We start from the raw sequence: 72,089 nt of genomic DNA, 5'->3' as shown, positions 1-72,089 counted from the left end.
ACCAGGACTAGACGCCATGGGTGTATGATCAGCCGTGCAGGTATATAGTGATATATCTTCAGTTGCTACTATAATATACTGGTGATTATATACTCTAGGAATAATACTCATTTATTAACAATTGAAGTTGGTTTATTTTCTTATTGGGAAATTGTTTTCCTGTGTTTTAGGTTTAACTACAAGATTTAAAAATTACAACAATAAAGTACAATGGAGAGAGGTGTCCTGATGTGAATACACTTAAAAGCAGCTAGAAAAATATAAAAATGGCACAAAAGGTGGCACTGAGGTATGCTATTGAAAGGGTTAAATGGGCCACTGATGTCACCTCACCAATATACAGATAGTGATGCCCCACATCAAACTTAGGTCACTCCAGTCTGGCCCAAATGGGTTCTGAGCATCACAACTGACATCAAAGTGGGATGACAGTTGATTTTAACAATTTGAATTAGTAACTGGTGTTTATTAGGGGTTAATGGATTGGGGCCCAGAACCAATTTGGGCCAAGCTGAAGTGATCTGAGTTAGATGAGGGGCATCACTATTTGTGTATTGTTGATATGAGATCAATGGCCCACATGATTTAACCCTTTCAATAACATATTTCGGTGCCCGCTTGATGTCCATTTTTGGGCCAGTTTTACATATTTTTTGTTATTTTTAAGTGTACTCACATCAGCGCTCCTCACTGCATTGTATTTTACTTGCTATGATTCTTAAATGTTGATGTTAAACCTGTAAGAAAAGCAGAAAATAAATAATTGCCAAATAAGAAACTAACGTCAGCACCGTCATCAATTATCCTTGTGTAGCATTGTGGATAATTCTTTCATGTGTCTTTGTTGTAATTCCCAGGTATTAAACATTATGGTTTGGCTTTATTTATTTCTCCATTAATTATTTTAATTAGTGGCTTTATTTTCTGGTCCAATCATAAATTGTTATACACCAGCTTCTTACCTTCCGGACTGCCAGGACCCATTACTGCGCATTTACAGGGCACTATTTTGAGGATCATGTGTTCCGAAACTGTCTGCCAATCACCTGCTGAACTATAGGAATCACCAAGCCACCTCCATTCTTCACTATAGGCATCACTGAACTTCCGCCATGTTTCTTTGTAGACACCACTGAGCCCCCGCCATGCTTCACTTCAGAGATTTCTTTTCAGCGGATGCTTCATTCTTCTTCCATCAGACATACCACTGATCCAAAGATCCAAAAAGTTTAGGTTCATCTCTTATCGCTCCCCAAACTTCTGTGGCTTATTTAAATGGTTTTCAGCATAGTGGAGACAACTTTTGCAGTCATTTGAGGTGTACGTCATTTTTTGGGGGTCGAGAGGTATGGAGACTTTTCCTTTCCATTCAGTATGTGTCTTAGGCCTCATTGAGAGTTCTTTTTTTTTGCACACGAGTTATATCTGTGGTTTTTACAGATAGCACTGGTACCTATTATAGTCTTTGCAGCTGTTCACATGTCCATGCAGTTTTGTGATCCGAGTGGTGTGTCCAAGATCACCACAATCTGTCCGATTTTGATTTGAGTCTGGATCAAACTCCACAATAGAGGTCTGTGTGTCCTTGAATAACAATCGGACAGTATTTGAATGTCAATGAGAAAGCCGCGGAGACACCATCACATGTTTCTCAACGCTGGCAGGAAACTAGCCAGGTCTTTCACCGGGAAGGAACAACCACGGGAAGGGCAGTCTCCAGTCAAGGAGACCACCTATACCAAACATGGTATCCATCCACAGACAGCCGTTTCGGGGTATTTGCCCCTCATCAGTGTGGAGTAGGAATCTGGCTAGTGGGGGCAATGCCTAGTAAAAGACTACTTAAGCAAGCATTGTTGACCTTAGGGAGATCAACATATCCACTGCGGAGACACCATCACGTGTTTCTCAACGCAGTGATTCTAGAGCAAAGCCCCCTGGGAAGTATGCAAATGAGAAAGCCGCGGAGACACCATCACATGTTTCTCAACGCTGGCAGGAAACTAGCCAGGTCTTTCACCGGGAAGGTGTTGATCTCCCTAAGGTCAACAATGCTTGCTTAAGTAGTACTTGAATGTCATCGATGTGTTCTGGTCTGCCATCAGGGCATTACAACCGTGACTGGTGTATGGGGCCCGGTGAAGAGGGGGGCTCAGCCAGGCCCAGGGTAATTACTTAACTTTATTAAGCCCAGGGCTGGCCGGGCCCCCCCTCTTAACCAGTCTACAGCCATAGCAGAGGGGCCCGGCCATGTCACTACTGCCACTACACATTGCCAATTTGCATGACATGCAAATTAACCATGTGTGCTGGAGGCAGAATCAGTGGGACAGAGCAGGGCTCAGCATTTAGCACTGTGAAGAGGTCACTTTGTGAGCTTGTCTCTCTACTGCAGGAAAGCAGTGGTGGCGAGAACTAGGCAGCCGGTGGGGACAGGTAACCACTCTGTGAGCCGAAGAAAGGAGCGGGACGATCGCCAGGGGTGGTGGGGGAGCCTGCTGACCCCAGTCCCTCCCTTGCTTCAGCTTTATATGTGTCAGAAGGCGCATATCCAGCTGAAATGCATCGCCGCTCAGAGACACCCCACAACGTGGAAGCTTGGGAGGGTGAGTAATTTTTTTTTTCTTTTTGCGGCAAATACGCCAGGAGAAGCCCAGAAAGGGAATATATATGCCAGGATATGGACATACCAAGAAAGGTACAGAAACCAGGATGGGTACATATATACCAGAATGTGCCCAGCAGGGGTATATATTTACCAGGAGGAACCCAGGATGGGCTTTATACACCAGGATGGGGACAAATAATCCGGGATGGGGACATATATACCAAGAGTGACCAAGGGAGGCGACATATATACCAGGAGAAGGACATATATGCTAGGAAGGGGACAAAATAAACCAAGATAAGCCCAGGAGGGGAACATACATACCAGGAAGAGTCCAGAAAGGGGATATATATACCAGAAGGAGGACTTACCAGGAGGATATTATACAGAGAGGCAGTGTGTGGGGAGGAGATAGTATACACAGGGGTAGTGTGTGTCTGAAGATATTATAAGGAGGGGCGGGGTGTGTGGGGGGATATTGTACCGAGGGGAAGTGTCGGGGGGATATTATATAAAGAGGCAGTGTGTGTGAGAGAGATATTATACAGAAGGGTAGAGAGTGTGTGGGGATATTATACATAGGTTGCAGTATGGGAGAGATATAATGGAGAGAGGCAGTGTAGAGGGTGTATTATGGAGAGAGACAGTGTAGAGGGTGTATTATGGAGAGAGACAGTGTAGAGAGTGTATTATGGAGAGAGACAGTGTAGAGAGTGTATTATGGAGAGGGGCGGTGTATAGAGTGTATTATGGAAAGCCGCGGTGTGGACGGTGTATTATGGAGAGAAGCGGTTGGGAAGGTGTATTATGGAGAGAAGCGGTGGGGAAGGTGTATTATGGAGAGAAGCGGTGGGAAAGAAGAGGGGTGGTGTGAATAATTTTCTGAGGGAAAAACTTCATTTTCTGGAACAACTTCAAGGGTGCTTACCCTTTTGCCCATGATTGTGTGTGCATATATGTTTTTGCAAGAGTGGCGGTAGACTGTGGAAGGTTTGAGGGGTGGAGGCGGAGTGGGGGTGGACCCTGGAAGGAATTTCTAGGGGGCCCAAAAATTTTGGCAGTATGGGGCCCTGAAATTCCTAGTGGCAGCCCTGCATGTCCTGTGTGTTTTTCCACAAACTAGTTGTAGTTGACAGGAGAATCCTCTTTTTTTTCCCCTCAGAGGAAGGCCGACCCTCTGTCTCCTCAGGAATCTGGTGGGATCCTGTGATGGAGGCTGATGTGGGGACCTTTTCTAGTCTAACCTGAGTGGTTAGTATGTTATTGTGGTAAATCTATATAACATCTAAATATTACTGAATACTATTTTCCTATGGTGTATTACATTACCGTAGAATTTACACTGTGTCCTAATGTTCCACGTTTTATCTAAAAAGCCACCATTATGGGAACCTGTGAGTACGTTTTTCCTATTGGAAGCAGCAGTATAGCTGTATAGGCGCTTGTTCAAGATAAATATGTATATATATATATTTCTGTAGAGATCTGATCACATAGAAGCCATATGTAGATTATGCTGGAGGTGCACTGGTGCCGCTCAATGCACTTGGACGGCTTCTACGTGGGATATTGATTGTGTAAAGTTTATTATAACACATTGAGGTCAAGCGTCTTTTTCATATTGCACAGAGTTACTGGACTACAACTCCCAGCATACTCTCTGTATCCATTGTAAAAGTACATAGAACAGAAATCTGTCACGCTTCCCAGTCCCCGTGCCCCGCTCTCCGGTCCCCGTGGCCCGCTCCCCGCTTCCCGGCAGCGTCCCCGACTCACCACTCCGGTCCCGGCCTCCTCTTCCTCGCCTGCGCCCTCCATGCGTCCAGCTCCCCGCTCCCGGCGCTCCTCAGCGACGTGGGACACCCTGCCGGGCACCCCTGCTTCCTCTGCACCGCTCCCTGGACTGGCTTCTGGCACACGGGCCTCGCGCATGCGCATTAGGGCGAGCGCGCGGTCATTGACCCTTTCTTAAAGGGCCAGCACCTTGAAACAGGAAATTGCATTGGCAGGTACAGGGTATATTAGGATTCTCTTTCCTGGTGGGCGGGGCCTGTTCTACGTGTTTAGTAAGCTAGGAGTTCAGGTCCCCGTATTGCTTTGCCCTGTATTAACCCTGTCTGTCTCGCAGAGCCTGTCCTGCCACGCCAGCCGCTCCGAACCACGTCCATTCCAGCACCCTGACGGTGACTTCGGCGGATGTTCCACCACCTCTGCAGCTCTGCCAGTCTCCAGTCCCTGGCTCCGTTCGGTGACCCGTCCCATCGCTCAGCAGGTTCCGGATCCCGCCTGGCCCTTCAACCCGGCCTTGGACCCTGAGCCTCGTCACCCGGACTACCGTCCAGAACTCCGTGTGTTCAGCAACATCCACCTTTCCAGCTCCCCTATGGACTGTCTGGCTACCAATAGTGCTTCGGCTGCCGTGCATCAAGACCCTCGGGTGGGGTGACCGGCCTGGCTGCCTCCTCAGGAGAAAACGGTGTACGGTCCAGAGTTTCCACCACCCAGACGTAACAAAATCTAAACGCAACACTTTTGTTTTTGCTCCCATTCATCATCAGCTTAACTCAAAGATCTAAGATTTTTTTCTTTGGACAGAAAAGGTATTTTTCTCTCAAATATTGTTCACAAATATGTCTAAGGCTATGTTCACACACTGCGTTTTTTATCTGCGTTTTTGGTGCGTTTTTGTTGCAGAAATTTCTTGAGAAATTCTTGTAACCTTTCTGCAGACATTCCCCAGCAAAACCTATGGCAAAAAACATTAGCTGTGCGCACACTGCGTTTTTTTCTTAAGAAAATTCTTTCAGTAGATTTTCTTAAGAAAAAGAATGTGCATGTCACTTCTTTTCTGCAGCTAACTGCGTTATTTGCCATAGATAATGGTACAATAACGCAGGGAGCAACCAGCGGTAAAAACGCATCGAAAACACCAAATCGCGGTAAAAACGCAGGTGCGCTAATCCTTCACTCTCAAGAAATGTCTTAAGAAATTTTCTTGAGAAAAATCCTTTTTCTAGTGTGCACATAGCCTTAGGCCTCTTTTACACGTCCATGAAAATCACGCACGTTTTTCACAGACGTGTCAAAGGTGTGTATTGCCCTCGGTGAGCTGTGTGTATGGCACACGTGTGTTCTCCGTGTGTTAGTTGTGATAACACAGGGAGAACGGGAACTATCTACTCACCTGTCCCTGGCGTCGCTGTCCGTGGTGCTGATCTTCGGTCTCCTTTCCTGCCGCTGCTGCTTCCGGCCGCAGTGAAGTGAATATTCAATGAGCATAATGAGCAGCGGTTGGAAGCAAGTGACAGCAGCGGCAGAGACAGCAGGGCAGGAGAAGGTGAGGGTTTTTTTCTCATAGACACATGTCTTTTCTCCGGTGCGTGTCACACGGAACACATCCGTGTGGTCCGTTTGCATTACGTGTGACACGTTTGCGTTCCGTGTGACACTCGTGATGCTGGAGAGAAAACGGACATGTTGCCGTGAGAAACACACGGAAGTACGGAACGGACACATGTTCCGTGCGAAAATACTTACGTGTGTCCAAAACCATAGGAATACATAGCTCTACATGTGTACGTGTCTCCGATACGTGAGAAAACTGTCAAACACATACCGGAGGCACGTACGTGTGAAAGAGGCCTTAATGAGCACTTTTCTTTTCCCAAGGTAATCCATCCACCTCACAAGTGTGACATATCAAGATGCTGACTAGATAACAGGATTATTGCCCAGGTGTGCTTTAGGCTGATGAGCATGATTATTGCACAGGTGTGACTTAGGCTGATGAGCATGATTATTGCCCAGGTGTGCCTTAGGCTGATGAGCATGATTATTGCACAGTTGTGCCTTAGGCTGATGAGCATGATTATTGCACAGGTGTGCCTTAGGCTGGCCACAATTAAAGGCCACTCTATAATGTGCAGTTTTACAATATGGAGGGGCTTTAGGGAGGTAAAAAAAAACTGTCAGTATTTGGTGTGACCTCCATTTACCAGTCTGCCATCTGACCTGTATAGTGAAAACCGGGATTCATCTGTGAAGAGAAACCACTTCAATGTTCAAGACACCATAGAATGTGAGCATTTTCCCAGTCAAGTGAGTTATGGTGACAAACTCCCATCAGGTAGAAAGGGGAGAAAACAATAGAGTATAGATATATTACATAAAAATAAAAGCGATAACAAAAAAAAATGACTGGATCGAAAGTTACAGGAATAGCGCAGATTTCTGCGGAGTGAAGCCCTCCAATTAGGAAATGGTGCAGGTTTACAGCACGCTATACTGCACAGAATTGAACAATGGCTCTATATCAGAATCTGCTTACTAGGTAATAGTCACGCCACTTAATGACCTAAGATGGGGACTGGTAAATTGGATGTGGCTTAGGTATCAAAAATAAGATCACCAGTCTTAAGAATATGTGCCCCCCTGGAGATTCTAAGTGGGATATATTAATGCCTTATTTCCGATCATGATTTTAGCTTTCTATAGATATGAAACATGGCACATACGATATCCATGTAGCTGATAATAATTCATTTTTACGAAGACTTGATTACACACAGGTGGATTATATTTATCATCATCAGTCATTTAAATAAAATAAGCAATAAATTTCGTTCAACTTCACAATTGTGTCCCACTTGTTGATTCTTCACAATAACATTAAAATTTTTATCTTTATGGTTGAAATGTGGGAAAAGGTTGAAAAATACAGGGGGCCGAATACTTTCGCAAGGCACTGTATCTAATCCTATCATGTGAGATCCTGTCTGCTGAGCCACGTATCTAATCCTATCCTGTGTGATACCGTCTGCTAAGTTGTGTATCTAATCCCATTATTTGTGATTCCGTCTACTCAGTTGTGTATCTAATCGTAAGGCCACTTTACACACAGAGATAAATCTGCAGCAGATCTGTGGTTGCAGTGAAATTGTGGACAATCAGTGCCAGGTTTGTGGCTGTGTACAAATGGAACAATATGTCCATGATTTCACTGCAACCACAGATCTGCCAAAGATTTATCTGTGTGTGTAAAGTGGCCTTTATCCTGTGTGATACTGTCTGCTGAGCCTCTCTCTCCTCTTTACATCTTAGGCCTCCTTCACACTTGTGTGTCTCCGGTACGTATGATGTCTGTTTCCACACGTACTGGAGACATGATCACAAGTAGACCCATTAAAATCAAAGGGTTCGCACACACATCCGTGTGGAGCATATGCATGTCCTTGTGCTCAACATGGTGACATGTCCATTTTCTGCTGGCAGCACGGATGTCACATGGACCACACACTGATGTGATCCGTGTGACATGTTCCGGAGAAACATGGCACTTAAAAAAGAAAAGAATTTCCATACTTACCTGTCTTTGACACTGCTGTTGCTTCCGGTCCCGCTCATTATGCTCATGAATTTTCACTGTACTGACTGCAACAGAGGACCCAGAAGTAAATGGGAGAGCATCGCCGGAGACAGGTAAGTTCATGCTGACACGGACAGCACAAGTAGAACACACACACGGACACACATATGGCCTTACACACCTTCCCCAAGGACCGTGCAAAACGTTTGTTTTTTGCATGAATGTGTGAAGGGGAATTTACCCAGAGGCCTCCCGTGTACCAAGCAGGGGTCTCTGGAAAATGGAAAATGACTAAAAATCTCCATTGCCATCCATTATACTTGATTCAAGCACCTGAGCATTCTAGTGCTCGCCCATCACTATTAAAAAGTTATAAAAAATAGATTACACCATTTAATTTTATATAATGAAGGAAGGAAAAGGCATAGTGTCCAGCAAATGGCCATGAAGAAGGCTTAATCACGTAGACTTTCAGGGTGACTGCTACACAATACTGCCTGTATATTTGTTTCCTGGATCTTTTAATATAAATAATTTAATATAAAGGATTTAAAGTTACTTTTCGTGAACATTGGAATTCCTTATTCGCCGGACCCTGCCCCTTTTCCTTGCTTCATTATATGAGTGCGGTGAGCTCCCACCATTGTCCGTGCGATTCATCTCAGTCCTGGAACGGGATTCACCAGCAATAATTGAACTGGTAAGCTGGCTTTCTTTTCATGCATTTTTATATTTAATTTTATACTTTTATGAATAAACTTTTTACCATATAGTCCAAAATGTAAAAAATTAATAAATTTTATGTCATTAAATCCTAAAAATCACAAGATATTGTATATGGGTACTTTAAGTGTCAAGGAGTGATAGTGTGCTCCTGAGCACTGCCCGGTATTCACAAGTAGAGCTGGGCGAACTGACAGAAAACCGGGACCGGCCGGTCCCAGCTAAAATTTTTAAAAAACCTGGATCCATTCCGGAATCTGGTACCCATATAGGTCTATGGGAACCAGAAACCAGAGATTAAAAATGTTTGTAGAAGTGGATAGGGGGGTAGGTATACTCACTGATGCTCTCTCATGGCGGCAAGCTGCTTCCAGGTCACACATTCCCTTCCAAATCCGACAATTAACCATCATTGAATATTCACTGCTTTCCCCGCCCATAGGCACGTGTAATTGGTTGCGGTTAGACGCGCCCCCACCTTGAGTGGCAGCATGTCAGCTGACAACAACCAATCACAGGCGCCATGACAGCTGGTGGGCAGAGAAAACAGAGCAAATGTCTGCAGGTGAGTATCATGGTATAAAAATAAATGAATAAATAAAACAATCGGTGCAGGGTCCCCGTATCTGATACCCAGCACAGATAAAGCCCACGGTTGCAGCCCCCAGCTGTCAGGCTTTATCATGGCTGTGTATCAAAATAAGGCTGGAGTCATTCACTTGTGCGAGTCTCGCATCGCATCACCCGGCAGCTGCACACTCTCCTGACAGGAGCGTACAGGTGCATGTAATTCTATGCAGCTGCATGCTCATGTCCGGAGAGTGTGCGGCTGCCAGGTGATGCGATCCGATACTCGTGTGAGTCATACGGCTCGTGTGAGGCTGGAGTCACACTTGTGTGAGTCTTACATCGCATCACCAGACACGGCCCAACGCATAGAACTACATGCAGCCGACCCGCTCTTGTCAGGAGAGCGTGTGCGGCCGTGCTGTGTGATGCAATGTGAGACTCGTGCAAGTCGCTCGCAAGTGTGACTGCGGCCTAAGAGGAACCACATGCAACTTTTTTTAAATTATTATTTAAATAAATAATTTAAAAAAACGACGTGCGGTTCCCCCAAATTTAGATACCCAGCCAAGATAAAGCTAACAGCTGGGGCTGTATTCTCAGGCTGGGGAGATCCAGCCATAAAATTTCAGCCTCCAGCTGCCCGGAATTGTCGCATCCATTAGATGTGACAATCCCGGAGCTTTACCTCGCTCTTCCCGATTGCCTTGCTGCCTTGGCAATTGGGGTAAGGCTGTGTGCGCACTTTGCTTTTTTTCATGCGTTTCCGCAGCGTTTTGAACAGCAGCGTTTTAATGCAAAAATGCATGCGTTTTGATTTTCAAGCAAAGTCTATGGGAAATAGCGCTTTCTTGTGCGCACAATGCTTGTAAAAACGCAGCGTTTTAGGTGCAGAAAATTTGTCAAAATCTCTGCGTTTAAAGAAGCAACATGTCAATTGTTTTTGCCATTTTCGCAGCATTTTGCTAACATTGGAGTCAATGAGATCTTTCAAAACACACACACAATCAAAATCATAGCGTTTTACATGCTTTTTTGGTGCAGAATGCAAGCTTTTTTGACCAAATAAATGCATGCGTTTTTGTCATTAAATTGAGGTAATGATGTGTCCCTTTACACACACATATAGTCCGACAATTAAATTAATGAAAAACAATATTTTGATGTTATTTTCGCCATAAATATTATATCACAGTTATCATTTTAATAAAATTAGCTATTTTGGTTAAGATTTTAATCATGATATTTTTTTCCATTATTTTACATTTTTTTCAAAGTGTTTGAATGTAAAAACTTTATTTAGTCGTGTATTTGTAATGAAAACGCATCTGACTTTAAGCAATGAAAAAGCATGTAAAACGCGGTAAAAACGCTGTCAAAACGCGTGTGTATTTTTAGTGTTTCTGTAGTCCAAACCAAATTTGACAATTTCTGCCAGAGGATGCGTTTACAACTGCAAGTAACTCGACGCAAAGTGCGCACACAGCCTAATAAGGAGTTAATAGCCGCCCACAGCAGCCACTAAGTCCTGGATTAGTAATGGCAGTTTCTATGAGACACCCCATTACTAATCAGTAAGTGACAGTAAATAAACACAGACATTGAAAAAATCCTTCATTTGGAATAAAATACAAAAACCATCCTCTTTCACCATTTTATTAACCCAAACACACCCTGCAGGTCTGATATAATCCACACGAGGTCCCACGACGATTCCAGCTCTGCTAAATCTCTGTCACAGCAAGCGGCCATAAAGCACAACTGCTCACTGTGTGCTCCAGAGAATGAATGAGCCGCGATGACTGATTGGATCAGACGCGGTCACACAGGCTAGGGCAGTCATGGCGAACCTTTTACAGGCCGAGTGCCCAAACTGTAACCCTAAACCCAATTTTTTTCCGAAATGCCAACCAATCCTATTATGTAAATAATTGATTTTAATCTTACCTTTGCAGTCTTCTCTTCTCTTCAGCAGGGGGCATCACGCTCATGCTTACCACACTTTGAAGCTGAGCCCTTTCCAGCCCTTTCCAGACAGAGCAGTTGGATTGATCTTTCTGGAAAAAATTACAGAATATTAGACAGAGATTTTAGCCTGGAATGCAATCAGAACTCACCCTGTAATCCACATCTACATTTCAACGTCTGAACATCTCGAAATCCCATAAAGACGTACGAGTTGCTCCCCTCCCCTTTCATTGTGTAGTTATGTCCCCCTTCCTGGGCCACTTCTTGGTAAACATGTCCCCATCCTGATATATATTTTTTACATTCTGGTATATTTGTCCCCATCATGGCCCCATCCTGGTAAATGTCCTCCATCCTGGTAAATGTCCCCCATTCTGGCATCTTCCCCCATGCTGGTAAATTTACCCTATCCTGACATATTGCCCATCCTTGTAAATGTTCCCCCATCCCGGCATGTACCCCATTCCTGGTAAATGTCCTCCATCCTGGTAAATATTCCCAATCCTGGTTAATGTACCCCCATCCAGGTAAGTGTACTCCCATCCAGGTAAATGTACCCCCATCCAGGTAAATGTACCCCCATCCAGGTAAATGTACCCCTTCCTAGCATGTACTCCCATCCTGGTAAATGTCCACCTTCCTGGCATGTTCCCCTTCCTGGTAAATGTTCCCCATCCTGGTAAATGTACCCTATCGTGGCATGTTTCCTCCATCTTGGCATGCATGTTTCCTCCATCCTGGCATGTATGTTTTCCCCATCCTGGCATGCATGTTTCCTCCATCCTGGCATGTATGTTTCCTCCATCCTGCTATGTATGTTTTCCCCATCCTGGCATGCATGTTTTCCCCATCCTGGCATGTATATTTCCTCCATCCTAGTATGTATGTTTTCCCCATCCTGGCATGCATGTTTCCTCCATCCTGCCATGCATGTTTCCCCATCCTGACATGTTTGTTTACCCATGCTGGCATGTATGCTTCCTCCATCCTGGCATGTATGTTTTCCCAATCCTGGCATGCATGTTTCCCCCCATCCTGGCATGCATGTTTCTGTGACGCCCTGGACCCCAGGGGTCACAGGTCACAACACTCACCACATACACCCGCACACTAGAAAGGTACCACCAGTCAACCACAAAGACCTGATTTCCTTCCTCAGTGTTAGACAGGCACACCAGGTGGGCGGAGTCAGGTGGAAAGACACGCCCCCCGACGAGTCTGCTGGCCTGAGGCAGGAAGACAGTTCAGTTAGACAGTTGAGACAGTACAGAGGAGTGGAGTGCAACAGTCAGGCAGGCAGACGGCAGTGGCCGCCTGCAGGAGACCGGGAATACGACCAGCGGAACCGTAGGGGACCGGGACAGGGTAGTGGCCCGCCGGAACCAAACCGGGGAGCTGACTGGATACCGGAGCACCAGGCAGGGTACTCAGACCCCGACTAGGCTATATGCCACCACCATAGTCGAATTAACTGATTGCGGTCTGGACCTCAGGGGTTCATTCCCACCAAAGTTCCGATTGAAGGCAACAGCCCAACCCGTCCGGATAGTAGCCACTGCCAGAGGCCAGAGATCCAAGGGTCAGCGTCTGCGGGCAACAGGGGCTCCTACGACACATACACACCGGGGAGCGGACTACCAGTGCCCAGGTACAGTGATCACACTACAAACACAGGTGCAGGAGAAAAGCGGACATTGCCAACCCGACTAGGAAGCTGCAGCCGGCTGCGGGCCCCGTCCATTCCTCCGTTTGGTTTACCAGTGACTCTGTGTGGTTTAATCATGAGTACAACAGTGCCATCAGGCACCGCACCGCGCTGCACCGCAACACTGCGCCCTGCACCCCTGCCCACAGCCCAACCGGGCCCCGGGACCAACATCCCCTACCCACGGAGGGGTCAACACCTAGCTGCGCCACTACACCGCTCCAGGGAGTCCCCGTACCTTCACCGCAGCGGTGGTGTCCACCATCACCACAACCCGTGGGTGGCGTCACGAACAATCATCCCAAAACCAAATACCCGCATCCCCCGTGTGCAACGCCAACACCACTTGCAGAGCGACGTGACCCCCGGGTCCGTGAGAGGCTTGAGCCACCACCCGTAGAACGCGAGCACGGATCCCAGCGGCTCGGCGGCTGCAGCCGAGGCCGCGGGGCGGAACACATCCCCCCATCCTGGCATGCATGTTTCCCCCCATCCTGGCATGCATGTTTCCCCCCATCCTGGCATGCATGTTTCCCTCTATCCTGACATGCATGTTTTCCCCCCATCCTGGCATGCATGTTTCCCCCCATCCTGGCATGTATGTTTTCCCCATCCTGGCATGCATGTTATCCCAATCCTGGCATGCATGTTTCCCCCCATCCTGGCATGCATGTTTCCCCCCATCCTGGCATGCATGTTTCCCCCCATCCTGGCATGCATGTTTCCCTCTATCCTGGCATGCATGTTTCCCTCTATCCTGGCATGCATGTTTCCCTCTATCCTGGCATGCATGTTTCCCTCTATCCTGGCATGCATGTTCCCCCCATCCTGGCATGTATGTTCCCCCCATCCTGGCATGTATGTTTTCCCCATCCTGGCATGCATGTTTCCTCCATCCTGGCATCTATGTTTTCCCAATCCTGGCATGCATGTTTCCCCCCCCCCATGCTGGCATGTATGTTCCCCCCCCCATGCTGGCATGTATGTTTCCTCCATCCTGGCATGCATGTCTCCTCCATCCTGGCATCTATGTTTTCCCAATCCTGGCATGCGTGTTTCCCCCTATCCTGGCATGCATGTTTCCCCCCATCCTGGCATGCATGTTTCCCCCCATCTTGGCATGCATGTGTTCCCCATCCTGGCATGCATGTTTCCTCCATCCTGGCATGCATGTTTCCTCCATCCTGGCATGCATGTTTTCCCCATGCTGGCATGTATGTTTCCCCCCCATGCTGGCATGTATGTCTCTCCCCCATGCTGGCATGCATGTCCCCCCCCCCATGCTGTCATGTATGTTCCCCCCATCATGCTGGCATGTATGTTTCCTCCATCCTGGTATGTATGTTTTTCCCATCCTGGCATGCATGTTTCCTCCATCTTGGCATGTATGTTTTCCCCATCCTGACATGCATGTTTCCCCATCCTGTCATGCATGTTTTCCCCATTCTGGCATGCATGTTTTCCCCATCCTGGCATGCATGTTTTCCCCATCCTGGCATGCATGTTTCCTCCATCCTGGCATGCATGTTTCCTCCATCCTGGCATGCATGTTTCCTCCATCCTGGCATATATGTTTCCTCCATCCTGGCATGTATGTTTCCTCCATCCTGGCATGCATGTTTCCTCCATCCTGGCATGTATGTTCCCCCCCATGCTGCATGTATGCCCCCCCCATGCTGGTATCTATGTTCTCCCCCCCATGCTGGCATGTGTGTTCCCCCCTCCCCCATGCTGGCATGTATGTTCTCCCCCCATGCTGGCATGTATGTTCTCCCCCCCCATGCTGGCATGTATGTTCTCCCCCCCATGCTGGTATCTATGTTCTCCCCCCCATGCTGGCATGTGTGTTCTCCCCCCCCATGCTGGCATGTGTGTTCTTCCCCCCCCCATGCTGGCATGTGTGTTCTCCCCCCCATGCTGGCATGTGTGCTCTCCCCCCATGCTGGTATGTGTGTTCTCCCCCCCCTTGCTGGCATGTGTGTTCTCCCCCCCATGCTGGCATGTATGTTCTCCCCATGCTGGCATGTGTGTTCTTCCCCCCATGCTGGCATGTGTGTTCTCCCCCCATGCTGGCATGTATGTTCTCCCCCCCATGCTGGCATGTATGTTCTCCCCCCCATGCTGGCATGTGTGTTCTCCCCCCATGCTGGCATGTATGTTCTCCCCTCCATGCTGGCATGTGTGTTCTCCCCCCCATGCTGGTATGTGTGTTCTCCCCGCCATACTGGCATGTGTGTTTTCCGCCCCATGCTGGCATGTATGTTCTCCCCATGCTGGCATGTGTGTTCTCCCCCCCATGCTGGCATGTGTGTTCTCCCCCCCATGCTGGCACTGGCCCCCCCATCCCCACCTTGGCACAGCCGCACACAAGTTATAAAAAAAAAAAACAACACACAACTCACCTTCCAGCCTCCGCTCCTCCGCTGCGTGCCGCTGGGTCCTCAGTTCCTACGCGGCCAGAAGACGTCATTACGCCGGCGCCGCTTACTGACGCTCCTCCATCTCCTAGATAACGGACCTGCAGCCTGGGAGAGGAGTGTCAGAGCGAGGAGAAATGTCTCCTCTGCTCCAACACAGCTTTGAACTGCCGGTGCCACCGCACCAGCAGATCAAAGCGGCAGGATGAGGACACAGCGCGCGTGCTAGCAGAATGGGCTCTGCGTGCCCCTGGTGGCACGCGTGCCATAGGTTTGCCATCACTGGGCTAGGGGCACGTCTGACTGCAAGCAATCATAGAGGCCAGGCAGTGCTGAGTGCATATGGACGAGCAATGAGGAGCGGAGGTTGCAGGAGCAGTGTACAGCCGCGCTGGAGCAGTTTACAGCTGCGACAGAGCCTAGGTAAGTATGATGCTCTCACTTTATTCTTATTTTCTTTAATTTTTTTTTAACTTCTCGAGTGCCGGATCCACATCAAGCAGCCAGAATCCCTGGCCCAGCCCCGGGAAACTTTGAATCCGCGTGGATCCGGACTTTTACAGTCCTGGTCCGTCCAGCTTTATTCACAAGTATAAACCGCCCATTGTTCCTGAGTATCAGTTTCGTTTCTCTCTTCCTCTATCAGCCATGGCGTCTGCTGATCTGAGAGACGAGCTGCTCTGCTCCATCTGTCTGAGCACTTATACAGACCCTGTAATGCTGAGCTGTGGACACAACTTCTGCCGGGTCTGTATTGATCGTGTGCTGGATACACAGGACGAGTCTGGAGTTTATTCCTGTCCTGACTGTAGAGAAGAGTTTTAGGAGCGGCCGGCGCTGATGAGGAACATAGCTCTACGTAACATAATGGAGAATTTCCTGATTATTCCACCAACACAGAGGGAAACCGGGATCTGCTGCACTTACTGTGTGGACTCTCCTGTACCTGCGGTGAGATCCTGTCTACACTGTGAGGCTTCTCTGTGTGAGAAACACCTGAGGGCTCACAGCAAATCACCAGAACACGTCTTATCTGATCCCAGAACTTCTCTGGAGAAAAGGAAATGTTCTGTCCATAAGAAGATCCTGGAATATTACTGCACCGAGGACGCGGCTTGTATCTGTGTCTATTGTTCAGCTGGAGAACATCGGGAACATCAGGTGGAGATGCTGGATGAGGCCTCTGAGAAGAAGAAGACGAAACTAAGAAATGTTCTGTCCATAAGAAGATCCTGGAATATTACTGCACCGAGGACGCGGCTTGTATCTGTGTCTATTGTTCAGCAGGAGAACATCGGGAACATCAGGTGGAGATGCTGGATGAGGCCTCTGAGAAGAAAAAAAAGAAACTGAGAAATGTTCTCCAGAAACTGACAACAAATAAAGAGGAGGCTGAGAAAAGAGTCTGGAGGAGCAGAGGAGAAAAGCTCAAGAAAAAGCAGCTAGAGAAGCCGAGAGAGTCACTGCCCTGTGTACAGACATCAGGAGACGGGTGGACGACCTGGAGAAGAAGGTCCTGAGTGAGATCTCCAGGCAGGAAAAGGAAGAGTCACTGTCACTGTCTGCTCTGATCCATCAGCTGGAGATAAAGAAGGACAAGCTGTCCATGACCCTGGAATTGTAGATTCCGGCCAATAATAATTAGGCACACACACCCCTTTTCCAATTCCCCCTTATCTGCTAATAACCACTCAGACACCAATTTATCTTTGGATAATTTTGGCCATAGCAGCCATTTATTAAACAAATACATAACATGTAAAATTTTGCATTGTGGTAAGGTCCTTGAAGCTAAAACCCTGGTGATTCCCATAACCAAGCCATATAACCAAATTGCTCCCAGCCGTTACCCACACTGGCTCAGGAGCACCAAAGTGTAAGGGTTATTCCTTCATTAACCACCAAAAACACCCACGGGGGCCCCGACATACCCCGTCGGGATCCCCCAAAAATCACCAGGTGACCAACCATTCTGCCAATGAGGGGATCCATACCCGGATGGGTTCCCCGAACCAATTTAGAACCAACTTCAAGGACCCACCAAAAACCTGCCACCAGGCCACTACGACCCGATAAACTTCCATATCGCCTCCCACAAAACTTGCAGCCCATTGCGAACTCAAAGTCTTTAGGGAGGGCGGGTGGGACTCTCACTGGTGTCCCAGAGCGGGAAAAGTGCCGCTCCTCCCCCAGCTTCACCTTTTTACTATACCCTGACTTACTCCCCCTCCCCTACCCGTGACATCATGACCTCCACTCCAATCAGTGTCATGCTGGCCTCCACACATGCCCGGGGGGAGGGGGGGGTCAGTGCTCCGGCCATTCTTGACCCTGGAATTGTAGATTCCGGCCAATAATAATTAGGCACACACACCCCTTTTCCAATTCCCCCTTATCTGCTAATAACCACTCAGACACCAATTTATCTTTGGATAATTTTGGCCATAGCAGCCATTTATTAAACAAATACATAACATGTAAAATTTTGCATTGTGGTAAGGTCCTTGAAGCTAAAACCCTGGTGATTCCCATAACCAAGCCATATAACCAAATTGCTCCCAGCCGTTACCCACACTGGCTCAGGAGCACCAAAGTGTAAGGGTTATTCCTTCATTAACCACCAAAAACACCCACGGGGGCCCCGACATACCCCGTCGGGATCCCCCAAAAATCACCAGGTGACCAACCATTCTGCCAATGAGGGGATCCATACCCGGATGGGTTCCCCGAACCAATTTAGAACCAACTTCAAGGACCCACCAAAAACCTGCCACAACGAGGGCACCTTGATAACCTTCAAGTGCCTGAGACCCCCCCTCAATAGCAAAGCTCGCTCAATACCTCCCTGCAATCCAAGTGCCCACAATCAATCCGTACTGCATTCAAATGCACCCCATCCGCCTACCAAAATTCGTCATCCTCTCGCTCCAGCTCAAAAAGCCGAGCTGCGACTCCCACGTTGCAGCCCCCAAATTTTTTGAGATAATCCTATTAACTTTCACCCGCACCTTATTCAGCTTCTCCACAGACCATGCTTTCCGCCCAAACCCTTCTTGGAACAATGTCCCACCACACAATTATCACGCCTGGAAAAGACACCCATAACTGCAACAAGTCATGCTTAGTATCTTTAGCAAAGTCCGAGAAAGCCGCTCACCCAAATAGGTCCCTCGACGCGTAAAACCAAAATGTCAGGGGGCCTGCCCAAATGAGCATAGTTATGCACCCCCTGCACACCGTATTCCACCCCATACTCCTGATTCCAACCCATCCGACAGGAGCCCTATCCCTCCGACAAAATTTAGCTGTCTCCTGTTCCTTCTCGTATCCGCTCTCTGTGTTCCCCAGCACACATTAGAATGGCCCAAGATCCAGACCAGGCTGGAAAAACGGGGGGGGGGGGGGGGGGGGGGTGTCTGAAAAACAAAGCACTAACAAAATTACCAAGTAGCTCCAATACCACCCCAAAGAATGACACCCCCCCCCACCCCCCCCTCCATCAGAACCAGTCTTACGATCAATTGCCCCTGAAACATTGCGAACCCACGACTTACAACGCTGAGACTTCCATCGACCAATCTGTTTAACTGTCTTAGCAGGGAGACCACACCCAGAGGTTTCCACTGCCGTCCCAAGACGAAAAGAATGCAACGCAAACCTCGCCAACCAGACCCAATGATTTCAAACATGCCCACAAAACACTAATGAACTAATATCTGGACAAAAAGCCCGTCCTCGAAACATAACAATGGGCCATCCTGACTCGGGTGGACCTTTGCAAAGCTCAAAACGCACTGCCAATGGCACATACCTGATGCCATAACCTTCCCTAAACAAACCCGCCTGCCCCCACTTTATCCATTTTTGATTTCTGGATCCAAAATTCGATCCCCATGCTCCAAAAATAGGACGTCACTATTACCCAAGCCCCCGGGGCACGTCACCCTGGGAAATACCAATTCGCCAATACACCAAGCCCCGAAAAACCGCCAACGAAAAGCCAACCGCAACAATGATACCTTAATTCCCTACCCAAACATTCCAATAAGCTAAATCACACAGGCCGTCTACCTATGGCCCCTATGCACACCCTTCAACGCCTGAACTACCCAAAAATTTGTTCCCAATCCTGTACACCTCGCAACCAGAAACCAAATGCCAACCCTGTAATCAAATGACTCAACTTCGTGGAAGATCAACCTGTTATCGCCACTCCCCCGATTTCCCAGGAACAGTCCTAACTGGGAATCCTCATTCATCATGCCACCACCCAACCACCACTCCCAGGAACCCATGTGGCCTAATACGCCGCCCACGTGGTACCAGTCAAACTGCCTGAATCCGTGGTCTTGCTGCTTGAAGACCACGCTCCAAAGCTGCACAGGGGACTACAAGCTGCTGCCGTCCGCCACTACCGCAAAATCCCGGAAACAATCTCACTGAAACAGGAAAGGAAATCCGCTATTAGGTCCTCTATACCTGGTACCTGAGCTGCTGTGACCCGTATTAATTTCCCAACAAATAAAAACCAACCGCCGCAACACCCGAACAACTTGGGTAAAATATGCCGAGCCGTTATTAATCACTAGCACCACCCCCATATTGTCCCAGTTGAACCGGATCTACTTATTCCACAACTGGTCACTCCCCAAATGGAGTGCGACCATCATCGGAAAAAATTTCCAATAGCGACACATTCCTTGTCAACCCCTCAGCCATCCAACTTTCTGGTCACCAATCCGCACATCACTGACCCTGAAAAAAGGCCCCGAAACCTGAGTCACCCGCAGCATCCGTAAACAATTCCAATTTGAAATTAACCACTACCTCATCCTTAAGCAACGAACCACCATTGTCCTGCTCCCCAAAAAATTCTCCCCAAACCAACAAGGCCGCTCAATGTTCCTCCGACAAACTTATGTAGGGGTGAAGAGCAAGCACTCCAGCTGTCGCGCAAGCTAGCCGACGTGAAAACTCGGCCCATTGACCTTACCCGACACGCAAAATTAAGTTTCCCCCAATAGCGATTAAACCTCCTTTAATTGTAACTTCCTCACCCGGCATGCCCTTGCTACCTCAACCTTAAGCGTGGCAACCTGTCATCAGGAAGCCGAACCTCCCAAATCACTGAGTCAATTACAATGGCCATAAACTAAATACAGGTATTTGGCCGAACAGTTCTTCCCCAGGTGCCAAAGGCACCCCAAAGCCTCTCGCTATCCATTCCATTGCTGCTAGAATTCTTGTGCCTGTGCCGAAACAGCCAATCCCACACACCGACAATTCATCCCGGTAAGGTACCAGTGATGCCAAACCAGAAACATCACGCCCCCCCCATTCTAAAAAAGAACAAAAGGTTTCAACAAATGTGCACGATACCGCACTACCCATTGGCAAGCAGGGGTCTCCAAAACAATTTCCCTTCCAAAAACAAACTAATAACGAACACAATTTTGGATGAACTGGTAAGAGCCGGACAGCTGCCTCAATATCCATCTATTGCCATCAACATACCCCTCCCACAACTCTTTACCTACTTTGTAGCCTCATCAAACGACGTATACAACACCTAACGAAGCTCAGCCAGTATACCATCATTCGCTGACCTACCCCTGGGATGAGACAAATGGTGGATTAGCCGAACTTTACCTGGCTCCTCCTTGGGCCCCCCCCCCGAATGACGAAACCACAAAATAAGAAAAGGTAGGGGGGTGACTAACTGTGCCCCCCATTCTCCCCCACGCCACCTCCTTTCCTAACTTTCCACCTACCAGCGCCAAATGCTGATACACCGAGGGAGATTCCTGGTTGTCCCTGGAACTTCAAAAACAGGGGAAGGAATCCTGAAACCCTCCCCAAAACCCAACCTCAAACCTCAGCTTTGGCCCTAACAGGATCCCTATTTAAGTACGGCAGCATCGCAACTAAGCTCACCGGTGTCTGACCCTTGGACACCCCATGGGATGCTCCGTTACAATAGGTGCGGAGATGTCCAAACAACGACAAGTGTCACTGACTTGCCTTCCCCCTCATTAACTTACCAACACGAACTTGACTTCTAGGACCCTGTCTGTCCGTACTGACCACCGGCACCCCAACTTCCTGACCGGCCGGGGAACCCTGCCCCGCCCTGAAATGACTGCCCATATCTGGCTGCCGCCATCACCCGCAACCACAAGCCTATATCCTTCTGATCCCATCTTATGGATGGACGGTCGCCATCCTCTGATGACACTGCTCCTCATAACGGATCCAGGTCTACCCCCCATAAATCCTATAGGCCTCACCAATCGAGCCCATATAGCAAAACCACTGAAAACTATTCTCTGGCGCCTGTCGCCAATTACTCTTGCCCAAACTGCAACGCCTTAAACCTATTAGCATAAGTCTGAGGAATCAAGTGCCATCGCCACTTCTCCCCATCTTCCTTCTTGCTATCGTCTTTTCCCCCTTTGTCAAAATAAATTTTTGCCACCTCCTTACTCCTTTCAGTCTGAACTGCCACTAATACTGGGGAAGAGACACTCCCAACTGGACTCACTAGCCGCAATGACGGACAAATTAACCCAAGCCGCCACTGGCGCCGGGGTTTTCCTGGCCCCTAATCCGGGCCCGCAACTGGCGAACGCAACTTCAATTCTGACAACTCCCCACTCAACGCATTCCCCCTAACACCCGCTGGCACCCCCAAACCGAACCCCAGCTGACCCATCACCCCCCCTTTTACTGTGTACCTAAACAGCATGTGAAGACAAACAAAACATGTAATCATACTCACCAGGCTGCACAAAGGTATAACCTCGCCAGCCGGACCACCTGTATCCTGACGTCCCTCCTGCCGATCTAGCATGACTTGGCTCCTCCCATCCGACTCTGCTCCATTGCTGTTTTAGCCGCGCGGCCCGAGGCCCCGCCGGCCGCATATCCTGGACATGACGATCAGTAGCGCCGACCAACAGGGGGAGCTGCATATTATCCTCAGGGCTCTCCAAGCACGGCCCCCCCTGCTCCGCTCCATGTGGCCCCTCTCCCAGACAGGGCCTCTGTAGCCGCAGGCCCTGAATGCCAGGCCCGATGTAGTTCCGACTGCAGCCGCCTGGCTCCGCCCACCTCACAGGGATCCATCCGGGATACTATCGCTGCAGGGAGGAGAGGCTCAGGGCGCTCGGCCGGTACATCACCAGAGCGCCCCGCCGCACCGCCGACGTCACTCGCCGACAAGGCAGCAGCAGGCCCCGCCCCCAACTCCAGCGTAGGCCTGCCGACTGCCGCCGGGCCCAGCCGCCCGTCTGAATTCCTCCCAGGCCGGGGCCTGCCGGACCTCGCAGCTCGCGGCGTCCGGCCTGGAGGGTCCCCGGAGGGGGCTTCTGTGGCGACGCTGGGCCCTGGGAGTCAGGTCAGGTGACCGCCTCTCTGCCAGTCCAGACCTCCGGGGGCGCCGCTGTCGCAGGGGTGCCGTCCCTGCCCCCCCCCCGGACTCCCACCGAAGATCCTTGCTATCAGGCTCTGCAGCCACCTGGGGGGATGGTCCCAGCAGCAGCTCTCAGCCGCTCCAGGAGCTGATCCCCGGCGTCCATAGCAGGTACAGGGATGGGGACTCTCACTGGTGTCCCAGAGCGGGAAAAGTGCCGCTCCTCCCCCAGCTTCACCTTTTTACTATACCCTGACTTACTCCCCCTCCCCTACCCGTGACATCATGACCTCCACTCCAATCAGTGTCATGCTGGCCTCCACACATGCCCGGGGGGAGGGGGGGGTCAGTGCTCCGGCCATTCTGGAAGATGAGGCACATTGAGGAGCTGTGTTAGGCTGGTTTCACACTACGTTTATTTAACATCCGTCCATAACGTTTTTTTAGCGGAAAAGCGGATCCAGTGCAAATGCGTTTTCATTTCAATGCATTTGCAATGGACTCGCGTTAACATCCGTTCAACTGCGTTTGCGTGCGTTATAGTGAGGATCCAGCGACTTGCAGTTTTTTAACATGTTTCAAAAACGCTACTTGTAGCGTTTTTGAGCTGCGTCCAAATACTGCAAATTGCTGGATCCTGACTAAACAGCACGCGAACGCAGGTGAACGCTGGCGTGCTGATAGACAGGATCCTGCTTTTGTACTGAGCATGCCCAGAAAGTACTGAGCATGCCCAGAACCAGTCTCGCGTGATCTGTCTCTCTCTCCTCCTCCCTCCCTCCCCCTCTCTCTCTATCTCTGTCTTTCCCCCTTCCTCTCCTCCCTCTCTCTCCCACCTGAGAGCTGCGGACACTCGTAACCAAGGTAAATATCGGGTAACCACTTCTCTTAGTTACCCGATGTTTACGTTGGTAACGTGTGCAGGCAGCCCTGCTCCTAGTAGCTGCAGACACTCGTAACCAAGATAAATATCGGGTATCCAAGGCCGATGTTTACCTTGGTTACCAGCATCTGCAGCTGTCAGAAGCCGGCTCCCAGTCTAGTTCCCCTCACTCCCGATCACATGACTCCAATGCCCGCCCCTAAACATCCAGTGCAGGATCCTGCAAAATAACAGATGCGTTTGCATACGTTATTTGCTGTAAAAGCAGGATCCGTATTTCCGCTAAAATAACGTTAAGGACGGATGTTAAATAAACGTAGTGTGAAACCAGCCTAACATGACTGATCCACTGACCGTCTTACAGGAACCAGACACCGGGGACTTGTGTGATCCTGAGGAGGAGGGAGGTGATGAGGACACAGGGGGACATGATAAACAGCTCCATGATGGAGGTGACCTGGATGTGGCTGTGATCTCACACACATTACACACATTATGTGAGGTAATAACAGGTATAAGGAGGGGGATCTATGTGGAGGATCCTGCAGACATATTACTGGATGTAAACACAGCTGCTAATAATCTCCTTATATCAGACGACCTGAAAACTGTGACCTGGACACGAGAGAATGAGAATCGTCCAGAAACAGCAGAGAGATTCCAGTATAATCAGGTGATGAGCAGGAGGGGATTTACCACAGGACGACATTACTGGGATGTGGAGGGCCGTAGATCTGGGAATTGGATTGTGGGGATGTGTTACCCCAGTATAGACAGGAGGGGGCAGCAGTCGGGCATTGGAAAAAATAACAAGTCCTGGAGTTTGTGGAGATATAATAATCAGTATTTTGTGATACCTAACAATAAAGAGATCCGGTTACCTGACAAGATCTCCAGTGATAGATTCAGGATCTGTCTGAATTATGAGGCCAGGCAGCTGTCCTTTTATGAGTTGTGTGACCCCATCAGACACTTACACACCTTCACTGCCGCCTTCTCCGAGCCCCTTCATGCTGCATTATGTGTATGGAATGGTTCTATAAAGATATTAGGGGGTAAACAATAATTGGGAGAAAGCATCAATATGTAAAGCCTGCTTTACACGTGTCGATATGTCGTGCAATCGGATTTGCGATCACACCCGCCCCCATCGTTTGTGCGGCACAGACAATTTGTTGCCCGTGTCACACAAAGTTGGTAACCCGCGTCACACGTACTTACCTTCCAAACGACCTCGCTGTGGGCGGCGAACATCCTCTTCCTGAAGGGGGAGGGACGTTCAGCGTCACAGCGACGTCACACAGCGGCCGAAAAATAGTAGCGGAGGGGCGGAAATGAGCGGGACGTAAACATCCCGCCCACCTCCTTCCTTCCGCATTGCCGGCGGGACGCAGGTAAGCTGCAGTTCATCATTCCTGGGGTGTCACACGGAGCAATGTGTGCTGCCATGGGAACGATGAACAACCGGCGCACAGAAGGACGTTCTGATATATATCAGGTTGTAACTATATACTGGAGATTATATACTCTGGGAATAATGCTCATCTATTAACAATTCTGAAGTTGGTTTCTTCATCTATTTTCTTATTGAGCAATTGTTTATTTTCTGTTTATTTGTACAGGTTTAACAACAAAATTAAAAAAATGACAACAATGAAATACAATGCAGTGAGGGGCCCTGATGTGAATACCCTTAGAAACAACTAAAAAATATGTAAAACTGGCCACAAAAATGGGCATCAAAGAGGGCACCAAAGTGTCTTATTGAAAGGGTTAAATGACATGGGCCATTGATCTCACACCATGATCACACAGATAGTGATGCATCACATCTAACTCACCAAGCCACCGCCATTCTTCACTATAGCTATCATTGAACCTCCACCATGTTTCTTTGTAGAGATCACTGAGCCTCCACCATGCTTCACTTTAGGGCTTTCTTTTCAGTGGATTTTTCTTTCATCAGACATACCACTATTCCATAGGCCCGAAAAGTTTAGTTTAATCTCTCATCTCTCCCAAAACGTCTACCGCTTATTCAAATGGTTTTCATCATATTGGAGCCACCTTTTTTGTGCAGTGATATGAGGTGTACGTCTTATTTTGGGGGGTGGAGAGGCATGGAGACTTTCCTTTGCATTTAGTATGTGTCTTAGGCCTCATTCAGACGTCGTTTTTTCCCGTACAAGTTTTATCTGTGGTTTTCACAGATAGCACTGGTATCTACTATAGCTTTTGTAGCTGTTCACATGTCCATACATTTTTGTAGACAGAGTGGTCTGACCAAAATCACGGCGACCTGTCTGATTTTGACCCGAGTCTGGATCAAACTCACTAATAGAAGTCTGTGAAAAAAATTGCACAGCACTCGAATGTCATCCATGTGCTGTGTGTTTTTCACAAACTAGTTGACAGGAGAAGCCTCTTTCTTTTACTCGTCAGAAAAAAGCCGACAACCTACCTCCTTAGGAATCTGGTGGGATCCTGATATGGAGGCTGATGCGGGGACATTCTCTGGTCTAACCTGAGTGGTTAGTATGTTATTGTGGTATATCTATATAACTAACATCTAAATATTACTGAATGCTATTTCCCTATGGTGTATTACATTCCCCAGCATTTACACTGTGTCCTAATGTTCCACGTGTTATATATAGTCACCATTATATTTGTAATCTTTTGCCATCTAGTGGCTCATTCTGGTATTACATCATAATATATTCTAATGTTTGGTATTGGGCTCTGTATCAGCCTCCCTTTGTGCATGTTCTTGTATAAATGTTGTTTTTTTTATATACGTGTCATGTTTTTCAATAAACTATTAAACTTAGATTTTTTTTCTTTTATTTTTGGACTGCAAGTATATCTGGTGGGAACCTGTCAATAAGTTTATGTTTTTTCTATTGGAAGCAGCAGTATAGCTGTATAGGCACTTGTCTCCTGATAAATATATATATTTTTCTGCAGAGATCTGATCACATAGAAGCCATATGCAGATCATGCTAGAGGTGCACTGGTGCCGCTCAATGCACTTGGGCGGCTTCTTGATGGGATATTGATTGTGTAAAGCTCATTATAACAGATTGAGGTCAAACGTTTTTCGTAATGCATAAAATTACTGGACTACAACTCCCAGCATGCTCTATGTATCCATTGTCCAAGTACATTGAACAAAAATATTAACACAACACTTTTGCTTCTATTTATTATAAGCTGAACTGAAAGATCTAAGACTTTTTCTATAGAAAATTATTCACAAATTTGTCTAAATCTGTGTTAGTGATCACTTCTCATTTGCCGAGATAATCCATCCACCTCACAGGTGCAACATATCAAAATGCTGACTAGACAGCATGATTATTGCACAGGTATGACTTAGGCTGGTCAGCTTGATTATTGCACAAGTGTGCCTTAGGCTGGTCAGCTTGATTATTGCACAGGTGTGCCTTAGGCTGGTCAGCTTGATTATTGCACAGGTGTGCCTTAAGGGTGCCTTACATGCTGCGACATCGCTAGCGATAGCATCCGCCCCCGTCGTTCATGCTACATTTGGTGATTGCTGCCGTAGCGAACATTATCGCTACGGCAGCGTCACACGCACATACCTTTTCAGCGACATCGCTGTGACCGCCGAACAATCCCTCCTTCAAGGTGGAGGTGCGTTCGGCATCATAGCGATGTCACTAAGCGGCCGCCCAATAGCAGAGGAGAAGAGGGGCATAGAAGAGCAACCGGAACATGTCGCCCACCTCCTTCCTCATTGCCGGTGGACGCAGGTAAGGAGATGTTCGTCGTTCCTGCGGCGTCACACATAGAGATGTGTGACGCCGCAGGAACGACGAACAACAAGCGGCATGCACCACCAACGATATTATGAAAAGGAGCGACATGTCAACTATCAACGATTTTTGACATTTTTGCGATCGTTGATCGTCGCTCCTTGGTGTCACACTTTACGATGTCGCTAACGGCGCCGGATGTGCGTCACTAACGACGTGACCCCGACGATATATCGTTAAAATGTGCAGTTTTACAATACTGAGGGGCTCTGAGGAGGTCAGAAAACCTGTCAGTATGTGGTGTGACCTCCATTTGCCACCAGTCTGTCTTCTGCCCTGTACAGTTAAAACTGGGATTCATTCATGAAAATAAACCACTCCAACGTTCCAGAGACCATCAAATGTGAGCATGTTCCTACTCAAGTCGGTAGCGACGATGATCTGCAGTCAGATGGAGACCACGATGAGGACGATGAGCAGCAGATGAGCTTCTCTGAGACAGATTCTGACTGACACTTGTGCAGAAATTCTTTGGCTATGCACCGCTTGTTGCAGCCGCTGTCCGGGTGGCCGCTTTCAAATTATCTTGGAGGTGAAGATGCTGGATGTGGAGGTCCTGGGCTTGTGTGGTTACATGTGGTCTTGCGGTCAGGAAACTCCTTGGATATACTTCCAAATTTAGTGAAATGCCTTTATAAATGGCTTATGATAGAGAAATGAACATTCAATTCACAGGAACAAGCTCTGGTCGACGTTCCTGAAGTCATTAGTCAACTGCACGCTCCCTCAAAACTTGTGACATCTGTGGCTTTGTGCTGTGTGATAGAACTGCACTTATTAGAGTTACCTTTTGTTGTGGCCAGCCAAAGGCGCACCTGTGCAATAATCATGTTGGTCAGCCTAAGGCACACACCTCAGGTTTCTCACACTGACCTGGCATATCCGGGTTTGATTATGCTGGGAGGGTTCTTTGCAATTTCGATAGGTCATGGTGTCATTATGTCACAGCGTGCGCCATGATCTTTGCAGGCACATGCATAGGATTCTTCCCTGGCCTAGTGAAATCCTGAAACCCCCACCTAGCGTTAGAGGCTTCAAAATTTCATCATGAGTGGTGGTGATGTGAAGATTCAATGAGGACTGCACAGGTGACGGTGAGAAGCGGAGGGATCGAAGAGGTGAGTGATAACATTTTGATGATCTTTCATGGTTCCAGAAAATGGCAGACAGCGACTTCCATTTTGCTGAATCCACGTGGAAAGCATATTTCAAAATGCAGATTTATGTAGAAAAATGTAGATTTGTACAAAATTTTACTCCACTCATCTCTCTCTAACAAAATGTAAAGCCTGAAAAGAAAGCCTTTAGGTGGCATGTAAATGCCGGGTGTTGCTAAGATAGAAATAAAAGGGCAGAAGATTTTAAAAAAAAAAAAAAAAAAAAAGGGTATTTTATTGCAAAATTATATAACAAAACTACTTGTGTCAGTACAGAACTTGCACCTTCCTTAGGTTTCAGAAGACTAAACACATTCACAGCAAGTAATTTTCACTTATATGCATATATAATGTCATGGAACAGTCAGGGGAGCCTGCAGATATCCCACCGCTACCAGCAATTTGTCACAATTTGTGACCAACAATCATCGGAATAATGACATAATTGACTGACTATTGATGGACAAGACAACGGCTGCTATAGCTAGTATGTTGTGCCATTTATTAGGAACTTCACTGAGAAAGTATAGTATATTCACATTCGATTACAACACACGGATAAATATACATATACTTCGGTATGTTCACTGCCAAGCTCTGCAATAATTGAATTAAGAACTAGCTACTACCACTAATCGTTTATTAGTTTATACAGGCCACTGGACAACACTTTCTGGTAACATAAGGCCTCAGAGGTTTCAGGGGTGCGGTTTATAGAGCAACAGTAATGAAGCTGTTATATTTTATATCTTTAATATTTTATGTATTAGACATAAAGAGGGCCGCATATACATTCTGTAAAATGGTTAGCTAGTGGGAATGCTACACTCATAAAGGCCATGCACTAAAAGCAGGAGCTGCCAAAAATTAGTAGGAACTGCAATACCCCCTGGAGCACATGTAGAGGAGGGCCTCAGACAACATTTTTTGACCATTGAGTGTGACTCCTGGATTGTGACTCCTAGATTGGCAAAGCCTATGAATGAAATGCAAGGACTGCCAAAAAGTAGAATTGACAGAAATATAACCATATTATAGCATTAGCCTCCCCTCCCTAGTCTATAGCATTAGCCTTCCCGCCTCCCCCCTTCTGAATCTTCAGCTCTATGAGCACTTACCTGCTTGTGTCTGTCCTCCTCCTGGCTCCGGCATCTGTGCTCATCCGCGGTGGCCTGCTGTGACACCTGCAGTGTGATGCAGCAAGTAGCTGATTGGCGTTCGACTGACCTAGAAGGGCAGAAGCTGGTACTTCCTGAGTCAATCAGCTGCGTGTGTCAGTAGTTTATTTGTATTTGTGTCTTAAAGATGAAAATATAAGTAAATGATTTCTTATACTGTCTAACGGACTGATGTTAAAAAATAAATTTGCCTCCCTCTTTTAGTGCCGCCCCCGCAGCCTGCCGCCATAGGCACCAGACTGCCGCTGCCTAGTGACAAATACGGGCCCGTATACTGCACTACCTCAAGACTTCACAGGAGTACCAACATGACAAAAACTAATATATCCACCACTCCTGAGAGGCCAGACTGCAGCCGACAAAGCAGAGGGGAGAAGATGACGTGTTCCAGTACAGAGACCATTACACCAGCAGACGTGAGAGAAGAATCCTGTCATAAGCATCCAGTGAAGAGAAAACCTAATAGTGTTCTGCTTTATATAACCTGCAAGTGGAAAAAACTACAACTCCCATCAGCCCTAGGGAAATAAACAGAATCTGCCAGGAGCTAGAAAAGTGTGAAGAAGGGATAAGAGGGATGAAGATGAGGCCTGTCAGAAAGAAAATGGGAGTGAAAAGATCTACTGTAGTAATCTCACTGATTGTGAGAGAGAGAGAGAGAGAGAAAAAGAGAGAGAGAGAGAGAGAGAAAGCATTCTTCATTTTTATCAGTCGAACAGAGAGACAGAGAATCTTCCAGATATCCCAAGTGGAGTGAGAGAGGCAGCATCCTCCATTTTAAGTGAGAAAGAGAGAATCCTTCAGTTATCTGAGAAACACAGAAAGACGACATCTTGTGTTATATCTGAGGTATCTTGAAAGAGAGAATCCTTCAGTTATCTGAGAAACACAGAAAGAAGACATCTTGTGTTATAGCTGAGGTAACTTGAAAGAGACAGTATTTAGTGTGAGGCACAGTGAGAGATGAAGACACTTTATTTGAGGTGCACCGAGAGAAACATTTTCATCCATTTTATCTGAGGTACATAGAGAGAGATAGAGCGTCCTCCATTTTACCTCAGATACATTGAAAGAGATAGAGCCTCCTCAATTTTATTTGAGGTACACCGAATAAAAGGGCCTCCTATATTATATCTGAGGTACACCGAGAGGGATAGAGCCTCCTCCATTTTATCTGATGTACACCGAATAAAAGATCCTCCTCCATTTTATCTGAGGTACACGGAAAGTTCCTCTTACATTTTATCTGAGGTACATTGAGTGAGATACAGCTACAGCTTCCTCCATTTTGTCTGAGGTATACTGAGAGAGATAGAACCTCCTTTATTTGATGTTATAAAGCCTCCTCTGTTTTATCTGAGGTACACTGACCTAGAGAAAGAGACCGTCTGCTTTTGACCCCCAAACCGTTGTGCATCCACCAGGCCAATATATACATTGACGTCGTCCATCTTTGAAATCTGGGGGTGCAGCCATACAGTGTCCCACAAAAGTGCAGCATGTGGTATCACACCTCTCACTTCATTTTATTAGGAGAGATATAACATCCACATTAGTTTTGTCTGTATATTGTATAGATGTATTTTGACTGCTCTAATCTAAAGAGTTGTGTGAGATATGAAAAACATAGTGGTCTTCTTCCAAAAACAGCGCCACTCTTCTCAAATGGCTGTGACTGGTATTACAATGGGGTTGCACAGATGGAGGTAAGTGACGATAGTAGTTACAGCTGACATAACCTGTGTATAAACCGTGCTCACTGTGGGAAGGGTGTGGAGTAGGAATTAATAGATGTTTTGCTTCATTCTTCTGTTAAATGTTTCTCCCCGGTTGACAGAATTGTTGGATTTCTTTGAAATATTTCTTTGCTACATGACAGGTAAGGCTGCTTTCACACATCCGGCTTGAGCTGTGCGGCTCAATCCGGCTGTGCAAGCTATGCAACGAATGAGGTGAAAACACCGCATCCTTTGCATAAGTTTTTCCCAAGCGGCCTGTCCGGTTTTTGCCGCTTGCGGCATGCTACTGAGTTTTTTGCCGCATCGCACCGCCTCTGGCAGCCATAGGCATGCATTGAAAAATGCGCCGCGTCGGCCGGATGCGGCGCGATTTTTTTTTGCCGCACGAAAAACGTGCCAGGCAACATTCCATCCGGCCGCCGCATCGGCTAAATCTGCCGAATGCGGCAAAAACCGGATGGAACGCAAGACCATGCGGCACAATGCGGCACTAATTAAAGTCTATGCAGGAAAAACGCAACCGGCAGCAAAAAAAAAACGGTTGCGATTTTCCTGCAAAGTGCCGGATTGTGCCGCATTGCAAAAACCGGAGGTGTGAAAGCAGCCTTACTTTGTCCACTCCTTCACACCTAGTCCAGCAGGTTTTATGTCCTTGGGTAAGTTCCTGTACTATTCTATATTACCATGAGTTTCCTCAGTAAGGATTTGGCAGGCTCCCCTAATATTAGTGCTCCCTTCTATCAAATGTTATCACATGACTTGGATTATAAAGTAAAACATTAATTCCTAGATGATCCAGCACGAATGAACATACACAGCTCAGCTGCTCCCAGAGCCGGAGGCCGGATGTGCTCAGTTGCGGAGCTGCACAGCACAGCTCAGCTATATAGTGGCCTTGTATAGCACATTTGCCCCCCAATCTGAACCAATAGTGAAGAACAACCCCTTTTAAATAAATCAGGATCAAAAACATCAAATGACATCCATGACACGTCACTTTACACTCATTCATACATTCATGCTCACTACACCCCTAGATTAATTCCTCGAGAGGTGTAGTTTCCATTATGGTTCAACTTGTGGGGGTTTCTGCTGTTTTGGCATTTTAAGGGGATCTTAATAGGTAGGGCTGGTATTAGGGCCCATTAGGGTCAGCCTCCTCTACTGCTTTATTTCAAGCGACAAATTTTGCATTGGCTAGTTTTCTCACCCTCTCATGTGTTTATGTGTATTTCTATGTTGGTCAGGTCACAAGGCCTTTTTAAGCAAATTATTAAAGATTAAATTCTAATATGGATTATTTTTATTTGGTTTTCTTAATACAGTAACCCACCTTCCTATTACAGTAGCTGCAGCTTTGGTCTTTCCTCGCCTCCACCTTGTGCCCGTCACTACACTGGCTGCTTATCAGCTACAGAATACAATACAAATTTATATCTCTCACCCACAAAGCTCTCCACTGGAACTTTACCCGACTCGTCCTGATTGCCCTGGTGCTGTGGAAATCAGGGTAATAAGGGGTTAATAACAGCTCACAGCTGCAACTAAGCTCTAGATTAGTAGTGGGAGGAGTCTATGAGACCCCCCATCACTAATCTGTAAATGAAAAGAAATAAACACAAACACCAAAAAATCCTTTAGTTGAAACAAAATACACACACCTCAGATGAGGTAACTGAGTTCACGGACCTGCATATCTTGGCAGAAAACCAAAGGGTTTTTTGCCAAGAGATGCAGATTTGGTGCTGAAATTTCTACACCATATTCCTGCACCCAATCTATACCTCCAGGCAAAAAAAAATGCATCAAAACACCATACGGTTTTGATATGATTTTTTGCCAGAAGGTGTAAATTGGGTGAAGGAATATGCAGTAAAAATGTCAGCACTAAATCTGCATCTCTTGGCAAAAAAAAAAATGAACAAAAATGGTTTGACGTTGTTTCGGTGCGGTTTTCTGCCAAGAGGTGTGATTTGGTGCTGAAATGTCTGTCAATCACAAGCCTATCCTCACCATCAGATGCTCTAATGAAGATGAGGTAGTTGTTTAGTTATACCCCTGTGGTTGAGCCATTGCTGCGGCCCAGTGGGTCCACTCCCGCTCACACTCGCAAGGATAACAAAGCCTTTTGGATATATAAATTACAGACTCTGACTCCTATGGATCTCAATAGAGAATATGACTTGCAGGCATTTATATAACAATCCTTTTATTTTAATTTTTTCCTAAGAGCACTTTCTTAATTTTCCTCTGAATCTTTTGTTCTATTTTCCTCATTTGTTAATATTTTCTCTTTTTACTTTTCTCCATTTTCCCTTTAGCCTTAGGCTCCTTTTACACTGCGTTTTGCCTTACGTCCACATGTCCCGTCGGGGCATCCGTCCGAACCACCTCTCCCCCACCCCGCAAAGTGTGTTCCGGACGCATGCGCCGGCAGGGCCATTCACTGTAATGAAGCACATTGCGTTAGTGTCGCTGGCGGGGAGGTGCGCTGCGCTCGCTAACGCTCGGGTCCGGCGCTGCTGCTTCTGCTGCGGCTGCTCGGTGGCTCGAGCGGTGGGCCGGATCCGGGGACTCGAGCGGCGCTCCTCGCCCGTGACTGAAAGGGGTCGTTTGGTTTGGGGATTTGAGTTCGTGACGCCACCCACGGATTGTGGTGAAGATGGGCACCACCGCTGCTGGTGACGGGGATCCCGGGAACGATGGCAGGGAGCAGCTGGGATGTTGTTTTCCCCCTCCGTGGGTAGGGGTTGGTTGTCCCGGGGCCCAGTGAGGTGTCGGGGAGGCAGGGTTGGCGAGGTGCAGGGTCGCGGGGGCAGCGCGGTGCCGGTCGGCACGGTGGTACTCACTCAGCCAAGAATAGATACAGCGTCTCCGGTAAAACAAACGGCTGGATGGACGGGTCCCGCAGCCGGCTGCTGTGGTTACTCCCGGACGGTTGGTGGTGGCTGCCTTTCCCTGCACCTGTTGTGTATCTTCGGTTCCGATGGCTTCCCACCGGTAACCCGCTCCCCGACGTGGATATATGCCGGAGGAGCCCTTTTGCCCGCAGGCTCTGGCCCTGGAAATTCTAGCTATGGCGGTAGCTGTATTTCCTTTTCTCTGTTTGGCGGTTGCCTTCAATCGGGTCTTTGCTGTTTGGAAACCCCGGAGGTTCCGGTCGCTAACGGATTTGACCTGTTTAACGGCGACTCCAAGCCTGGTCGGGGTCCGCAGGCCCTGCCGGTTTGTGCTGGCTTCTCTTCGCTCCCCGGTTCGGTACCGGCGGGCCACCGCCCATCCCCGGTCCTACGGTTCCGCGTCGATCGGCCTCTCCTGCAGACGGCCACCACCGTCTGCCAACCTTACTCTTGGTGCCTGGGCCACGTACCCGGACACGGTCAGTCTGCTCCTCTACTTCACTCCTTCTCCTTCACTCTCCCTAACTGAACTTTCACTCTCTTTCTTTTCCCACCTCCAGGCCTGTGAACTCCTCAGTGGGTGGGGCCAACCGCCTGGCTCCACCCCACCTGGTGCGGACATCAGCCCCTGAAGGGAGGCAACAAGGATTTGTGTCTGGCTGATGTGCCTATCTCGGGGTGTGGGGTGTGTTGTTGCAGTACCTGTGACGACCTGGCTAATCCAGGGCGCCACATTAGCGTGTGCTCTGTTTTGTGCCAATTTTGCACATATATGTTTTCTGCAGACAGACACCCGAACGGAGTCGACTTTAGCCATTTATTCTTTACCCCTGTCATTATCCCGAGTACAGTGGAACCTTAGTTAATGAGAACAATCCGTTCTGGGAGTGTGCTTGTTAACCAAGTTACTCGTTCAGCAAAGCAAGATTTCCCATAGGAAATCATTGCAATGCAGACAATTCGTTCCACAACTTGTTAAATGTCCCATCCTGGTCCCCTATTGTGTCATTCCACACATGCACAAACACGCACAAACACATACAAACATGCACAAACACACATAAACACGTACAAACACGTACAAACACACAAACACACACAAACACACAAGCACGCACGCACACACACATGTGCTCACCTTACCTTCCGTTCCATCGCCGGTCTCCTGGGACTTGTTGTTCACCGGTACGGGCTGTGTATTGGGTTACCATAACAACGAGGGAGGAACTTCCGCTGCCAGAGCGCTGACGTCAAAGGCAGAGCCGCTTGCCTCTGATTGGCCAGCGTGCTGCTTTTGAGTAGTTCCTGCTTCGTCGCTATGGTGCCGATGCACAGCCTGGATTGGAGCGGCGAACTACAGGATCCAGGAGACCGGCGGTGGAACGGAAGGTACACTATATTATATTATATGCTCACCTTATCTTCCGTACCATCGCAGGCCTCCTGGGTCCTGTAGTTCGCCGCGAGGACGTTGCGATGTACCCGGGAACTACAAGAACCATGAGGCCGGCGGTGGAATGGAAGGTAAGGTGAGCATACTGTATGTGTGTGCGTGTGTGTTTGTGTGTGTTTTGTGCGTGCTTGTGTGTGTTTGTGTGGACTGCAAGTGCTGGTCATAGCGCGGTGGATGGACGGAACGGAAATGTGTGCAGTGAGGATTTTCCTCGTTCATCAAAGCTTTTTCGTAAATCGAGTTAAAAATTTACAGAAAGCTTTGTTTGTTAAGCGAAATTCTCGTTAAGTGGGTTACTCGTTAAGCGAAGTTCCACTGTATTTTTCTGTATCACACTTCTACCTACTTTACTTCGATAATCTGCATGTGTTTGTTTTATTCTCTAATATACTTTTTTTTTTCTTTTATGGTATGTGCACACAGTGTGTTATTATCACATTTTCTGATGCGGTTTTTGATGCAGAATTGCCACGAAACAATCCTAATGCCATCAAAGTCAATGACAATCCTGACGTTTTGTGCACATGTTGCTTTTTCTTCTCCTTGCAGATTTGGTGCAGAAATAAATCTGCAGAGTGTCAATTCTTTCAGTGTTTTTGCAGTGTTTTTCCACCCAAGAATGCCTCAAAAATGCGTCAAAAATGGTTTTTTTTTCTGCCAGGAGATGCAGCTTTTTGGTGCAGATATGCCATGTTTAATCTGTGGGATATCAGCCTGCACTCCCTGCTGTTTATCAGCCCTGCTGCTCTATTCACAGTAGGGTCTCCTATTGTCATGCTGACCCCAGACTCTTATGACCACCCATCCTCCGCACTGCTGCCTTCCTGGTCTCATGTCATCAGGACACAAGCCTTTATGATGTCTGCACTGGCCTCCTATCCTGTCTGGCCGGAAATTGCTACACTTTCTGGACCTGCCCCCACTCTGATGTCCATACCAGCCCCTATTCACACTCATTGGTCCAGTCACACAACAATGTGCAGTCATTTAAACCAGAGGCGCCTGCTGTGTGTGTGTGGCTCTCAGTAAGTGGTGGACGCTGCAGTTCAGCTCTTTGTCCTGGTCCTGGGGGTGATCCGGTAATATAATCCATACTCTATATTGTGCTTATATTATTATGCTTCTAACTGGCACTTTTTCTTTTTCTTACGCCCTTTACTTTTACTTTTGCGTGTATTTTCTCTTCATTTTGTAATGAGATTTCCTTTACATGTTTTATATTATGCTACTTTCTTATGCCATGTATTGTACTAGTGCTTTGCATTCATTGCACTGTTATACATAGACTTATTTGGGTTTTCATTGCCAATGTTTAACACCCTAATGGCCGCCAATACGCCTTTTTAACGGTGGTTGTTCAGGGGCCTTATTCCTCAGTGCTGGTGTTTAACGGCCCTGAGCAGCAGCACCGAGGCAAATGTCAGGCCTGTGGACAGCCGGGGGCCACATGCTGTCAGCAGGGGCAGTAATGTATTCTTCTGCCCCCAGGCCGAGTTCCTGGCTGTTGACCCATAAAATGCACACTTGCACACAGCGTCCATTACTGAACTCTACATGCAGGGGCATTGGAAGTTCATCTGTGGGTGGAGTTGGAGCACGGTGTGCTTCTGTCTCACAGATGAAGAGGAGCCGCAGTGCCAGCCAGCGTCCCATAGCATATGCCCCCTCGTGAGCTGTCTGTCCCCCCCCCCCAGAGCTGCCTGTGCCCCCAGTAATGACTAGCCCCCCCCATAACATCTTTGCCCCTCAGTAACACGGATTGTACGCTGATGCCATCCATGTGCTGTACGTGTTTTTCACGGCCCCATAGACTTCTATTGGCTCTTGTGATCTGTGCTGCCGGAAAAAGAAACAGTCATGTTTCCGTGTGGATCACATGGACACTCGGTTCGCGTAAATACACAGACATGTGAGTAGCACCATAAGCTATAATGGGAAGGTGGGGTAAGGCGGCTTTCACACATCCGGTTTGAGCCGTGCGGCTGAATCCGGCTGTGAAGTCTATGCAACGGATGCGGTGAAAACACCACATCCTTTGCATAAGTTTTTTACATGCGGCCGGTCCGGTTTTTGCTGCTTGCGGCATGCTACTGAGCATGCGCAGTGGCAAAAACCGCATGCGGCGGCCGGATACGTTTTTTGCCGCATCCGGCATCCATAGGGATGCATTGGGAAAAGCGCCGCATCGGACGGATGCGTTTTTTTTTGCCAGAGCAAAAAACGTGCCAGGGAACGTTCCATCCGGCCGCCGCATCGACTAAATCTGCCGCATGTGGCAAAAACCGGACGGAACGCAAGCCCATGCGGCACATTGCGGCACTAATTAAAGTCTATGCAGGAAAAACGCAACCGGCAGCAAAAATAAACAGTTGCGGTTTTCCTGCAAAGTGCCGGATTGTGCCGCATTGCAAAAGCCGGATGTGTGAAAGCAGCCTAACCATGAAAAAAATGGATACAACACGGACATATGAGGGAGGCCTAATGGTAACAAAGCTACATCACAGTGAAGGAAGTAGTTAATTTTAATTGTCTTTTTCCTAAACATGGAAAGGCAAATGGAAGTCCCTAACACATGTGAACGAGCCCTTAGGGCCTGGACCCACGATCAGTGTTTTCAGCATTTTGGATGTAGAGTCTTTTCTCTGCTTCCAGAACGCTGCATTGTACAGTACAAGCACAGTGGATGGATTTATAGTAATCTCTTGCCCACTCTGCTTCTTTTAGACGCTCCATAAACTGACCAGTGGTGCGGCTTTCCGAGCTGCAGCAGGTCAACTTATTCATGCAGAGATGCGCTCAGAATCCTGATCGTGGGCACGGACAATGCGTTCTCCCGCACAGAACACTAGTGTCTCTGCAAAGAGAAAGTACGCTGCGTCCACATTACAAGGAAGCCTGATCTTGGGCACAAATCCTTATGCTATGCGCCCACATAGCGTATTTTCATGCAGTTACGCTGCGTTCTGCACTGCAGTGTAACTGCATGCGTCCTGCGTCCCCAGCACAATCTATGAAGATTGTGCATAATCCATGCCCATGTTGCGTATTAGAATGCAGCGCTTCGGCTGCTGCCTGAGCGCTGCGTTCTAAAAAGCAACATGTCACTTCTTTCATACGTTTTGCATGCAGCCCCCGCTCTGTCTATGGGAGGGGCTGCATCCAGAGCGCATGAAATCAGCTTTTCATTACGGACTGTTTCTGCAGCGATTTGAAGCGCACGTGTGCTGTTCAAATCGCTGCAGAAATTTCTGCAGGGACAGAACGCAACGTGGGTACATAGCCTTATAGATTTTGTGCTGGGTCCTAAATATCCAAATGTTTTACACATATAACACAATATACATACATATAACTCCAGAACCCGAAACACGGATATTTAAACATACAGTACAGACGTGTACACACACAGTGTACGTGCACACACACAGCATACGGACGTGCACACACAGAACGTACAGATGTGCACACACACAGCATAAGGATGTGCGCACACACAGAACATATGGACGCACGCACATAGCATACGGACATGCACACTTGCATATGCATAGACACATATACAGTGGGGGAAATCATTATTTGATCCCTTGCTGATTTTGTAAGTTTGTGATTGACAAAGACATGAACAGTCTATAATTTTAAGGGAAGGTTAATTTTAACAGTGAGAGATAGAATATCCAAAATAAAATCCAGAAAATCACATTATATAAATGTATGTGCATTTTGCAGAGAGAAATAAGTATTTTATCCCTCTGGCAAACAAGACTTAATACTTGGTGGCCGTTCCCTTCTTGGTAGCCCAGTAGTCAGACATTTTTTGTAGTTGATGATGAGGTTTGCATATGTCAGGAGGAATTTTGCTCCACTCCCCTTTGCAGATTCTCTAAAAAGATTTTGATTCTGTCACTTGGCAACTCAGAGCTTCAGCTCCCTCCATACGTTTTCTATGGGATTAAGTTTTGGAAGCTGACTAGGCCACTTCATCACCTTAATGTGCTTCTTTTTGAGCCACTCCTTTGTTGCCTTGGCTGTATGTTTTGGGTTATTGTCGTGCTGGAAGACCCAGCCACGACCCATTTTTAATGTCCTGGCGGAGGAAAGCAGGTAGTTACTGAGGATTTTACGGTACATGGCTCCATCCATTGTCCCATTGATGCGGTGAACTAGTCATGTGCCCTTAGCTGAGAATCACCCACAAAACATGTTTCCATCTCCATGCTTAACAGTGGGGATGGTGTTCTTTGGGTCATAGTCAGATTTCTCTTCCTCCAAATATGGCGGATTAAGTTCATGCCAAAGAGCTCAATTTTTGTCTCATCTGACCACAGCACCTTCTCCCAATCACTCGCAGAATCATCCAGGTGTTAATTGGCAGACTATAGACGGGCCGGCTGCACAAGCGCCTTCCTGAAGAGTGAAACTTTGCAGGCACTGCAGGATTTTAAGCCATTACAACGTAATGTGTTACCAATGGTTTTCTTGTGGCAGTGGTCCCAGCTGACTTGAGATCATTAAATTCCTCCCGTGTAGTTTTAGGCTTATCTCTCACCTTCCTCATGATCCTGGATGCCCCACGAGGTGAGATTTTGCATTGAGCCCCAGATCGATGTTGATTGACACTCATTCTGTATTTCTTCCATTTTCGTACTATTGCACCAACAGTTGTCTCCTTCTCACCCAGTGTCTTACTTATGGTTTTGTAGCCCATTCAAACCTTGTGCAGGTCTATGATCTTGTCCCTGACATCTTTAAGCCTGCTTTACACGCTCCGATTTAATGAGCGATCGCACCCGCCCCATCGTTTGTGCGGCACAAAATTGCCCGTGTCGCACAATGTTGTAACCCCCCGTCACACGTACTTACCTTCCAAAAGACCTCGCTGTGGGTGGCGAACATCCACTTCCTGAAGGAGGAGGGACATTCGGCGTCACAGCGACGTCACACAGCGGCCGCCCAATAGAAGCGGAGGGGCGGAGATGAGCGGGACGTAATCATCCCGCCCACTTCCTTCCTCCCGCATTGCCGGCGGGACGCAGGTAAGCTGTGTTCATCGTTCCCGGGGTGTCACACGGAGCGATGTGTGCTGCCCCGGGAACAATGAACAACCGGACGTTTGATATTTAGAAAATGAGCGACGTGTCAATGATGAACGAGGTGGTGAGTATTTCTGCTCGTTCATAGCTGTCACACGCTACAATATGACTAACGATGCCGGATGTGCGTCACTTACGACGTGACCCTGCCAATATATCGTTAGATATATTGTAGCGTGTAAAGCCCGCTTTAGAAAGCTCTTAGATCTTGCCAATGTTGTAGCGGTTAAAGTCTGACTGATTAATTGAGTCTGCGGATAGGAGTCTTTTATACAGGTGACAATTTAAGACAGCGTCTGTAATGCAGGTAACGAGTTGATTAGGAGCATCTAATTGTCTGTAGGATCCAGAAACAGAGTTGAGCGAGTACCTAACTATTTGTACTCGCTATACTCATAATGAGTACTGTCTAATACTCGCGTATTCATTCCAAATAGTGTGTGCAATGCAAGTCAATGGGAAAACTCGCAAAGTAACAAGTAACCCGAATGCCATTCTATTTGTGCAAGTATCAAATAGTGCAGAATTTGGGTTACTCGTTACATTGTGAGTATTCCCCATTGACTTGCATTGCACATGCTATTCGGAATGAATACGCGAGTATTAGACAGTACTCATGAGTATAGCAAGCTCGAATAATTATGTACTCGTTCAACTCTAGCTAGAACTCTTAATGGATGGTAAGGGATCAAATACTTATTTCTCCCTGCAAAATGCAAATAAATTTATATAAGTTATACAATGTGATTTTCTGGATTTTATTTTGGATATTCTATTTCTTACTGTTAAAATGAACCTACCCTTAAAATTATAGACTGTTAATGTCTTTGTCAGTGGGCAAACTTACAAAATCGCAAGGGATCCGTATTTGAAAACATATTCACAAACATATACTGTAGATACCGTATTTTTCGGACAATAAGACGCACCCTGGTTTTAGAGGAGGAAAATAGCAAAATAAAATTTTAACCAAAAAATGTGGTCATGACACACTGTTATGGGGGCGAGGATCTGCTGCTGACACTGTTATGGGGGTAATGTCCCCAAATTCTCTACTAAGGTACCCTATTCTGGTAAGGATCCTCCTGTACTTTCCGCAGCGTGGACACAGACACTCCCCATGTCCCATAGGGTAACATGGGGAGTGCCTTTACATGCTAGAACCTGCGGATTTATCTGGAAAATCCAGAAAAATCCGCAGGTTTTCCGCGGCAAACTCCGCAGCAAAAAGCTCCCGTGGGCACATGGCCTAAGGGTGAATGAAGTTTAAGATCACAGTGCAGCCATTGAGTTGGTGATTGCAAAAAGATACTGATATGGAGCACTGATTTTGTTAGTTTGTGCAGCGTTGCTTATTGGTCCTTACAGAGATCTGAGCGGAGCAGTCCTATCATTGTGGCTACAGCGCTCATATCACAGAAATTACACATTTCAGCAGTCAATATCATACATGATGGGATTAGATACACTGATCAGTGGCTGTATCACACATAGGATTAGATACATAGTTGTGGGTTGTATCACACATGATGGGATTACATACTTGAACAGACCAGTTCTAGATGTATATGGATGCTCTTAGTAATTTTAGACCATTCAAAGTGAGTCCACCCATAAAAATTAACCTTTATTATAATTATTAAAAATAATAACAAACATACACAGTTACACACAATGTACGTGTGGAGTGTGAGTGATACACACAAGGTAGTAAGGTGTTAGGGACCGTTTCTTTAAGGGAAAGAAATGTGCCGTGATGGAATGTAAAGAGTATAAATTGCATACAGTAGGGCCTCGGGGATTACCAACTCTCCCTCTCCTTTGTCCTACCTAACAATGGGGCTTTAAGCACCCTAGATGTCTGGTGCCCCCATTCCACGATGGCTGTCCCTTTTGTCCCTAACTACCTTATCAGATAACCACCACCAAACTCCATAAAGTGCAAAGTGCAATAGCTCTGACACACAAAAACATGCACATCAAAGAAGGTTTTTGTACATAATATATATCCCTTCTTGATGAGTTCTAAAATCAGGCGACCGACAATAGTTTAGTTAGCCCTTATAATAATGTGAGCAAGGATGGTTGACCTTAGGGAGATCAACATCCACCACTGCGGAGACACCATCACGTGTTTCTCAACGCAGTGATTCTAGAGCAATGCCCCCTGGGAAATATTCAAAGCAAGAAGGCCTGCGGAGACACCATCATATGTTTCTCAACGTTGTTCCTTCCCGGTGAAAGACCTGGCTAGTTTCCTGCCAGCGTTGAGAAACATGTGATGGTGTCTCCGCAGGCCTTCTTGCTTTGAATATTTCCCAGGGGGCATTGCTCTAGAATCACTGCGTTGAGAAACACGTGATGGTGTCTCCGCAGTGGTGGATGTTGATCTCCCTAAGGTCAACCATCCTTGCTCACATAGTCTTTTACTAGGCAATGCTCCCACTAGCCAGATTCCTACTCCACACTGATGAGGGGCAAATACCCCGAAACGGCTATCTGTGGATGGATACCATGTTTGGCATAGGTGGTCTCTGTCGCGGGCGGGGAGGAGGGTGTCAGCACACCGCGCTTACCCCTTCTGCTCGGGTCCGGCAGTTGCTCCTGGTGGCTCGAGCTGCGGGCCGGATCCCGGGGTGTCTCGAGCGGCACTCCTCGCCCGTGAGTGAAAAGGGGGTGTTTGTTGGGATTATAGTTCGTGACGCCACCCACGGTTGTGGTGATGGCACCACCGCTGCTCAGTGTGGGGGTCCCGGGGATGGTGATGGGAGCAGCCAGGTGTTGTGTTGCCCCTCCGTGGGTAGGGGTTGGTGATCCCGGGGCCCGGTGAAGAGATGCAAGGTGTAGGGCCTGGAGGGCGCAGGGACGCGGGGGCAGCGCTGTGCCTTGCGGCACTATGGTACTCACTCAGCCTGACACGGACACAGTTTGTACGGTAAACCAACGGCTGGTAGGACGGTCCCACAGACGGCTGCACCTGCACTCCCGGTAGGTGACGGTGACTTCTCTCTTCCTTGCACCTGTGTGGTCTGGTGGTATCGGTGGATTCCCTCCGGTTACCCGCTCCCCGACTGCAATCTGGGCCGGAGGAGCTCTACACTTTGCCCGCAGGCGCTGGCCCTGGGGAAACTGGTGCCTTGGCGGTGGCGGTGTCTCCCCGGTAATGGTCGGGCTGTTGCCGTCAATCGGGACTTTGTTGTTGGGGGATCTGCGTCCCCGTCACTGACGGATTCGGCAAATTGGGCGACTCCTAGCCTTGCCGGGGTCCGAGAGGCCCCTGCCCTGGTGCTGACTGTCCTTCGGAACACTGCTCCAGACCACCGGGCACACAGCCAACGGGGTCCTTCCAGGAACTTCCGAACCGTCCCACTCCGGACAGTCACCGCCGTCGCTGACCTTGCTGTTCTAGCCCTACACACAGCTGGGCTCTCAGGCTTCTCCTTCTCTCTGCTCTGTCACCACTTCTTGCTTTCCTCCTTTTCCACTTTCCTTTCCTTCACTTTTACTTCTGGTTGTTTCCTCTAGCCCCTGCCTGGGCTACTCTGCTGTTCACTCCTTCATGTCCCTGACAGTTCTGCCTGATAACTTCCTGCCTCCAGAGTTGTGAGCTCCTTGGTGGGCGGAGCCAACCGCCTGGCCCACCCCCTGGTGTGCATCAACAGACTCTTGGAGGAAGGCAACAAGGATTTCTGGTTAGCAGGTGTGCCTACCTGGAGTGTGGGGTGTAGTGGTGTTGTTATCTGTGTCCCCTGGCTTGCCCAGGGCGACACATTCCCCCTTAGCAAAATGCAGACCGTCCGCGGGCTGCCGTCCTACACCGGTTTTATTTTTCTGTAAAAGGGGATAACAAGGGTTAATCAAACATAAATAACATTTTTAATCATAAACTCTTCCCAAGACAGGAGGCACATTTTACTTTTAACGTTGCAACGGTGTACGGTCACGGTTTCCGCTCTCTCCCACCCAAGCAACCTGGCCCTGATGCTGCCCCTAAAACCCAGGCAGCACCCCTTGACCCACAGTCCAGCACAAGTCACCCGAGCGGGATCTGTCCTTCCCTCCAGAGGGTAGCCACCGGTCCCTTTGGTGGCTGGGCCCTGGCCTGCTCTGCTCAGGGCCCTCCCTCCAACCTGCCTCTCCGGAGGCGGCCTTGCGGAAACGGTAACGGTACCCAACATATTTACAAGCCACTAACGTCTGTGGTTTCCCTGCAGAGTTCACGGGCTTGTCCATGGATAGTTCCCATGCATTTTAAACGGTCCCCACGGGGACAACGGTGCCGGCTCCTGCCGGTTGCTAATCACTGCAGACAATCAGGTAACAAACTCGGGTAATCATCTTTCATCATTGCAGAACTTTCAAACATCAAACAAATAACTCAGTGGTGGTCCCAACGGGGGACGGTGCAACGGGCATCCGCTGCCCTACTCCGGTCCTGCTGCTGCTTCCTCCGAGGGAGGGGGTGCAGAGCTCACCTTGCTCTCCGGGCTGCCCTTCAGCTTTACGTCCAGGGCAAACCACCCCCTCTCTCCGCAGTGCCGAGTGTAACGCACCATGTCCCCTGGTATTAGGTTGCGGCCAGGATGCTCCTCGGGCAGATGGGCATGCACATCCCGCCGGGCTACAAACACCTCAGCCTCCAGGCCCGGTTCGTATATGAACCCGTAGCCCCGGCGGATATCGAAGCGCCGCACCTGCCCCTCGTAGAACGGGCCCCGGACACGGAAGGTCGCTTGCCGCAGGTTCTCCTTTTCCCGGATGGCTCGGGCTACCAGCTCGGCTTTTCTTCGCTCCCTCTCCGCGATTTCCAGGCCCAGCTTGGTCGGCTCCCTGTCCCAGTATGGCTCCGGCGCACGGGTTGAGCCCCGCGGGACATCCAGTACGTTACCCACTGTCAGAAAGGTGGGCGGCGTATCCCGCGGTGTCATGGCCTTGGGCGCTGCCTTGCAGCAACAACCCGGCGCCACCTCAGCCGAGGTGTGGGGGATGGGCACAGGGGCTTTCCGCAGTTGGGCCTTCGGCTCGGAGCGGGTCATCGGCTCCGGCTCGGGGAACTGCTCGGGGACTGTCTCTGGCACAATCTTCGGGGCCTCCCATGGCAATGCCTCCGGTTTGCTTCGGGCTCCGGCTACAGGTCGGTCCGCTGGGGCGGACGGGCTGGGTATCGCTACCGGTTGCGGTGGTAGCGGGCCTAGTGGCGGGGTCACGGCCTCCGAGACGGGTGGCGAAGGAGGCAACGGGGGGAGAGGGCTTGGACCGGGTCCCTCAGCCGCAGCGACCGGTCCCTCCGGGACATAGGGGCGTGGGTCACTCACCCTCCCTTCCTCCGCTCCCTCCTCGCGTCTCCGCACGGCTGCCACAACGTCCGCCATGTCGGTCTCCCACTCCTCCATGAGGAGCTGCATCTTGACCTGCAGCCTTAGGTGGAGCTGCGCGGTCCGGATCTCCACCCACGCTGCGGTTCCCGGTGCGGGGGCCACGGTGTTTCGGGACGGCATCCACATGGTATCTCCACTGTTTGGTTCCAGGAACGGTATTCTGGCAAGGTCCTGGCGTCCTTGCTTTTATAGCGGCGACTACATGCCGCCAGCCGCCATCGCGTCCCCCTTAGCTCTTTCCGGCCCCTCCTCTCTCGGGGCGGGGTTTTGGCCTTCGCGCTTCTACTGCTCGAGAAGACGCTCGAGCGGGAACTTTTCGCGCCAAAGATGGCGGCTTCTGAAATTTTTCTGCCGGATATCTCCGGCGGTAACAAGGCGCACCTCTACCTGACGGCAGAGCGGTAAGATCCTGTTCGTGACGCCAAATTGTCGCGGGCGGGGAGGAGGGTGTCAGCACACCGCGCTCACCCCTTCTGCTCGGGTCCGGCAGTTGCTCCTGGTGGCTCGAGCTGCGGGCCGGATCCCGGGGTGTCTCGAGCGGCACTCCTCGCCCGTGAGTGAAAAGGGGGTGTTTGTTGGGATTATAGTTCGTGACGCCACCCACGGTTGTGGTGATGGCACCACCGCTGCTCAGTGTGGGGGTCCCGGGGATGGTGATGGGAGCAGCCAGGTGTTGTGTTGCCCCTCCGTGGGTAGGGGTTGGTGATCCCGGGGCCCGGTGAAGAGATGCAAGGTGTAGGGCCTGGAGGGCGCAGGGACGCGGGGGCAGCGCTGTGCCTTGCGGCACTATGGTACTCACTCAGCCTGACACGGACACAGTTTGTACGGTAAACCAACGGCTGGTAGGACGGTCCCACAGACGGCTGCACCTGCACTCCCGGTAGGTGACGGTGACTTCTCTCTTCCTTGCACCTGTGTGGTCTGGTGGTATCGGTGGATTCCCTCCGGTTACCCGCTCCCCGACTGCAATCTGGGCCGGAGGAGCTCTACACTTTGCCCGCAGGCGCTGGCCCTGGGGAAACTGGTGCCTTGGCGGTGGCGGTGTCTCCCCGGTAATGGTCGGGCTGTTGCCGTCAATCGGGACTTTGTTGTTGGGGGATCTGCGTCCCCGTCACTGACGGATTCGGCAAATTGGGCGACTCCTAGCCTTGCCGGGGTCCGAGAGGCCCCTGCCCTGGTGCTGACTGTCCTTCGGAACACTGCTCCAGACCACCGGGCACACAGCCAACGGGGTCCTTCCAGGAACTTCCAAACGGTCCCCCTCCAGACAGTCACCGCCGTTGCTGACCTTGCTGTTCTGGCCCTACACAAAGCTGGGCTCTCAGGCTTGCACACTCTCTGCTCTGTCACCACTTCTTGCTTTCCTTCTTTTCCACTTTTCTTTCCTTCACTTTCACTTCTCTGCTGTTTACTCTAGCCCTACCCGGGCTACTCTGCTGTTGACACAGGCTCACCCTGGGCTAATCTGCTTCTCTACTCAAGCCCTGCCTGGGCTAATCTGCCTGACACTTCCTGCCTCCAGAGCTGTGAGCTCCTTGGTGGGCGGAGCCAACCGCCTGGCCCACCCCCTGGTGTGCATCATCAGACTCCTGGAGGAAGGCAACAAGGATTTTTGGTTCAGCTTAGGTGTGCCTACCTGGGATGTGGGGTGTGGTGGTGTTGTGACCTGTGTCCCCTGGCTTGCCCAGGGCGACACATTCCCCCTTAGCAAAACGCAGACCGTCCGCGGGCTGCCGTCCTACACCGGTTTTATTTTTCTGTAAAAGGGGTAACAGGGTTAAACAACATAAGCATTTTCAATAAATCTTCCCAAGACGGGAGGCACATTTTACTTTTAACGTTTCAACGGTATACGGTCACGGTTTCCGCTCTCTCCCACCCAAGTAACCTGGCCCTGATGCTGCCCCTAAAACCCAGGCAGCACCCCTTGACCCACAGTCCAGCACACGGTACCCGAGCGGGATCTGTCCTTCCCTCCAGAGGGTAGCCACCGGTTCCTTTGGTGGCTGGGCCCCAGCCTGCTCTGCTGAGGGCCCTCCCTCCAACCTGCCTCTCCGGAGGCGGCACTGCGGAAACGGTAACGGTACCCAACATATTTACAAGCCACCAACGTTTGTGGTTGCCCTGCAAAGTTCACGGGCTTGTCCATGGATAGTTCCCATGCATTTTTAAACGGTCCCTACGGGGACAACGGTGCCGGCTCCAGCCGGTTGCTAATCACAGCAGACAATCAGGTGAAAACTCGGATAATCATCTTTCTTATTATTGCAGAACTTTCAAAACTTCCCAAACAAGCAACAACACTCTTTTACACTTGCGGACCCCTTTTACTCATAGAACGGTCTCCCTGTACCTAAGTGGGGGTCTACCTAGGTTGGGACGGGTGGACCTTCGGAGCCCGGTGTCAGTGGTGCTAGATAGTGGGGTAGAGGGAACAATCGGTTCCTCCTCCCTGCTATAGTGTGGAGCAGGCGGAGGTGCAGGGGGGCTGGGTGCAGGTTCATCCCTGGGCACTGGCATTGGTTCTGGCTCACGGTTAACCGCTTCCACTAATTCTTCATCCACGGGTTGTGGGAACAGTATCACTGGAAGGATCACCGCGCCGTTCTGTGTAGGCCAGTTTGCTGGGAAGTCACCCATTACAGTGTGGATTACCTCTGCTGCCTTCTCCACTGGTGGAGGAACCGGTACTTCAGCCTCTGCTTTCAGCGCTGGGGGGGGTTTTTTTAGATGGTCCCGGGAAACTGTGGCTAGGGTGCCCCCTTGATCACGACTAATCTGGTAAGTTTTTCCATTTCCCCATTCTGTGGGTTGTATGACATAAGGGACTTGCTCCCACTGATCATCCAGCTTGTGGGCTTTTCTCTTCCGTTTCAGCACCACATCTAATGGCTGGAAAGGACCTGCGGGCGCCTTCTGGTTGAACCGGTGCTCTTGCTGCTCTCGACTTCGACTGAGGTTTTTCTCCACATACTCCTGGATTTGCCGGTACTGTGCTCTCCTTCGAGTTTCCCACTCCGCCGTTGAAGGGAGTGCCTCCGGAGCTTCCAACCCCATCTCCAGGTCCACCGGCAGGCGGCCAGGCCGAGCCCTCATCAAATACGCTGGGGTGCATTTCGTTGAGCTGGACGGAATGTTATTGTACATGTCGACCAAGTCAGGTAGCTTTTCCGGCCATATGTTCCGTTCTTCCAGCGGTAACGTCTTGAGGAGTCCCAGGACCAAGTGGTTCATTTTCTCGCACATGCCGTTGGTTTGAGCGTGGTACGGGGTGGTCCGAATCTTCTTGCAGCCGTACAACTGGCAGAATTCGTGAAACACTTCTGCTTCAAAAGCCGGGCCTTGGTCTGTCAGCACCTTCTCGGGGTACCCATGGGGTCGGCATAAATAAGCCTGGAACGCTCGAGCAGCGGTTCGACCAGTTAGGTCCTTAACGGGGACTACCACCATAAATCTTGAATAGTGGTCTACCATGGTCAATGCATAGGTGTACCCACTTCGGCTAGGGGTGAGCTTGACATGGTCCAGGGCGACCAGCTCCAGCGGCTGATGGGTAACGATGGGATGTAATGGTGCCCTCTGGCTAGTCTCGTCCTTTCTCCTAAGTGTACAAGGACCGCACTCTCGGCACCAGGCTTCCACCGATTCCCGCATCCCACTCCAATAGAACCGCTCCCTCAACAGCATCTCCAGCTTTTTCCACCCGAAGTGGCCAGCACCATCATGGTATGCCCGCAGGACAGTAGCGACCTCAGCTTGAGGAACGATCAACTGGCATATTTTCTCATGGGTTTTTGGGTTGATCAGCTCACGGCACAGCCTCCCTTGGTGTAGGTAGAGCCGTTTTCGCTCTTTCCACAAGCGTTGGGCTTCGGCTGGAGCGCTAGGGTCCATTCCCATGGCGCCTTGTTCCACCAGAGTCTTGACAAGGCGGACAGCCGGCGCTTGGTCCTGGGCGTCCTGCCACTCTTGACTGGGCCGCGGGTCCAGATCCACCCTTTGCTGACATACTTGTACCCTCTCAGTAGGCGGCTGGTGAAACGCAGGCAACTCAATCTCCTCGAGGTCGTCATCCTCACACCCCTCTTCTGACAAATGGGGCATCCGGGAGAGTGCATCTGCATTGATGTTGACACGACCAGCTCGGTACTTTATGGTGAAATCATAGTTGGCTAACCGGGCTACCCACCGCTGCTCCAGCGCGCCCAACTTGGCCGTGTTCAGGTGAGTCAGCGGATTGTTGTCCGTAAATGCGGTGAACTTTGCTGCCGCCAAATAGTGCCGGAACCGCTCCGTGATAGCCCACACCAACGCCAGTAGCTCGAGCTTGAAAGAGCTATAGTTCTCAGGGTTCCTTTCGGTCGGCCGGAGTTTTCGGCTGGCGTAGGCAATCACCTTCTCCTTTCCATCCTGGACCTGGGAGAGAACCGCTCCTAGCCCCACGTTACTGGCGTCCGTGTGGAGGATGAATGGGCGCCCGTAGTCAGGATACGCCAGGACCTCTTCTCCGGTCAGGGCCGCCTTCAGCTGGCCAAAGGACTCCTCATGCTTGTCCTCCCACAACAGTGGGGCTCCGACGGGTTTACCACCTTTGGTCTGTCCCACGAGGAGATCTTGCATGGGGGCGGCCATCTTCGTGTACCCCTTTATAAAGCGCCGATAGTACCCCACCAGACCCAGAAACTGCCTTACTTCCCTCACTGTAGTGGGCCTCGGCCAGCTTTGGATGGCAGTGATCTTCTCAGGGTCGGGGGCGACACCATCTGCACTCACCACATGCCCTAGATATTGCACCCTGGGTTTCAGCAGGTGGCATTTTGAGGGCTTCAACTTCATCCCGTACTTGGCAAGGGACGCGAACACCTCGGCCAGGTGCTCCAGATGGGCTTCATACGTCTGGGAATAAACAATCACATCATCCAAATACAGCAGGACGGTCTCGAAGTTTAAATGTCCCAGACAGCACTCCATCAGCCGTTGGAAGGTCCCGGGGGCATTGCACAGCCCAAACGGCATGCTATTGAATTCGCAGAGCCCCATCGGGGTGGTGAAGGCGGTCTTCTCCCGGTCCTCTGGGGCCACGGCCACTTGCCAGTATCCGCTGGTGAGGTCAAGGGTCGAGAAGTAGTTTGCAGTTCTTAGTGCAGCCAAAGATTCTTCAATACGAGGCAATGGATAGGCATCTTTATGGGTTATCTGGTTGATCTTCCGGTAGTCCACACACATCCGCATGGTACCATCCTTTTTCTTGACCAGTACCAACGGAGCGGCCCAGGGACTACAACTGTCCCGAATAACCCCTGCCTCCTTCATATTCCTCAACATATCTTTGGCACACTGGTAATGTGCAGGGGGAATAGGTCTATACCTCTCTTTGATGGGGGGATGTTCACCCGTAGGAATGTGGTGTTGGACCCCCTTGATCTGCCCAAAGTCTAGGGGGTGCTTACTGAAAACCTGTTCGTACTCCTGCACCACCCTGTGTACCCCTGCCCTGTGATGTGTAGGGGTATCATCAGTGCCCACATGTAGCTGTTGGTGCCACTCCTTTGTGTCCCCCTGGGGTGGGGAAGTGCTGGTGGTAGGTGGGAGTGGGGATGGACTGGCTTCCTGGATAGTGTGAGGGTCCAGGGTGAGCAGCTTGGCAATGGTGGCATACCGGGGGAGCCTGACTTCTTCCTCCCCACAGTTCAACACTCTCACAGGCACTCTCCCTTTCTTCACATCTACCACCCCTCGGGCGGCTACTACAGTGGGCCAGTGCTCGGAAGGCATGGGCTCCATCATCGCAGGGTAGTCACGCCCCTGAGGCCCTACTGCTGCCCTACACCAGATCATCATCTCACTCCTAGGGGGCACAGTCAATGGAGCAACATCCATCACTCGCACTCCACCAATCTCCCCTCCGGTTGAGCTTACATGCTGGCGGTACATCAGGGCGCGGATCTCACGCTGCACAGCCCTCTGCCGGCTCCCCGCCGCCGTGGCGGCTAGCTGTTGCAATAGGTTCAACACATCAGCCATGCAGTGTTCCATCACATTGGTTCCCAGCACTATTTTCGGGTTATGATCACTAGGTTCATTCATGATCACAATCATACCCTGGTGTTGCAGTTCAGCTTGCCCCACTGTCATAGCCACCTGTTTATACCCCACCTGGGTCAATGGAAGTCCATTAGCGGCAATCAAATTTATACTATTGTCTGGAGGCGCCAGCTCGTCTGTGGCCCAATATCGCTGATACAACGTGTACGGTATGGTAGTTACCTGTGATCCAGTGTCCAAGAGAGCCATCACTGGTATGCCGTCCACAGCCACGGGGATGATAGGGCGGGCCCCGACATATCGGTCTCGCCAGTCCGGGGGGCCACGGTGTTCTACTCCTGAGGATTGGCCCGGGGCCCCAGGGGTTGCTCGTTTAACGGGCACTGTCGGTAATAATGGCCCGGCTTACGGCACTTGTAGCAGATTGGAGGTCTGCTCCGCGGGTTGTTAGCGCTTCTCCGCTGCATCCAGGGAACATCTTCGGGACTGTCAGCAAGCTGTATCTGTGCTGGAGGCTGAGATCTGGTCAGAGGTTGTAGCGCAGCAAGGATCTTGGCAAGGTCTCCGTCCAGGCGACGGACCTGGGCTGCCAGTTCTTCCACTGTGCTGCTCGAGGCTGCAGGTATTAAGGAGATTGGTTTGGCTGGGGCCGCCACAACGGGAGCTGTCTCGACGGGCCACGGGACGGGTTCCAGAACTTCAGCAGCTGGGGGCTGTAGTGCTTTGATAGCCCGCTCCTTTAACACAGCAAAGTCCACATCAGGGTGTTCCAGGGCCCACAGCCGGAGTTGTTTACGATCCTCAGGGGATCTCATCCCCTGCGCAAATTGCTCCACTAACATCTTGTTGCTATCCGCCTCATTAATAGAGTTCACCCGCTTCAGCGTGCGGAGGGCGGTCTGCAGACGTAGAGCATAGTCCCGAATGCTATCCCCAGCTCGTTGCCGGCACTGGTAAAACTGCATCCTCAGCTCAGCTTCAGTCCGGGTCTCGAAGGCAGTCTGTAGCTTCTCGAAGATGGTGGCTACAGAGAGCCGGTCCCCCTCGGCCCAGGTCTCCGCTTCCTGCTCCGCCGCACCGGTTAACTGGCCTAGCACTATCGCTGCACATTGCTTATCAGTCAGGGGGTACAGCTCTAGCAACGGGTTAAGCTTTTTCCGGAAGGCCTGTAAGGCATCCGGTTTCCCGTCATACTGCGGTAGCCAGGCAGCTCCGGGCGCATAGGGCAAGGAAAACGGCATGACCTGAGCAAGCGCGGGGGCCGCGGCACCTCCCGCCGGTACGGCCGGGACCTGGGCAGGCCCATTCCCATCCGCGGGTGCCGCTGCGGCTGCGACCACCGCTCCTCCAGCGGCTCCGTCGGGCGCAGACATCTTGTTTCCGTCCCCCTTAGCTCTTTCCGGCCCCTCCTCTCTCGGGGCGGGATTTTGGCCTTCGCGCCTCTACTGCTCGAGAAGGCGCTCGAGCGGGAACTTTTCGCGCCAAAGATGGCGGCTTCTGAAATTTTTCTGCCGGATACCTCCGGCGGTAACAAGGCGCACCTCTACCAGACGGCAGAGCGGTAAGATCCTGTTCACAGCGCCAAGTTGTCGCGGGCGGGGAGGAGGGTGTCAGCACACCGCGCTCACCCCTTCTGCTCGGGTCCGGCTGCTCAGTGGTGGCTCGAGCCGTAGGCCGGATCCCGGGGGTTTTCCTCGAGCGGCACTCCTCGCCCGTGAGTGAAAGGGGGGTTTTGGGATGTTGGGATAATGTCCGTGACGCCACCCACGGTTGTGGTGATGTGTAGCACCACCGCTGCTCTATGATGGGGAGCAGCCAGGTGTTGTGTTGCCCCTCCGTGGGTAGGGGTTGGTGATCCCGGGACCCGGTGATGGCTTGTGAGGTGCAGGGCCTAGTGGGCGCAGGGACGCGGGGGGGGCAGCGCTGTGCCTTGCGGCACTGTGGTACTCACTCAGCCTGAGACACGGACACAGTTTGTACGGTAAACCAACGGCTGGTAGGACGGTCCCACAGACGGCTGCTTTGCTTTCCCGGCAGGTGACGGTGATGTCCCTCTTCCTTGCACCTGTATGTACGGATGGTTGCGATGGGTCCCCACCGGTAACCCGCTCCCCGGCTTCAAGCTGGGCCGGAGGAGCACTACACTTTGCCCGCAGGCGCTGGCCCTCAGAGACTGGTGCCCTGGCGGTGGCGTGGTGGTGTTGTGACCTGTGTCCCCTGGCTTGCCCAGGGCGACACATAAGGAGCGGGATCTATGTGGAGGGTCCTGCAGACATATTACTGGATGTGAACACAGCTGCTAATAATCTCCTTATATCAGACGACCTGAAAACTGCAACCGGGACACGAGAGAAGCAGAAACGTCCAGAAACAGCAGAGAGATTCCAGGAATATAATCAGGTGATGAGCAGGAGGGGATTTACCTCAGGACGACATTACTGGGATGTGGAGGACAGTATATCTGGGAATTGGATTGTGGGGATGTGTTATCCCAGTATGGACAGGAGGGGGCAGCAGTCACGCATTGGAAAAAATAACAAGTCCTGGAGTTTGTGGAGATATAATAATCAGTATTTTGTGATACATAACAATAAAGAGATCCGGTTACCTGACAAGATCTCCAGTGATAGATTCAGGATCTGTCTGGATTATGGGGCCGGGCAGCTGTCCTTTTATGAGCTGTGTGACCCCATCAGACACTTACACACCTTCACTGTCGCCTTCTCCGAGCCCCTTCATGCTGCATTATGTGTTTGGGATGGTTCTATAAAGATATTAGGGGGTAGAAATCACGTGTGAAGAGGTAGTAGAGGTGCTTAAATTACTTCCTAATGGAAAATCACCGGGTCCATACGGTCTGACATACTTCTACTACAAGGCATTTGCGGATCGACTTACCCACTATATAGTTAAATTATTTAATAGCTTCCTCACGGGCTCCCCTATACCCACAAGTATGCTACATTCTTATATTACGCTCCTACCCAAACCAGGGAAGGATGCTATGGAATGTGCCAATTATAGGCCCATAGCACTCCTTAATGCTGATTTGAAAATCTTTACTAAACTACTAGCTCTACGTCTTTCAGTTCTACTTCCTCACCTAATACATAAAGACCAGGTGGGTTTTGTCCCATGTAGACAGGTAGGGGACAATACTAGGAAGATCATTGACTTAGTAGAGGTTGTTAATAAGACAGAGAGTGAAGCACTCCTTCTTAGTTTGGATGCGGAGAAGGCGTTTGACCGCCTGGGGTGGCCATTCATGTTCGAAACATTGCATCATTTTGGAATTTCGGGTGCATTTATTACTGCCCTGAAAAGTCTATACTCATGCCCCTCAGCTTCGGTCAAGCTTCCTTATGCTACATCTCAACCCTTTCAAATACACAATGGCACTCGTCAGGGATGCCCTTTGTCCCCCCTGCTCTTTGTTATGTGTATTGAGCCATTGGCTGCTGCTATTCGCAATGACCCTAATATAAGCGGAGTAATGGTACGAGATAAGGAGTTTAAGCTATCTCTATATGCGGATGATGTCCTATTGATTTTGTCCCAACCATATATCACCCTCCCGAATTTGCATTCCTTATTACTACAATTTGGAAGGCTGTCAGGGTATAAGGTCAATCAGAACAAAACGGAAGCTCTGCCTCTTAATATTCCACAGGTGCGGGTCTCCTCCTTACAGGGAAACTACAACTATAAATGGAAAAATATATCCTTGACATATCTGGGGATACAAGTAACATCTAAGTATAAGCTATTATACCAGCAGAACTATCCTAGCTTATTTACTGAGATAAAAAGGCTCCTGCTCAATTGGAACAAGCTCCCATTGTCTCTGTTTGGAAGAATCTCTGCAGTCAAAATGTCTGTCCTGCCAAAGCTACTTTACCTGTTTGAGACCCTTCCGGTGTGTGTACCATACAAAGAATTGCGCAACATTCAGTCTAGTATATTTCAATTTGTTTGGGCCCACAAGAGACATAGAATCAAGAAAACGACATTATTTGACAGTAAACTGAGAGGAGGCCTGGGAGTCCCTGATATTACTAGGTACTATTGGGCAGTACATCTACGCAGGGCCGTATTTGCCACTAGGCACCCGTGGTCCCGTGCCTAGGGCGGCACGTTGCGGGGGGCGGCACTTTCTAGTAGCAAAAAAAAAAAAATATATATATATATATTTTTTTTTTTTTTTACATCCCCACCCCCCGTCCCTCCCTCCGTTACACTCGGCTGTGTTCCGGGGGAGGGATTTTGGGAGGGAGGAGAGGCGCACTTCTGCTGTCAATTTAAATACATGGCGGGCGCGGAAGTTCCATGGCCTGCACTTCCGGGGTCAGAGGCGCGCGGGCGCGACAATCAGCTCACTGCCCCGTGCTGCAGCGTCCAATGCTGCAGATGACACACGCCGCGGAGGAGGACGCGTCTTCAGCTGGAGCAAGCCAGAAGAGGAGCCAGCCAGAGCAGGGCGGCGAGCACCGGAGCAGGTAAGGCAGAGGCAGAGCCTAGAATGTATGGGCTCCTTACAGGTAGTTGATGATCGTTGCAAATTGCGATGCCTCTTTTTGTCCACTGTAATCATGCAAGGGGAGGCTGGGGGGAGAGAGGCTGAGGCTGGGGGAGGCTGGGAAGAGAGGGAGGCTGGGAAGAGAGAGAGGCTGGGGGGAGGCTGGGAAGAGAGAGAGAGGCTGAGGCTGGGAAGAGGGGGAGGCTGGGAAGAGAGAGAGAGGCTGAGGCTGGGAAGAGAGAGATGTTGGGAAGAGAGAGGCTGAGGGGAGGCTGGGAAGAGAGAGAGAGGCTGGGAAAGAGAGAGAGACTGAGACTGGGGGGAGGCTGGGAAGAGAGAGGCTGAGGCTGGGGGAGGCTGGGAAGAGAGGGAGGCTGGGAAGAGAGAGAGGCTGGGGGGAGGCTGGGAAGAGAGAGAGGCTGGGGGGAGGCTGGGAAGAGAGAGAGGCTGGGGGGAGGCTGGGAAGAGAGAGAGGCTGAGGGGAGGCTGGGAAGAGAGAGAGGCTGAGGCTGGGAAGAGGGGGAGGCTGGGAAGAGAGAGAGAGAGAGGCTGAGGCTGGGAAGAGGGGGAGGCTGGGAAGAGAGAGAGAGGCTGAGGCTGGGAAGAGAGAGAGGTTGGGAAGAGAGAGGCTGAGGGGAGGCTGGGAAGAGAGAGACTGAGACTGGGGGGAGGCTGGGAAGAGAGGCTGAGGCTGGGGGGAGAGAGGCTGAGGCTGGGGGAGGCTGGGAAGAGAGGGAGGCTGGGAAGAGAGAGAGGCTGGAGGGAGGCTGGGAAGAGAGAGAGGCTGGGAAGAGAGAGAGGCTGGGGGGAGGCTGGGAAGAGAGAGAGGCTGGGGGGAGGCTGGGAAGAGAGAGGCTGGGGGAGGCTGGGAAGAGAGAGAGGCTGGGAAGAGAGAGGCTGAGGGGAGGCTGGGAAGAGAGAGAGAGGCTGAGGCTGGGAAGAGAGAGAGACTGAGACTGGGGGGAGGCTGGGAAGAGAGAGGCTGAGGCTGGGGGGAGGCTGGGAAGAGAGAGAGGCTGGGAGGAGGCTGGGAAGAGAGAGAGGCTTAGGCTGGGGGGAGGCTGGGAAGAGAGAGAGGCTGAGGCTGGGAAGAGAGGCTGAGGCTGGGGGAGAGAGAGGCTGGGGGGAGAGAGAGGCTGGGGGGAGAGAGAGGCTGAGGCTGGGGGGAGAGAGAGGCTGAGGCTGGGGGGGAGGCTGGGAGAAGAGAGGCTGATTCTGGGGGAGGCTGGGAGGGGGACGCTGATGCTGAGGGAGGCTGATGCTGAGGGAGGCTGGGAGGGGGAGGGGGAGGCTTGGAGGAGGGAAGCTGATGCTGAGGGAAACTTGGATAAGGGAGGCTGAGGGAGGAGGCTGGGAGGAGGGAGGCTGAGGCTGGGGGAGGCTTATGCTGGGGGAGGCTGGGAGGGGGAAGGGGAGGCTTGGAGGAGGGAGGCTGATGCTGAGGGAGGCTGGGAGGAGGGAGGCTGATGCTGGGGGAAGCTGGGAGGGTGAGGCTTGGAGGAGGGAAGCTGATGCTGAGGGAGGCTTGGAGGAGGGAGGCTGATGCTGAGGGAGGAGGGAGGCTGATGCTGAGGGAGGAGGGAGGCTGATGCTGAGGGAGGAGGGAGGCTGATGCTGGGGGAGGCTGGGAGGAGGAAGGCTGATGATGCTGGGGGAGGCTGGGAGGAGGGAGGCTGATGCTGGGGGAGGCTGGGAGGAGGGAGGCTGAGGCTGGGAGGAGGGAGGCTGAGGCTGGGGGAGGCTGGGAGGAGGGAGGCTGAGGCTGGGAGGAGGGAGGCGGAGGCTGGGGGAGGCTGGGAGGAGGGAGGCTGAGGCTGGGGGAGGCTGGGAGGAGAGAGGCTGATGCTGGGGGAGGCTGGGAGGGGGAAGGTGAGGCTTGGAGGAGGGAGGCTGATGCTGAGGGAGGCTGGGAGGAGGGAGGCTGATGCTGGGGGAGGCTGGGAGGGGGAGGGGGAGGCTTGGAGGAGGGAGGCTGATGCTGAGGGATACTGATGCTGGGGGAGGCTGGGAGAAGGGAGGCTGATGCTGGGGGAGGCTGGGAGAAGGGAGGCTGATGCTGGTGGAGGCTGGGAGAAGGGAGGCTGATGCTGGGGCAGGCTGGGAGGAGGGAGGCTGATGCTGGGGGAGGCTGGGAGGAGGGAGGCTGATGCTGGGAGGAGGGAGGCTGATGCTGTGGGAGGCTGGGAGGAGGGAGGCAGATGCTGTGGGAGGCTGGGAGGAGGGAGGCTGATGCTGTGGGAGGCTGGGAGGAGAGAGGCTGATGCTGGGAGGGGGAGGCTTGGAGGAGGGAGGCTGATGCTCTGGGAGGCTGATGCTGGGGGAGGCTTGGAGGAGGAAGCTGGGAGGAGGGAGGCTGATGCTGGGGGAAGCTGGGAGCAGGGAGGCTGATGCTGGGGGAGGCTGGGAGGAGAGAGGCTGATGCTGGAGGAGGCTCATGCTGGGGGAGGCTGGGAGGAGAGAGGCTGATGCTGGAGGAGGCTCATGCTGGGGGAGGCTGGGAGGAGAGAGGCTGATGCTGGGGTAAGCTGGGAGCAGGGAGGCTGATGCTGAGGGAGGCTGGGGGGAGAGAGGCTGATGCTGGGGGAGGCTGGGAGGAGAGAGGCTGATGCTGGAGGAGGCTCATGCTGGGGGAGGCTGGGAGGAGAGAGGCTGATGCTGGGGTAAACTGGGAGCAGGGAGGCTGATGCTGGGGGAGGCTGGGAGGAGAGAGGCTGATGCTGGGGTAAGCTGGGAGCAGGGAGGCTGATGCTGAGGGAGGCTGGGGGGAGAGAGGCTGATGCTGGGGGAGGCTGGGGGGAGAGAGGCTGCTGCTGGGGGAATGGGAGAGAGGGGCCAATCCTAGAGACAGAGGACAAGGGTTGAGGGATAGTGCAATGACAATATCGATGGGGGGAGTGTAAGGACTCAGAATAAGAGGGGGGCAGCATTGGGAGCTCATTATGGAGAAGGGGCAGCATGTGTGGGCTCAGTATGGAGTGGAGCAATGTAGGGGAGTCAATATCAAGAGTGGGGTAGTGTGTGTGTGTGTGTGTGTGTGTGTCTCAGCATAAGCGTTAGTGTGGTGGTTTTAGTATGATGAGTGCATTAGGAGCTCATGGAGAGGGGCAGCATGCATGGGACACTGAGGAGGGGCAGCATGCATGGGACACTCTGAGGAGGGGGCAGCATGCATGGGACATTGTGAGGAGGGGGCAGCATGCATGGGACGTTGTGAGGAGGGGGCAGCATGCATGGGACGTTGTGAGGAGGGGGCAGCATGCATGGGACGTTGTGAGGAGGGGGCAGCATGCGTGGGACATTGTGAGGAGGGGGCAGCATGCGTGGGACATTGTTGTGAGGAGGGGGCAGCATGCGTGGGACACTGTGAGGAGGGGGCAGCATGCGTGGGACACTGTGAGGAGGGGGCAGCATGCGTGGGACACTGTGAGGAGGGGGCAGCATGCATGGGACACTGAGGAGGGGGCAGCATGCATGGGACACTGTGAGGAGGGGGCAGCATGCATGGGACACTGTGAGGAGGGGGCAGCATGCGTGGGACACTGTGAGGAGGGGGCAGCATGCGTGGGACACTGTGAGGAGGGGGCAGCATGCGTGGGACACTGTGAGGAGGGGGCAGCATGCGTGGGACACTGTGAGGAGGGGGCAGCATGCGTGGGACACTGTGAGGAGGGGGCAGCATGCGTGGGACACTGTGAGGAGGGGGCAGCATGCGTGGGACACTGTGAGGAGGGGGCAGCATGCATGGAACACTGTGAGGAGGGGGCAGCATGCATGGGACACTGTGAGGAGGGGGCAGCATGCATGGGACACTGTGAGGAGGGGGCAGCATGCATGGGACACTGTGGAGGGGACAGCATGCATGGGACACTGTGAGGAGGGGGCAGCATGCATGGGACACTGTGAGGAGGGGGCAGCATGCATGGGACACTGAGGAGGGGGCAGCATGCATGGGACACTGTGGAGGGGGCAGCATGCATGGGACACTGAGGAGGGGGAAGCATGCATGGGACACTGTGGAGGGGGCAGCATGCATGGGACACTGAGGAGGGGGCAGCATGCATGGGACACTGTGAGGAGGGCGCAGCATGCATGGGACACTGTGAGGAGGGCGCAGCATGCATGGGACACTGTGAGGAGGGCGCAGCATGCATGGGACACTGTGAGGAGGGGGCAGCATGCATGGGACACTGTGAGGAGGGGGAAGCATGCATGGGACACTGTGAGGAGGGGGCAGCATGCATGGGACATTTTGAGGAGGGGGCAGCATGCATGGGACATTGTGAGGAGGGGGAAGCATGCATGGGACACTGTGAGGAGGGGGCAGCATGCATGGGACACTGTGAGGAGGGGGCAGCATGCATGGGACACTGTGAGGAGGGGGCAGCATGCATGGGACACTGTGAGGAGGGGGCAGCATGCATGGGACACTGTGAGGAGGGGGCAGCATGCATGGGACACTGTGAGGAGGGGGCAGCATGCATGGGGCATTGTGAGGAGGAGGGGGCAGCATGCATGGGACATTGTGAGGAGGGAGCAGCATGCATGGGACATTGTGAGGAGGGGGCAGCATGCATGGGACATTGTGAGGAGGAGGCAGCATGCATGGGACATTGTGAGGAGGGGGCAGCATGCATGGGACATTGTGAGGAGGGGGCAGCATGCATGGGACATTGTGAGGAGGGGGCAGCATGCATGGGACATTGTGAGGAGGGGGCAGCATGCATGGGACATTGTGAGGAGGGGGCAGCATGCATGGGACATTGTGAGGAGGGGGCAGCATGCATGGGACATTGTGAGGAGGGGCAGCATGCATGGGACATTGTGAGGAGGGGGCAGCATGCATGGGACATTGTGAGGAGGGGGCAGCATGATGTGAGGTCAATGTGCAGATCATATTTCATAATTGAGGAAGGTGTGGTGGGTATAATTTATAAGGGAGGGCAGTGTGTAGTTTATTAGGGGCAGTGTGACAGTCACAGTATATAAGTGGGGACGGTGTGGTGGGAATATTTTATACCCATGCTATGTTTTGCTGTGCCCGTGGTGATCCCCATTGGGGGGGGTTAGTGCCCTTCGTTTCTCATTGATACTTTTTAAAGTGTTTTACAGAGTAGATCTGCCTTAAACAGATGTCGTGTGCGAAAACTCAGTGTTACGTTGTCAATAAGGGGCGCAACCACTTAAAGTGCCTAGGGCAGCACGAAGGCAAAATACAGCCCTGCATCTACGCCACATCCCTGCATGGTCTAATCGCTGTGCCTTCTCTAGATGGATGGAAATAGAGAAGTTATGGCTTGCCCCAATACACCCTAACTGCTACCTTTGGGGAATTTCATCTAATAAGCCTGATCCACATACCCTGGGCCCTATAGCCTTCACTAAGAGGATATGGGACTGCTGTGTCAAAAAGTTTCCACTTAAATCTGTACACTCTCCATTGACTTCTTTTCTTTTTAATCCCAGAATGCCAGACGGTATGCAGGGTACAGCGACTAAAACGTGGTTTGACAGGAAGCTCTTTTGCTTTGCTGACATAGTAGATGCACGTTCCAGAGTCCTTCTCCCCTACGCCACTATAGTTGCTAAATTTAATCTCCCAGGCAATTCCCAATATCGGTATTTACAAGTTAGACACCTGATGCATTCCCTTTTTACCTCCTTAGATGTCTCTACTCCTACACTTTTTGAAAGGTTATGCAGAGCTGGGGTCTCTACTAAAGGCCTCATCTCAGATATATATCGTATTTTAATGGCCCCATGCCCAGAAGACAAGCCAAAGCATACATATATGAGGAAGTGGGAAGATTTCCTTGGTGAGTCCATTCCCTTGTGTATGTGGAAACAGATCTGGGATACTGCCTCAAAGACATCTTCGTGCTATGTTTATAAGGAAAATCAATATAAATTACTCATGTATTGGTATCACACCCCATCACTACTACATAAACTAAACCCAGCTATACCTGACAATTGTTGGAGGTGTGGAGCTACAGGAGGAGATATACCGCACATATTTTGGGTATGCCCCAATATCCAGTGTTTCTGGAGGTTGGTGCAATCTCTTATCTATAAAGTAACTGGCCTTCGGGTTCCCCTGGATCCTAAATTCTATATATTAAATATACCACTTGCTCAGCTGGGGAAAAGAGTGAAGCGGTTATTGTTACATATAACTACAGCAGCTAGATGTCTAATTTCCCGTAACTGGAGGTTGGCCCATCCACCCTCACTTACAGATCTCCAATCTCGGATCCAATATGTGAGAAGGATGGAGTATTTATCTGCCCTGTCAAACAACACAGTAGATCTCTTTGAGAGTGTTTGGTCACTTTGGGACACTTATTGGGCCAACAAAGAATAACAGTGACGTACGGTCTTGATTGAAGCCTGATATGCTCACCCTCCCCACTTCATCCCCCCTCCCTTATATTTCCCTGTCTAGAATTGTATTGTTTGTCTTGTCATATTCCCTGTTTTCAGTGTATTAGTGGATAATAAGATATGTATACTGATTTATGGTTTACAGTTATTGCTAACAAGCTTGTGAGACATATCTAAGCATTCATGTACTTTCTCTGTATCTGTTTTAAAAATTTAATAAAACATTCAGTTATAGAAAAAAGATATTAGGGGGTAAACAGTAATTGGGAGAAAGCATCAATATGTAAAGCCTGCTTTACACGTGTCGATATGTCGTGCAATCGCATTTGCGATCACACCCGCCCCCATCGTTTGTGCGGCACAGACAATTTGATGCCCGTGTCACACAAAGTCGGTAACCCGCGTCACACGTACTTACCTTCCAAATGACCTCGCTGTGGGCGGTGAACATCCTCTTCCTGAAGGGAGAGGGACGTTCGGCGTCACAGCGACGTCACACAGCGGCCGACCAATAGTAGCGGAGGGGCGGAAATGAGCGGGACGTAAACATCCCGCCCACCTCCTTCCTTCCGCATTGCCGGCGGGACGCAGGTAAGCTGCAGTTCATCATTCCTGGGGTGTCGCACGGAGCAATGTGTGCTGCCACGGGAACGATGAACAACCGTCGCACAGAAGGACATTCGATTTTTAGAAAATGAGCGACGTGTCAATGAGCAACAATAAGGTGAGTATTTTTGCTCGATCACAGACGCTTGTAGCTGTCACACGCTACGATATGTCAAACGATGCCGGATGTGCGTCACTTACGACGTGACCCCGACGACATATCGTTAGATATATCGTAGCGTGTAACGTGCCCTTAAGATATCTTGGCAGATACCAGAGACAGAACTCATTTGGCCAATGGGATGAATAAGATGGTGAGATACAGGTGATGATCCCTACATGGCAGCTGTCACTATGACTAGATGACATGGGTGTATGATCCACTGTGCAGGTATATAGTGATATATATCAGGTTGTTACTATATACTGGAGATTATATACTCTGGGAATAATGCTCATCTATTAACAATTCTGAAGTTGGTTTCTTCATCTATTTTCTTATTGAGCAATTGTTTATTTTCTGTTTATTTGTACAGGTTTAACAACAAAATTAAAAAAGGACAACAATGAAATACAATACAGTGAGGAGCCCTGATGTGAATACACTTAGAAACAACTAAAAAATATGTAAAACTGGCCACAAAAGTGGGCATCAAAGTGGGCACCAAAGTGTCTTATTGAAAGGGTTAAATGACATGGGCCATTGATCTCACACCATGATCACACAGATAGTGATGCATCACATCTAACTCACAAAGCCACCGCCATTCTTCACTATAGCTATCATTGAGCCTCCACCATGTTTTTTTGTAGAGATCATTGAGCCTCCACCATGCTTCACTTTAGGGCTTTCTTTTCAGTGGATACTTCATTTTTCTTCCATCAGACATACCACTATTCCATAGGCCCGAAAAGTTTAGTTTAATCTCTCATCTCTCCCAAAACGTCTACCGCTTATTCAAATGGTTTTCATCATATTGGAGCCACCTTTTTTGTGCAGTGATATGAGGTGTACGTCTTATTTTGGGGGATTGGAGGAGCATGGAGACTTTCCTTTGCATTGCATGCATTTGCATGACTAAGACCGCAAGGTTGAAACGCGTAGGATAGTCCTGTGTTTCACTGTGTGTCCCCAAGCTTACATGCGTGTTGTATCCTGTTTTTAATGGATCCAATAAAGTTCAAGTTTTATTACTACTTTTTCTCCTTCTGATGCTGGATTTTTTCTTCTACATGATTTTCCTTTGCATTTAGTATGTGTCTTAGGCCTCATTCAGACGTCGTTTTTTCGCGTACAAGTTTTATCCGTGGTTTTCACAGATAGCACTGGTATCTACTATAGTTTTTGTAGCTGTTCACATGTCCATACATTTTTGTAGACCGAGTGGTCTGACCAAAATCACGGCGACCTGTCTGATTTTGACCCGAGTCTGGATCAAACTCACTAATAGAAGTCTGTGAAAAAAATTGCACAGCACTCGAATGTCACCCATGTGCTGTGTGTTTTTCACAAACTAGTTGACAGGAGAAGCCTCTTTCTTTTACTCGTCAGAAAAAAGCCAACCCTCTGCCTCCTCAGGAATCTGGTGGGATCCTGATATGGAGGCTGATGCGGGGACATTCCTGGTCTAACCTGAGTGGTTAGTATGTTATTGTGGTATATCTATATAACTAACATCTAAATATTACTGAATGCTATTTCCCTCTGGTGTGTATTACATTCCCCAGCATTTACACTGTGTCCTAATGTTCCACAGGTTATATATAGTCACCATTATTTTTGCAATTTTTTTGCCATCTAGTGGCTCATTTAGGTATTACATCATAATATATTCCAATGCTTAGTATTGTGCATGTTCTTATATAAATGTTGTTTTTTTTTCTATGAATCGTGTCATGTTTTTCAATAAACTATTAAACTTAGATTTTTTTTCTTTTATTTTTGGACTGCAAGTATATCTGGTGGGAACCTGTCAATACGTTTATGTTTTTTCTATTGGAAGCAGCAGTATAGCTGTATAGGCGCTTGTCTCCTGATAAATATATATATTTTCTGCAGAGATCTGATCACATAGAAGCCATATGCAGATTATGCTGGAGGTGCACTGGTGCCGCTCGATGCTCTTGGGCGGCTTCTTGATGGGATATTGATTGTGTAAAGCTCATTATAACAGATTGAGGTCAAAGGTTTTTCGTAATGCATAAAATTACTGGACTATAACTCCCAGCATGCTCTCTGTATCCATTGTCCAAGTACATTGAACAAAAATATTAACACAACACTTTTGCTTCTATTTATTGTAAGCTGAACTGAAAGATCTAAGACTTTTTCTATAGAAAATTATTCACAAATTTGTCTAAATCTGTGTTAGTGATCACTTCTCATTTGCCGAGATAATCCATCCACGTCACAGGTACAGCATATCAAAATGCTGACTAGACAGCATGATTATTGCACAGGTGTTACTTAGGCTGGTCAGCTTGATTATTGCACAAGTGTGCCTTAGGCTGGTCAGTTTGATTATTGCACAGGTGTGCCTTAGGCTGGTCAGCTTGATTATTGCACAGGTGTGCCTTAAGGGTGCTTTACATGCTGCGACATCGCTAGCGATAGCTAGCGATGTCGTGTGCGATAGCACCCTCCCCCGTCGTTCGTGCTACATTTGGTGATTGCTGCCGTAGCGAACATTATCGCTACGGCAGCGTCACACGCACATACCTTTTCAGCGACATCGCTGTGACCGCCGAACAATCCCTCCTTCAAGGTGGAGGTGCGTTCGGCATCATAGCGACGTCACTAAGCGGCCGCCCAATAGCAGAGGAGAAGAGGGGCGGAGAAGGGCAGCCGGAACATGTCGCCCACCTCCTTCCTTCCTCATTGCCGGTGGACGCAGGTAAGGAGATGTTCGTCGTTCCTGCGGCGTCACACATAGAGATGTGTGACGCCGCAGTAACAATGAACAACAAGCGGCATGCACCACCAACGATATTATGAAAAGGAGCGACGTGTCAACTATCAACGATTTTTGACGTTTTTGCGATCGTTGATTGTCGCTCCTTGGTGTCACATTTTGCGATGTCGCTAACGGCGCCAGATGTGCGTCACTAACGACGTGACCCTGACGATATATCGTTAAAATGTGCAGTTTTACAATACTGAGGGGCTCTGAGGAGGTCAGAAAACCTGTCAGTATTTGGTGTGACCTCCATTTGCCACCAGTCTGTTTTCTGCCCTGTACAGTTAAAACTGGGATTCATTCATGAAAAGAAACCACTCCAACGTTCCAGAGACCATCAAATGTGAGCATTTGCCTACTCAAGTCGGTAGCGACGATGATCTGCACTCAGGTGGAGACCACGATGAGGACGATGAGCAGCAGATGAGCTTCCCTGAGACAGATTCTGACGGACACTTGTGCAGAAATTCTTTGGCTATGCACCGCTTGTTGCAGCCGCTGTCCGGGTGGCCGCTTTCAAATTATCTTGGAGGTGAAGATGCTGGATGTGGAGGTCCTGGGCTTGTGTGGTTACATGTGGTCTTGCGGTCATGAAACTCCTTGGATATACTTCCAAATTTAGTGAAATGCCTTTGTAAATGGCTTATGATAGAGAAATGAACATTCAATTCACAGGAAACAGCTCTGGTCGACGTTCCTGAAGTCATTAGTCAACTGCACGCTCCCTCAAAACTTGTGACATCTGTGGCATTGTGCTGTGTGATAGAACTGCACTTATTAGAGTGACCTTTTGTTGTGGCCAGCCAAAGGCGCACCTGTGCAATAATCATGTTGGTCAGCCTAAGGCACACCTGTGCAATAATCATGTTGGTCAGCCTAAGGCACACACTTCAGGTTTCTCACACTGACCTGGCATATCCGGGTTTGATTATGGTGGGAGGGTTCTTTTCAATCTCGATAGGTCATGGATCGAAGAGGTGGGATCAAAGAGGTGAGTGATAACATTTTGATGATCTTTCATGGTTCCAGAAAATGGCAGACAGCCACTTCCGTTTTGCTGAATCCACGTGGAAAGCAAATTTCAAAATGCAGATTTATGTAGAAAAATGTAGATTTGTTTAAAATTTTACTCCACTATGCTCATCTCTCTCTAACAAAATGTAAAGCCCGAAAAGAAAGCCTTTAGGTGGCAGGTAAATGCCGGGTGTTGCTGAGATAGGAATAAGAGGGCAGAGGATTTAAAAAATGGATATTTTATTGCAAAATTCTATAACAAAACCACTTGTTTCAGTACAGAACTTGCACCTTCCTTAGGTTTCAGAAGAGTAAACACATCCACAGCAAGTAATTTTAACTTATATGTATATATAATGTCGTGGAACAGTCAGGGGATCCTGTAGATATCCCACCGCTACCAGAAATTTGTCACGAATAGCACTCTGTGACCAACAATCATCAGAACAATGACGCAATTGACTGACTATTGATGGACAAGACAACGGCTGCTTCAGATAGTACGTTATGCCGGTTATTGGGAACTTCACTGTGAAAGTATAGTATATTCATATTCGATTACAACAAACGGATAAATATACACATACTTTGGTATGTTCATTGCCAAGCTCCCCAATAATTGAATTAAGAACTAGCTACTACCACCAATCGTTTATTCGTTTATACAGGCCACTGGACAACACTTTCTGGTAACGTAAGGCCTCAGAGGTTTCAGGGGTGCGGTTTATAGAGCAACAGTAATGAAGCTGTTATATTTTATATCTTTAATATTTTATGTATTAGACATAAAGAGGGCCGCATAAACATTCTGTTAAAATGGTTAGCTAGTGGGAATGCTACACTCATAAAGGCCATGCACTAAAAGCAGGGGCTGCCAAAAATTAGTAGGAACTGCAATACCCCCTGGAGCACACGTAGAGGAGGGCCTCAGACAACATTTTTTGACCATTGAGTGTGACTCCTGGATTGTGACTCCTAGATTTGCAAAGTCTATGAATGAAATGCAAGGACTGCCAAAAAGTAGAATTGACAGAAATATAACCATATTATAGCATTAGCCTCCCCTCCCTAGTCTATAGCATTAGCCTTCCCGTCTCCCCCCTTCTGAATCTTCAGCTCTATGAGCACTTACCTGCTTGTGTCTGTCCTCCTGGCTCCGGCATCTGTGCTCATCCGCGGTGGCCTGCTGTGACACCTGCAGTGTGATGCAGCAAGTAGCTGATTGGCGTTTGTCTGACCTAGAAGGGCAGAAGCTGGTACTTCCTGAGTCAATCAGCTCCGTGTGTCAGTAGTTTATTTGTATTTGTGTCTTAAAGATGAAAATATAAGTAAATGATTTCTTATACTGTCTAACGGACTGATGTTAAAAAATAAATTTTTCTCCCTCCCTTTTGGTGCCACCCCCGCAGCCTGCCACCATAGGCACCAGACTGCCGCTGCCTAGTGACAAATACGGGCCTGTATACTGCACTACCTCAGGACTTCACAGGAGTACCAACATGACAAAAACTAATATATCCACCACTCCTGAGCGGCCAGACCCCAGCCGACTGAACAGAGGGGAGAAGATGACATGTTCCAGTACAGAAACCATTACACCAGCAGACGTGAGAGAAGAATCCTGTCATAAGCATCCATTGAAGAGAAAACCTAATAGTGTTCTGCTTTATATAACCTGCAAGTGGAAAAAACTACAACTCCCATCAGCCTTAGGGAAATAAACAGAATCTGCCAGGAGCTAGAAAAGTGAGAAGAAGGGATAAGAGGGATGGAGATGAGAAATGTCCGAAAGAAAATGGGAGTGAAAAGATCTACTGTAGTAATCTCACTGAGTGTTCTCCATTTTCTCGCAGTAACACAAACTCCATTCTTAATAAAGACAGAGAAAACATTCTTAATTTTTATCAGTTGAACAGAGACAGAGAATCTTCCAGATATCCCAAGTGGAGTGAGAGAGGCAGCATCCTCCATTTTAAGTGAGAAAGAGAGAATCCTTCAGTTATCTGAGAAACACAGAAAGAAGACATCTTGTGTTATATCTGAGGTATCTTGAAAGAGACAGTATTTAGTGTGAGGCACAGTGAGAGATGTAGACACTTTATTTGAGGTGCACCGAGAGAAACATTTTCATCCATTTTATCTGAGGTACATAGAGAGAGATAGAGCGTCCTCCATTTTACCTCAGATACATTGAAAGAGATAAAGCCTCCTCAATTTTATTTGAGGTACACCGAATAAAAGGGCCTCCTATATTATATCTGAGGTACACCGAGAGGGATAGAGCCTCCTCCATTTTATCTGATGTACACCGAATAAAAGATCCTCCTCCATTTTATCTGAGGTACTTTGAGAGAGATAGAGCCTCTTCCATTATCTGAGGTACATAAAGAGATAAATCCTTCTCCATTTTACCTGCTGTACACCGAATAAAAGAGCTTCCTCCATTTTATCTGAGGTACACGGAAAGTTCCTCTTACATTTTATCTGAGGTACATTGAGTGGGATACAGCTACAGCTTCCTCCATTTTGTCTGAGGTACATGGAAGATCCTCTTCCATTTCATCTGAGGTACATTGAGTGGGATACAGCTACAGCTTCCTCCATTTTGTCTGAGGTATACTGAGAGAGATAGAACCTCCTTTATTTGATGTTATAAAGCCTCCTCTGTTTTATCTGAGGTACACTGACCTAGAGAAAGAGACCGTCTGCTTTTGACCCCCAAACCGTTGTGCATCCACCAGGCCAATATATACATTGACGTCGTTCATCTTTGAAATCTGGGGGTGCAGCCATACAGTGTCCCACAAAAGTGCAGAATGTGGTATAAAACTGTGGTTGTGAATCTGTCACAAGTCTCCCTTCATTTTATTAGGAGAGATACAACTTCCACATTAGTTTTGTCTGTATATTGTATAGATGTATTTTGACTGCTCTAATCTAAAGAGTTGTGTGAGATATGAAAAACATAGTGGTCTTTTTCCAAAAACAGCGCCACTCTTCTCAAATGGCTGTGACTGGTATTGCAATGGGGTTCCACAGATTGAGGTAAGGTACGATAGTAGTTACAGCTGACATAACCTGTGTATAACCGTGCTCACTGTGGGAAGGGTGTGGAGTAGGAATTTATAGATGTTTTGCTTCATTCTTCTGTTAAATATTTCACCCCGGTTGACAGAATTGTTGGATTTCTTAGAAATATTTCTTTGCTAGATGACACATAATTTTGCCCACTCCTTCACACCTAGTCCAGCAGGTTTTATGTCCTTGGGTCCTGTACTGTTATATATTACCATGAGTTTCCTCAGTGAGGATTTGGGAGGCTCCCCTAATATTAGTGCTCCCTTCTATCAAATGTTATCACATGACTTGGATTATAAAGTAAAATATTAATTCCTAGATGATCCAGCACGAATGAACATACACAGCTCAGCTATTCTCGGAGCCGGAGGCCGGATGTGCTCAGGTGCGGAGCTGCACAGCACAGCTCAGCTATATAGTGGCCGTGTATAGCACATTTGCCCCCTCTCGGAACCAATAGTGAAGAACAACCCCTTTTAAATAAATCAGGATCAAAAACATCAAATGGCATCCATGACACGTCACTTTACACTCATTCATACATTCATGCTCACTACACCCCTAGATTAATTCCTTGAGAGGTGTAGTTTCCATTATGGTTCAACTTGTGGGGGTTTCTGCTGTTTTGGCATTTTAAGGGGATCTTAATAGATAGGGCTGGTATTAGGGCCCCTTAGGGTCAGCCTCCTCTACTGCTTTATTTCTAGCGACAAATTTTGCATTGGCTAGTTTTCTCACCCTCTCATGTGTTTATGTGTATTTCTATGTTGGTCAGGTCACAAGGCCTTTTTAAGCAAATTATTAAAGATTAAATTCTAATATGGATTATTTTTATTTGGTTTTCTTAATACAGTAACCCACCTTCCTATTACAGTAGCTGCAGCTTTGGTCTTTCCTCGCCTCCACCTTGTGCCCGTCACTACACTGGCTGCTTATCAGCTACAGAATACAATACAAATTTATATCTCTCACCCACAAAGCTCTCCACAGTTCTGCACCACCGGAACTTTACCCGACTCGTCCTGATTGCCCTGGTGCTGTGGAAATCAGGGTAATAAGGGGTTAATAACAGCTCACAGCTGCAACTAAGCTCTAGATTAGTAGTGGG

The 72,089-nt window shown here is 49.5% G+C and overlaps 1 protein-coding gene and 1 pseudogene across 3 annotated transcripts in view; both read left to right on the top strand.

The window, feature by feature from the left end:
• The window catches only part of LOC142302773 (E3 ubiquitin/ISG15 ligase TRIM25-like), a 17,164-nt gene extending 9,949 nt beyond the window's left edge, over positions 1–7,215 (top strand). Inside the window, exon 2 of one of the 3 annotated variants that reach the window (XR_012752972.1) lies at positions 4,737–7,215. The gene's annotated coding sequence lies outside the window, so the exon portion shown is untranslated. Of the gene's footprint in view, positions 1,648–3,770 lie in introns of those variants that run through there. The other 2 variants (XR_012752971.1, XM_075343884.1) reach the window with 2 other exon arrangements.
• An 8,786-nt stretch (positions 7,216–16,001) lies between these two features.
• LOC142302282 (E3 ubiquitin/ISG15 ligase TRIM25-like) lies at positions 16,002–55,228 on the top strand (annotated as a pseudogene).
• The last annotated feature ends 16,861 nt before the right edge of the window (positions 55,229–72,089 follow it).

This window comes from Anomaloglossus baeobatrachus, chromosome 4, assembly GCF_048569485.1.
Source record: "Anomaloglossus baeobatrachus isolate aAnoBae1 chromosome 4, aAnoBae1.hap1, whole genome shotgun sequence".
In the NCBI taxonomy this organism is placed as follows: domain Eukaryota; kingdom Metazoa; phylum Chordata; class Amphibia; order Anura; family Aromobatidae; genus Anomaloglossus; species Anomaloglossus baeobatrachus.
The sequence above is the reverse complement of the archived record's forward strand: the minus strand, read 5'-3'. Positions and strand labels throughout refer to the sequence as shown.